This window comes from Pararge aegeria, chromosome Z (genome assembly GCF_905163445.1).
Source record: "Pararge aegeria chromosome Z, ilParAegt1.1, whole genome shotgun sequence".
NCBI lineage: Eukaryota > Metazoa > Arthropoda > Insecta > Lepidoptera > Nymphalidae > Pararge > Pararge aegeria.
In genome coordinates this window covers 10,771,770-10,839,724 of record NC_053208.1, presented here as the reverse complement: position 1 = coordinate 10,839,724, position 67,955 = coordinate 10,771,770, and the positions used below count along the sequence as shown (strand labels likewise).

General features: G+C 35.6%; 1 protein-coding gene across 1 annotated transcript; it reads left to right on the top strand.

Annotated features, from left to right (window-relative positions):
* Positions 1 to 38,935: 38,935 nt before the first annotated feature.
* On the top strand, positions 38,936 to 66,627 carry LOC120636525 (extensin-like). The gene is made up of 3 exons (XM_039908039.1): positions 38,936 to 38,954; positions 39,778 to 39,921; positions 65,177 to 66,627. Exons 1-3 carry the CDS (start codon positions 38,936 to 38,938, stop codon positions 66,625 to 66,627), a joined length of 1,614 nt encoding a protein of 537 aa, XP_039763973.1.
* The last annotated feature ends 1,328 nt before the right edge of the window (positions 66,628 to 67,955 follow it).

The window sequence follows — 67,955 nt, the reverse complement described above, 5'->3', positions numbered from 1 at the left end:
AAAGTACTTCGATCAAATTACTGATTATTCAGGATCTAATTTGCTAAAGTATTTGAAATTCCACTCGTTATATTCATGTTTAAAAATATCTTGAAAATGCTTCGTTAAATCAACACGAAGAGCCTCCAAGTGTTGTCCGTAAGGAAGTAAATTTTCCTGTTTTGCCGTGTACCTATCTAAGTGTTTGTATTCACCTCTTTTTTGATTAGAATTTTGCCTGCAGTTAATTTGACGTTAATTAAATTGAATTCACCACTCTGCAATTCCACACTTTACTTTATAACTTATTTATGTGCACTACAAAGCTGGCCAAATAAACGGCCATTGAATATATTGCTTTTAATCTTTTTGTTTGCCCTAATAACGCAATGGAACGACGTATGCAGGCTTTTATTGAAATTTCAGCAATCAAAGGCTGATGATAAATAATACAATGTCGGGACATCGAGTATTTCTGGGCACTGCTTTATGGCGCAAATACAAAACTGCGATGCGATGTCCCATCGCAAGAACTAAAGAAATTATTTGTTTTTTGTATACTTGCTATGTAGAGATTAGTTAGAACGCTTGTTGGGATAAGTTTTAGTTTGCTCCGAGATAATTTTCAAGTTAATATGTACTACTTTATATTTTTAAACCACTACTAGTTAGCCCTTGACTGCAAGCCCAACTGGTAGTAAGGGATGATGCAGTCTTTGATGTTAGTGGGCTAACCTGTTGGCATTAAACCTTCACTGCTAATCGGCTTCAACGTGGCATCGATAGGGTGGTAACGAGCCAATGTACCAGAAAAAAATCAGAAATTATTAGTTCCAAAAATGCCCCTGCGTTCTCCACTGCACAAGGGATGATATAGTAAACTACCTAGTAACATGGTGCTTTAAAAAATAAAAAATAATCGCATCATAGCATTTCCAAGATGCAAGCTATATATGACATGAATTTTATCAATGAAATGACGTTGATGAAATTCAGCCAACATATATACAACGGTGTAGGCGTTAAATAACAAACAAGCACACTTTCGCATTTATAATATTGAGATATATAAACCAAGACAACGGAATAAGCAATAAAAATTTCATCTGTTCTTTGTAAGATCCACTCAATGTTTCATAAGCCAGTCCACATGAGAACCATTGTGTTTTATTATATAGACGAACATAGCTCATCACTACAGTGTTCCGTTTCTATTTTGCTAGCGCAGCTACTTAGGCACTAAGTTGCCAAGCATGCATGCCTCTTGAGTTAGCGATATTTTGTTAGGAATCCTTCCATATATAAAATTCAATGATGCTCGAGAACATCGACCTCCCTAACGAAGTAGTGAGTGCTGTGGTCTTGTGGTCCGATCCGAGACAAGACAAGAGAAATTTTGATATTATAAATTCCTAAATTGCTGCTCCCGGATATGGTTTCCTTTTCTAAAAGAATCTTGTTTCAATGGTAAATTCGGGTAGGTTTGTTAGGAGACGTCTTTCGCTCTCCCCCTTTCGAAACGCTCTAAACTTGCTTACTTGACATTTTGAATTAAACAGATAGCATTCTAGTGTCGAATATACTTCCTGGAAATATGAAGATGCGGAAATAAGCATGTCTAGTCAGCAACAGCGATCGAGGTTGTTATGTTGGTTGACTTAATCCAAAGTAGCTCTTCATTGACTTCCAAAGGAGTTTGAATACCAGAAAAGAAGACCATGAGTTTTACACAAAATCATCTTTTCTTTTTCTAGTCTGACTGCTTATACACCCATAGCGCAAACGGCTGGCAGTAAATAGGTTGAAATTTTGAGAGTATTTTCTTCTAATCTAGCACCCTCGATTTTCATAAAGAACAAAGAACTTCTACTCAAAGGGTTTATCCAGGGAAAGAGAGTTTGTATAAACGGCTTTTGATTACTCTTAATTATACACCACAACCAGATAAGGATTTGTAACCATTTCAATTTTATCATCGCTTCTTGTTACTCGCCAACTCGTTTCTAGTTTCTACATTAACTCGCTTGTTGCCAATTATCGGCGGCGGACACGTGCCTAATATACCTATCCAACTGCCCCAACGTTTAAAAAACTGGATATCGGCTATTTTTTCGCTCAAGAACATATACAGCTGACATAAAATATCTTGTTTAACTGCAAGAGGTTCACACTGAATGTTCAGAATTGGGCAATAATAAAAATTGCAGATGAGAGAATTAATTTGAATGTTTTATGAAGAGCTCTTTGGGAAGTTGCAGATAAACTTAAATTCATTTCATTTGATTTTACAAATTTGCGGCAATTAAAAGCATTTATAAAAATATGGAAATGATTCTTGGCTGTCTACATTACGAGTACTTCGAGTATAGTTACTTCACTCTTTTGTCACAGCTTGAATACGTCTTTTACATCATAATCATCATCATCTAATAATTTTATTACGTTTCACCTATAGATTCCACGGAAAAGTGACTAAATTTACTGTATATGTACATGCTTCTACACGTTCGCTGACTAGTTACTAGTTTCTAGTTGATCTAGGCGCCTAAAGTGTTTTCCAAGATAAGTTGTAAATTAGGTTCCCCGAACACGTAGGTCTTAGGAAGTCATATTTATCTGTGTAAAGGTCCGTATATTTTTATTCATATATACTCAATCGTAATAAAAGTAGTGGCAATAATTAAGTATAACTTACGATTAAACTATTTCTGACATTTTAGCAAATACCTGAATAGTGTGGCGAGTAATATTATATAATTTGTTCCAATTCTAGCCAAACTATTTTTCCCAAGCTATAATAGATTCCTATTATAACTTGGAGAAGCCTTAAAAAAGTATGGCATGTTTCCCGCGAAAGAGTATATACAACTTACCGTTAACCGGCAATTAGCTTAACTGAAAGTTTAAAAACTTCCTGCAAACATAGTTGAAAAGTTATCGTTTGTTAATGCAAGAAGAGCTCATGAAGTGACTCTGAAGTAAATTTAACGCCAGATTCCATTAAAATACAGCAATCTCCAATCTTTATATTTTTCTCCTTTCTTTAAGAATTATTACTTATCTATGTAATTGAGTAGTATGTAAGTTTATAATAGCATAAATATATATCACATATATCTATCATAGTATATATAAATTTATGTTGGTATTTGTGTAGTTAATATGTAAATGTAGTATGTATATTCATGTAAGTTTATATTACATTTCTTTTTTTTTTTTTGTTTTTTTTTTGTAACTTTATGCACCATCCATTTTCCACTCTTTTATCGGCTTCGTACGCTCAGGTTGCCTTTAAAAGATCACTTTTAGTGATAAGGCCGCCTTTGCACCCTAGCACTAAGTCCTATTACTGTTTTCCTTGTATTTTCCTTTTTTTTGTTGTGTTGCAATAAAGTTTTTCTATTCTATTCTATTCTATTCTTTTACTGGAATTCTAAAAAAAGCTACTTAACAAAAAATTTAAAATTATATTAATATGTACAACGTGTAACAAAATTACGAAATAGTATTGAAGGATGACTAAGTATATTTCATTAGGAATCACCCTGGAAAAATATTTAATCAAAAGGAGCATATTTATTTTTCCAGGGACACGAATTTCAACATTCTAAATATTTACTTATGACAACCCAGTTGATGATAGAAGTAAAACAGACACGCGCATAGTACCGACGCTACGCGACGCGTACCTAATAAAGTGACCGGAATCACATGATTTTAATTTTGCATGTGAGACTGTATCCGATTTATTTCAGTAAAAACTATCACATTGGTTTATACAACATGTAAACAATTTCATATAAAATATATATACATTCGAAGGCCGATTGGCGCAGTGGGCAGCGACCCTGCTTTTTGAGTCCAAGGCCGTGGGTTCGATTCCCACAACTGGAAAATGTTTGTGTGATGAACATGATTGTTTTTCAGATTCTGGGTATTTATCTGTATATTATAAGTATTTATATGTATTATATTCATAAAGATATTCAACAGCTATCTTAGTACCCATAACACAAGCTACGCTTACTTTGGGGCTGGATGGTGATGTGTGTGTTGTCGTAATATATTTATTTATTATTTATTTATACAAAAACTTTGGTTTTCGGTTTCACAGATAAGTCTAAGACAATAAATATTGTGTCTATAAAGCCTGTGAAGTATTATCTCGGTTTAAGTTACACATTGTATACATTTCAAATGAAGAGTGAATAGGCATCTTCTAGGCAAGCGCGCTCCACCTTAGGCTGCATCATCGCTTACCATCAGGTGTGATTACAGTCAAGCGCTCGTCTATAAACATTAAAAAAAAAATCCGTCTCATTATTTTTCCTCACAATCGTTATGGAAAGTGTACGTTCGAACCGGGAAAACATTCTTACCCTCAAACTATGTACTCACTACGCTCGTGCGTATCTCAGGTAAGAATCAGGGGTTTTCGTTCTCAGAAAAAGAGCCATCTAGTGTAAATTCATTAAAATAGATATTAGTTAGAACCAGGATGCGTAGTTGTGGAACTAAGCTGAGAGAGATGGCGCTGTAATTAAATTGCGACCTAATAACAGAGACAAACAATCGTCAAAGTTCAAACTGATTTCTTGGGTTCTTTAACTAGATAGTAAAAAAGGAGCCACTTCATATGTTTCGTAACTACTTATAAACCTAATAAAAAATAGGTCCTGTCAAATTTTATATCAAACTCATTAACATAAGAACTTATTCTATTTTCATTTATATTCATAGACCAAAAATAAAATTTTAAAAGTTTGCTTTTGAGACGAACAATTTTTGTACATTTCATGGAACATATTTATAAAACACAGTTTATAGGAATCCATGCAAACAGCGCGGTTTTTTCTGAATAAGTTTTCCTTTACAAAGAAAGTTATGTGGTTCCAAACAAAATGTTTAGTATTTTGATGCAGTACAATTGTTTAGTATTTATGCGATCCAGCAAACGAACTTCGCTTAGTTTTATTATTTAGCGCTATTATTATCATTGTTATTATTAAGCGTTAGTTATTTTGTTCCTTTCGGGGTGGACTATAATATTCTATACTTTTTTAAATTTTTACCCTTAATTCAGTAAGGGATGAAAGATTATTTGACAGGTCCATATTTTATTTAATGATATATCGATGAAAATCGGTCCTAAACCTATCAGAAGTTTTACGCGGACAAAATCGCGTTCACTTCTTGTCAATTTCATCGAAACGACATCGCAAACTCGTGTGCGTATTTAATTTTTTTTCGCTCTTGCTAACGCCCATTTTTGATGGACGTTGTGGTCCCAAGGTGCTGGAATGGTAGCCCCGAACTGGTAAGCGCAGCGTTGGTCAGCCCCCAAGAGGTGGATTAAGCGGACGACATTAAGCGCGTCGCAGGTAGCCGCTGGATCCAAGCGGCTCAGAACCGTGGAACTTGGAACTCCCTACAAAATACCTATGTGGACGTCTATCGGTTGATGTGATGAACGCCTATTTTACGCCCGACAACATTGTATTGTAACCTAAGCCGCTTTCACGCTTACCTGGCAACGTTAGTAACGAGGCGTTCACCGTGTAAATAGCCTTAATTTTTTTGATAGCATCTCCATCAAATAGATATCTAGGATTAAATAGAGGCTTTGTGGAATATTACGAAAATGTCAATATATTGGCTTTTAAACAACTTAGGACAACAAAACGGATGAGCTTTAGTTTTAGTAGTATCGCCATCAAATCACTTCTATGTACACATAAAATATGCAATCAAGAGTGCCATCTATGTGCCTATTTGAACAAAGATATATTCAACTTTGACTTTGATGTCTAAGTATACAGTTTTGGGGACAGGGAATACTACACGACAATTTTTAAATATCAGACTAAGTATTACTTGTTGCTGTTGTGTATCCGTGTTTGTCTCTTTTTGATCCCATCTAATTTTTCACACTTAAACTTGTATCTAGATGCAAGTTTAAGTGTGAAAAATGCTTTATGAATTAATAATTGATTCGATTGAATTGTAAGAACCTTTTTCAAAACTAATAGAACACGATTCAATCTAATAACACAACACAGTACAGTGCAATAAAATTAAACAAACAATTGAACTCACAATTTTTCTTCGCAACTCTACTGTATAAACAAACTCAATAAAGCCCAGTACAATTATGTGGGGCCTTATTGTGTTCTTACGGCCAACGCGTCCACCATCTACAAGGCTAGTTGAAGAACGGTGGGGAGGGAAGAGGGGGTTGGGGGGGCGATTTAATAGTATTCATAAAAATGAATAAATATTTTTTCCTCAACTTTTCAGATCGATACTCGTAGATAACTAGAAGTTTCAGCATACAATTCACATTCGGGAAATTAAATATACTACTTGCTTTTACGGCGTAGAAAAACATCGTGAGATAACCTGCAAGCCTGAGAGTTCATGTTATCAACTGCGTTGTGGGAGGAGACCCGTGTCCTGTAGTAGGCTGATAATAGGTTGGTAATGATGATGATGAGGACATTAAGTAATAGGATTTAGGTTTTATTGTCTTTAAAATGTATGCGTTGTCGTGATATTTGTTTTTTTATACTCCAGTAAAATTTAGCCCTTGGCTGCAATCTCACCGAGCGACGATACCGTCTAAGATGGTAACGGGCTAACCTGTTATGGGTACGGCAGTTATATTATCCGAGCTTCTCTACTACGTCGTACCGGAACGCTCAATCGCTTAGCGGCACGTCTTTGTTTGTAGAGTGGTAACTAGTCATGCTGAGACCTTCCACCAGATCAGACCGGGAAAATTCAGAAAATATAAATTCCAAATTGCCCCTAACAGACATATTTAAGACCACAGCGCTAACCGCTGCGCCACTGTGGTTTTCCAAGGTTGTGTTATTTATTGTCTCTAACACGCTGGCCATTAGCCGATACAATGCAAAGCATCTAGTCTTCATGAATAGCGAAGCGTGTAGCAACTCTAAAAAATTAAAAATTTTCACTCATGCCACAACGACGACGGCGACGCCTATACAACATTCAAACCGCGCAAAAAATTCGCGCGTCGCGTTTTGTCCCGCAGCAAGCAAGTAATTGCGCGCTGAGATAGTTTAAGATATCGCATTATTGTACACTACTGAAACCGTAGGTGCTCCTACGGATATTAAGATTTTAATATAATCATTTGATTAATATGAGTGAAGATGAGTTGAGCAAAGTCTACCCAAGTCAATAGATCAGAGGACCATCTGCCTCGGACGCCGCTGCACCTACTTGTAACGTCACAGTTTTTCGTTACACAAGCTGACTAGTTACACACAATTACTGAAAATGAGTTCAACGGATGACGAGACGGTTTTCCCTAACAAGAGGGCAAACTTACTGCCTCTACGAAGCTACGAAAACATTTGTAGACATGTCGTAGAGGTGTAGAAGGTGTATTTGTAAAATTACAGCAATGTATTTCGTATTTTCTGTAGACGCTTGGTCAATATAATTAATTAAAGGATACTATGGGTTTAATATTTAGACTTTATTGCACACAAAAAAAACCCGAAACAAATATACCAATATATTATTTGAGCTGACAACCGGGTAACCTTTAAAGTTTTAACTATAAAGTAAAATGCTCTTTAATCTTATTTTACTAATACTTCAAGTTGAAATGTTATCTGAGCTCGGGATCGTCGAGGCCCGGAGAAATGTTAAAATTTTAAATATAGTTTAATTTTTATGACTTTCTGATCATAACCACACCACTGTATAAATATCAGTGGCGTCCCTAGGGTTTAGAAGATAGGCAAGCCCTAAAAAATATATTAAAGTGTGTCCGACGTACGAATTTCAGGCCCATTAACAGAGTTCTCTGTTGCTAACATCGGGAATTTAATCGATAATTACCGAAACAAATGATGTCAAATTAGTTTCAAAATCGACGCGAGAGTTAATTACATCAGCTTCGGAATTAATAATATCATTTTGAATTTTATTAGATAAATAACTCGGCCCGAATTTGCCGCTTAGTTGATTTTGCATATGTTTTTCTAAAACAAGATCGTATTTTGAAAGTAACAATACAAGTTCTACGAAAATTCCTTTATTTAATTAACTATTGGACTCGTCATTACTTCTAAAAGGTAGTTCTTGTTGTGCCAAATGACAAACAATATCAACTTATCTTTGAAAATCACTACGATTATGGTCAATACGCGAATTATGATGGAAATTTCAATTGATAATTGGTGGGATAAAGAAGTTTCTGTGCGCTGTTTGCCGAAATTAAAAAATAAATAACAGCACTCAAATGTTTATGTGAATTCTGGTGCCTTTTTATAGCACCTGAAAAGTTATTAAAATCATTGTAACCAGCCGCTTCCAAACGTTCTTTTCATTAGAAAAAAATATGCAATACCAACAATATAATTTATTAGAATAAGAGCATCCAACAACCCAACGAGTATTAAATTGTCTCTTACGATTTTTACTAGTTTTAGAAATACGTAAGTCTGGCGTAGGTTTCGGTGATGTTATTAATAGCTGCTTTTTTCCAAAAAAGTTAAATAATTTACCTTTTGTTCACCAATTAACGTTTGCACACACCTGAGCCCGCCACAAGAAACAATTTCTACACAATTTGAACTCATTGTTAATAAAATTTACTTTAATTAATAATGAAAAAAACAATGAAATGTACTAATCCGCAAACAATAATAAACTTCAAATTATGAATCACAACAATCTATTGAAGAAGTGTGAAGTTGTTCAAATTTGGCATCCTGACCAACTTCAACCCGTAATGTTGCTTTTTATGTCCATATAAATTATTAAATAATTTAAATTGTCCCTGCTAACAACACTAACATTTCTATAGGTGAAAGCAGTAAAAAATAAGCCCCATGCAAGCCAACGAGAGTGAGTGAGCGAGAAGTCTTTGTGCGCGACCTTGATATTTTGGCATTCTATCGCCACCACCAGGAAGTTCGCTGCGTTCGGGATATTCCATACCGCTGCGTTCAGATTTCGCGCAGTGTAATTCTATGGGCCGGTTGCTACCACACCTCCAGCCGTATACTCATTGTGCATACACTATTAAGTCAAAGTCAATATATCGTTTTTATTTCCTCATTGCTATAAATTATGAATTAATTTAGGAGATTTATTGAAACGCAAGCCGGGCTTTTCGGCTTGTATTGTAGTTACTGATAAATATGTATCATAATAAACTTGGTCTATTTCAGTAAACTGTATTGAAATAAATTACAAAAGCTTCCAACCTCCTTTTTGCCTCCCCTTAGCAACGGCTATGGGCACAAAACACGTGTAAAATATTACCAGTAGACCGTTAAATATATAATTCAAGATATCATATTGATGGAAATACACAAATAAGCACGGGTGTGGTCGAAAAAGCGTACTGTTTTTTTCCTGGAGAACTTGCAATAATGTAATCCAAAGTAGCAAAATTCGGTCTATAAAATGCATTACTTGGCGTGCGTTGGGAACACTATTGTGATGCAGAAAAAAATATTTGTAACATGGTTAATGTACTAATTATCTACAAAAAAAAAACCGCCAAGAAATATATCTATCTATCATAGCTAAGTCACAATAGCAGCTCGTGTGTTCTAAAATCGCCGGTAGAAACAAAAGTGGGTTTCATTAGTATCAAGGATATTTATACAGCAGTCACAAAAACTTTAAGGACCCCACCTAAACAAAACAGTTCAACACTTAAATGTAAATGTTATTTTTAAAAACTACACCCGTTTTTTTTTTAGAAGTTTATAACTTTTAAATATCTATAGAACTACACACCTTAATTGAATGCCACAGATCTCTCAAATAAACTGTTCTTTCAAAAACAAAGGCGGGCGAAGTCGCGTGCAAATAGCTGCTTGTAATGTTATAAAGAGGAAAGAATATTTTTAGAGAAAGTGTGTGGGTATGTTCCGTATAAAGAATATTTTTGTTTGTTTTTACCGAATAGGCTTCGAAAGTACGGGATCAATTTTATATTTGTACCATTCGAAAGATTACTTATTAGGGTGTAACATAGGTTTAATTCATCACTTTGTATATCAATGTATGTGTTGTTTTTTTTATAATAAACAGTTAATTGTGTATACCACAATTCCTCCATTTACTTTATTTTTTGTAATTTTAAAATCAATAACTAAGATAAATAGCTTTGGAACAAAATTTTATACAGATCTAATATCTACTCGATCAACTAGTAGCAATCTGTTTAATAAAACATTGAGGAACAGATAGGTTCCTATTTAGGTCTGTTACGCCGTGGAAGGACGTCTAGACCCTTGAAGTGCCAAAAATATAGCTTGTATCCTGGAAATAAGACAAGATTTGATATATAAAAACAACATTTCCGCAGACTTAAAGAAAACATTGCTAAAATTATGTCGCTTAGCAGCAAAATCGACGATGAACATCTATCTTCTATCTATATATATAAAAGAGAAAGTGTGTGGGTATGTTCCGTATAGGCTCCGAAACGGCTGGACCGATTTCAATGAAACTTTCAGGGAATCTCCGGATTAACCTGGCAAGTAATCCTGTAAAGTTTGGTGACGATCGGAGCACTCCTATTTTTGAACTGTCAAACTATCAAATACAGCTTTTATTTACTATGATGATATTCTATTGTTGGGTGTACATGGGTGTAGATAATGATATTCACCCGCTCGAGAAGAGAATAGAAGAGAAATAAATAATTTAATATATTATGAGACTTAAATTAAAAATTAATTGATGTAAGTTTATTGTTTAAATAAAATAAAGTAAAATCTAGCCCGGCGAAGCGGGCTGGGTACGTGTTTTATATAGCACAAGTTAATTTTTCAAATGTAAGCATTATAGAGAAAAAAATAAAGTAACGCAGACGAAGCCGCGTCCCGCAGCTAGTATTGGTAATAAATTAAAACGTTACAATTCTTGCGTGCACTCCCTCAGCACCTCCCCGGGCGCGCGGGCGGGCGGGCGGTGCATACATAGGCAAGTATCCCTATAGGTCACAAACGCAGGCGGGAGTAGTCGTTCGTGCGCTTGCCTCCAGTTTGGTTTAGGCTCCGACGTCCTGCGGATGTGACCGGTCGTCCCGTGACGCTCTACAGGTAGTCGTTTCAGCGTTGTCCGGCGCGGCGGTTCGGTGTCGCGGCTTGCCGACGGCTTACTACGAAACAATTACGCTATCATTAAATTGACGAAATAACCATTTAATTATTATTTTCAATAATTTAACGTGTTTTAGAAGTGAGTCATTTCAATTAGAATCTGTTAAGTATTCGTTTTTTTTTAAATTCTTGATTTAACGTAGTTTCGGTTTAAACTTATCTTATTAAATTCTAAACTTTCTTTCGTGTAGTATAAATTATTTTCTAAAGAAAGAAGGGGGACTCAAGAAGCTTGCCTGCTGAAGTTTTTAGCTGTTGCTGACAAATAAGTCGTAAGTATTTTTAACACAAAAATCACCATGATATTTCAATACATACTCATTAATCAACAATATATTTACTACATTGCCGTAAACTCCGTGAGTGCGTGTACAAATAATACATTGGGAGATACATTTGATTTTCATAATTTTTATTTTCTATAAGATCCGCTGCTGTTTAGAGGCGCGAGGCTGCGAGGTTTAGATTGCCGCCTATGCAAAAGTTTGCTTTTTGCATTTGCGATTGCTAAATTTATGCGAAGTATATATTCCATTTGTTTATCCCAAAAGCCAGCGTCTAATAGTCATTTTTTATCTACATTAGTTTTGGTATGGCGCGCCGTTTCGTATATTTGACTTAGTATAAAATTTTACTTGGAAGCTTAAAGCGAAATAAAAATTACAAATCTTCAAACTGGATTAGTTTCACACCTGCGAAATAAAAGATTTATTTTATCAATATGAATACTATGAAGTAATATAAAGATAGAATCATTTAAAAACTTTCGTGTACCAAGAAGGTAATAACAATAATCATCGTCATCATCATATCGACCCAATACCGGCCCACTACATGGCAAGGGCATAGCAGGCACGTTTCCTCACGATGTTTTCATTCGCCGTCGAAGCAAGTGATATTTTTAATTACTTAAAACGCATATAACTTAGAAACGTTAGAGGTGCGTGCTGGTATTCAAACTCGGCCCCTCAAAAGTGAAGGCGAGCTCCTACCCATTGCTCTATCACCGCTTCCAACAATAATAATGCAAACCAATTTCAATTCAGTATATAGTTACGTGTACGCCACGTTTTATTGGATAGTCGCCGTACCTAAGTAAATTTGTCCAATATAAACTTTCATTCTACTAACTACAGAGTTGCATCGCCTGCCAATGGCCTGACTATATGCCTAACTACTCCTATACGCCGTCGTAGTCTGATGTTAAATAGTCCTCCAGAAAAAAGTTATCAAATCGAAACAAAACAATTTAAATCTGACTGGTAGTTTCAGTAGCACGTTTATACAAATAAACCTCTGTTCCCCATTTTACCCCTTTCGGACTGAAATTAATAAATCAAGAAACGTTCTTTACATTATTTATTGCAACGTGCAATATTGAAGGTAGCACAATTTAAACCATTCTGCTACTCAACTGAGAAGTTATACCATGAAAAAAAATTATTAACAGTACGTCAACTATTCTTGACTAGCATAGTTCTGAGACAACACGGTCAACTTAATTATAACAAAATAAAACGTGAAATGCTAGGTGATAGAAGACCGTGGCCTGTTTGCCCTGTACCTAAATTATAACTAAAATCTCCTAGACACCAACAAATCTTTGTAGCACCAGTATTATACAATAAGTTAAACAGATTATTAGGCATCTTGGACAAAACGAAAGCAGTAGCTAAAACCACTGTCACTAAATATCTAATGACATTAAATTATGAAGAAACTAAAAATCTATTAACCATTATTGAATAAAGTACATTAATTTATATATATATATATATATTAAAAAAAAATTAAAAAAAATAAAAAAACTTGTCTAATAATCACAGTCTTACCGATGCGCTTATAAATGAAAGTAAAATACACATACACAAATAAATCAGTAAAAAATAAATAAAGAAACATGCATACCATATTCAAGTACATATAACGCCAAATTGCTTTTCTAAAAATTTCTAACTATCTGAAATAATCTAAATCAAAATCTTAAACCAAAGTTTGTATCTTACATAATAATAACTAATAATGTTGAGTCGACCGTTGTTTTTCCGATCGTCGTTTCAGTCAATAGTCTTCTCGCGAAAAGCTTCGACCAACATCTCAAGAAGCTTTCGCTTGGTTGTTGGATCAAGGGTCGGGTACAGAAGGCAGTAGTCCTTGAAACGGCGCGTTTTGTGAGGAGGTTTCTCACTCTGGAGCCCTGACCACCGGTTGCTTGGGCATTCAAAAACCCCGCAAGCGGAGGGTGGAAGTTTTTTTTTTTTTTTATAAATTTTTAATTGTGTTTTTTAATTTATTCTTAAGCATTGTTAATAATTAAAAAAAAAAAAGAAAAATAATAAATGATAGAAACTAATATAACTAATAATAAATTATAAAAAACTAAAGTATCTTATTTAATATGTAAATACAATGATTATAAGTCAAAATAATGAATAAAATCTTAAAGCGAAAATAAATAAATAAATCATAACGAAAGTACGTCCAGGTTAATGGCGCTTCTTGCATTAATTGCCTAGTTCGGTTTTTCGGTAATTATTGTACGCCTGCATTCATTGCGCGGAGTTATGTCGCACGACGCAGCGACCGTTCGCGGCGATAGCGGCGGGCAGGCACACAAATTTCAGTAGGCGTTCGGTATTCACGTATTGTATGGGTGAAAATTAAAATATGTCAAGTAGTAATTATATGCAGTAAAGTTTCTTGTTTCAATACTAGGTTTTTAAGTTTTGTGTTTAATAAGTTTATATACCTACTAGTAATAAGTGATGTGTTTTAACAGTGCACTTTATCAGTACATTACATTACAGTATTTAAAATATGGATCCTGTTCATGTCACTAGTCCGCGGTAGAATATGTGATATCCTAAATACAATTATAACTAGTTAGGAGTCAGATACTCAACCACACCATGGCCAAATTAGGACTTTTTACCTGAATCTATTCAAATATTTGTGGGTATTAAACCTTGTTTTTATACATATATATAAATAAATAAAAAATAATTAAATTAAATTGACAACGCAAATGTCAATATAAATTGGAATTAATAGAATTTACAACACTGCGATATATCCTCTTTACTCGAAACTTTAAGCCAAATTACCAAGTTACGTAGATAAAACACGAAAAATTACGGACTTTCATACCAACTATAACCCCTCTTTGCGGTAGAATTTCATAAAATCCTTTCATTTCATAAACCGGTTAGAAATTTTGACAGTAGGTAGCTACTGTCAAAATATCTAACCGGTTAAAAACACACGCCGCTGGGTGTTTTTAACCGTCTTTTAAAAAAGGAGGAGTTTCTGAGTTCGGTTTTATTTTTTTAGAATAGATGGGTATTGCTGCTAAGCTGTGTAAGGGTTATCATTTTTTTAACTATGCGGAAACGGTAACGCAGTACATTTCCAGAATACGAAGTAATCGATGTCCTTCTGGTATCAAGCTATCTTTGTGCCAAATTTCATCAAGATCGGTGAAGGTTGAGAAAACAAACATTGATAACTAGCAACGATGAATATTGAATATTGAGTGGGGAAAAAATGTTAATTTCTAAATCCCACGGAAACGGTACGCGAATACTTTTCCTGGATAAGATGTATTTTACGTCCTTTCCAGTGTACCAGATAATGTTTGCCAAATTTTATCAATAGATGCAGCGGTTGATCAATTCCTTTATTCGATTCCTTCTGGTCCAGTATACTATATATGAGTACACTAATAAACTGTATATTTTCTTATAACTACTGATAGTACACGTCTGTCCCGATTATTATTCAAACCTCTAAGAGCAATTTAAGCCGTCAGTCCCGGTTAATATCACGAACTGAATGGGTACAGAGTGCATTGTATAAGCTTTACATCCCTCTTCCATTTGAGAGGGGAGCCCTGTTCCTAGCATTAGGGTATTGATTTAGGTTGAGCATAAATGGTGTTCAAATCAAATCTCCTGCCGTTCGGACGGAGTCTTTGAAGGTTTCATTTTATTTCTAAAGGAACGTGATTTTAAAGTGGAAAAATACGATATGACATTTTATTCTGAATGATCACCATTTCCTTAGAGTAACACTTTAAGTAGATTTCTTATAAAAAAGAGATTATAGTAATGCTATGAATCGGATTTAAAATGTAAAGATGCCGGTTGTTCGTATAAACATTTACTTTAAGGATAATCTTTCAAAGATACTTATTGAATGAGCGAATATAAGACGAAATCGCGAAAACGCAGAGTTCAACGTCTGCAGCTCTACGTGTTTAGGGAAAACCGCATTATTATTAATATTTGAGACTCAGCTATAAGAGGGCTTACTGCCGCTTAAAGCAGTATTATTATAAAATTATAGTTTTATATGACGCACGTACGTTGTACGTTCCACAAATTCACTAATAAAGCGTAATGCTATATTACCTTTCAAGGTGTAAGCGCGATCACTTTGTCAATAACCCGAAGGCATGTCATGATTACAACGTTGTAATTTAAAACGAGTAAGAAGAGCACCTAAAGTAAACACTAAACTGATCTACTCGTATCTCTATTACTAATATAGTGATAGGGCATGCCACCAATCTGATTGGTGTTCTCTGAGATCATTTAGTTCGTTAATTTCTTTTAAAAATGACTTTACTAGGTCCCGTTATTTAGGCTCTTAAACGTCCAGCTTATGATATATTAACCTGAATAGGTATATAACATGACACACTAAAATTAATTTTAAATTATTAAATTCAGTTTTTGGATTCTCTCAAAATGCTCTCCACCATGGTCACCTCAAAGTTTTAAGCGTCTGATTTCGTGTCTTTATTTTTAATCTTTACTCCCAACAATACTGACGTCGTATCTGAAGACGTACTTTTTCAACTAAACAGTTCTTAATATTTAGGCAGATTTTGCATGAACCATTTTCCAAAATATAAATATGAGCGTATTAAACCACAGAAAAATAACATGTGAAAATTTTCGTGACGCTATTTAACTTTTTAAAATGTATTTTATGAAAATTTTAACTTATATGAAGCATGAGAACTTTTCGTAAAACTAAATCAGAACTTATAAATGTCTGCATACAATACATACACGTATGCAAAAGTCATCATTTAAGAGCATTGCAGATGGGTGCAACTTTCCGTGGTTTCTTTTAATTGTTACGTTACTTCTACGTACCTTAGATTTGATCTACTTCGACACAAATTATAACTGCTACTACGCCTATCCGCACTTGACCAGAGTTGTGGACTACAACCTTAACCCTTCTTATTGTGGGAGGAGACCTAAGATGATGATGACTACGCCTACATTAATTTGCTACTATATTCGATAGATATTATACTGTAGTTAAATCGTAAGCGCCAGTTACATAAAGTTATAGATATCTTAAAAAATAATTTTAAACGGAGATGTTACTAAGGATAGGTCATGTTGTTTTTCTGCATACATCAACTTTGTTTGATTAGTCATAAAGTCTAAACAACAATACTCATGTTACACATGTTCTTCACAATAGGCATGATGTCAGTAACAAAGAATCGCTAAAATATTGTATCGATCTAATAATATTTGATTCATGTATTTGGTTAAACTTATTTTTATTATTATTCCTAGTGAGATTGGTATTTATTTTAAATAAAGAAAACTGCAAAATATAGCGATCCGCCATGACAGGTTTTACGCCGATTGCCATCACGTCTATACACATAATTTTGTACCGATTACAAACTATAAGCTACTTAGCTTTTTACTTAGTTCCTCGCGTTATCAATACCAAATCAATAATCATTACTTATGGAACAAGGACTTTCTAAGCTCTAATTTGCCGTCACTAGTGCGGCCGTGACACGACGAGCGCTTTTCTCGGGTAATAATTTTTTAAATATAATTTGTAATTTATAGCGGAACACCCTTGAATTTCTGTTAAAATTAGATATTATTGGATGTAACACATACTTCCGAACATCATGGGGCAGTTTTTCAAAAGTCATCATGCCTATCGTCTTTTTTTCTATTTCAAGAGCAAGTGGTGGTTTTGCATCCGTAAGCAAGCATTTCAAGTTATTCAATTTCAAAAATATGTAGTAGTGTAATACGCTCAGTGAATAGAAACGGAATAAAATAGTTTGCGCTAGCTACTCACCGCGTTCGCACTCGCATCAGTCGCATAAAAGTAGCGTGAAAAGTATCATGCCATTTTTGTTTGCTATACTTTTCTTGCTTAAAAATTTTGTTTATTATTGTAATGGTGTGTGTAATGAATCCTTAACGTGGATTGCGTTAGTAGTTAACGGGTAGAAAACGTTAAAGGAAAACGCGTTATGCGTTTGTTCGGTTCCGATCGGCGTAGATTAGATTAGAATCGTCAATAACTGTTTTTTTGAAAATACTTGTTGCAATCATGGGTTTAAAAATGTTTTATTTATTTAAATGTTTTAACCCACGTGATTGGGCCCCGTTTTTTTACAATTTATTTATTTTTTATTAAGATCAACGCAATAATGACATTCGGTAAGGTAAAATGTAATGCCACTGTAGAGGAATGAAGAAATGATTGTATGATGTTATTGAAGAGGACATTTCAGGGTAGGGTTTAACATGAACATGTTTGATATACTGGTTTCCCGGTGAACCATGAAAAGAATGAATATCTTTTGCCTGGCCCATCTGAGCATAGAGTTAGTTTTCAAGCCCAAATACCACTTCGATGCGATGCAAAGTTACGGGTGGTACCTAGCCACAGCCAATCGGAAAAATAAGCATTCCGATGCGATGCCGCGTGGAAACTAATTAAGTGTATGAGTTTAAAATAGTTCCCCTAACACTATCTCCTATTATATAGCCTGAATCACCACTCACACCAGGTGAGTGTTGCTCATAATATTGTAATATCCTAATTTTATTAATTTCGTATTGAATTTAGAATTTCAATTTTCACTAATAATTTCCTTAAGATATTATTCTATTTTAGAATGTTAGGTTATCCACGAGTTACTTATGCTATACTAGTTTCTACTCGCGACTTCGTCTGGATTTCAGAATTGGGTCTAAAGCTTCGTTTACAGTTTTTAATCATACCACAGGAACTATTTGAGAGATCAGTATAGAAAGTACATGCTCTTTTCATAGCATAGGTGACCGCGGCTTAGCTCGTAAACAATTTTCCCTCAAGGAATCAGGATAAAAGGTAGCCTATGTTCTTTTCCATGTCAAAGGCTACATGCAGCCGTTTTGCGTGATTGTAGCAAACATCCAAACTTTCACATAGGAGGATTTATTACAGTTATAATAAGATTTTAATCTGAAATGGAAATTCTATTTCAGATACGGTACGGTTACCGTACCTATGTTTAGAAATACCTATGTGTAGGCTGATGCCTGTGGCTTTTTGCTGCATAGAATTTCTGATTTCTCTCGAGATTAATATGTTTCCGCAGTGCCTTTGCCCGTTTTAGAACGCAAGCTACACGATAATGTCATAAATGTCCTTAGGATTAGTACGAATAATAAACATATTTGAGCTTCCATTGAAAACTTTTTAACACGTTAACATTTATTAATTATCGTGTAAGTAAGGCGACGGGAATAGGCCCCCGGGACGCTCATTTCCGATTTGCAATGTTCACGTGATTAAACGTATCAAATTATTCGGTCAGTAGTTTGCTTAAATATGTTGAAATTCAATCTGTACTTACTTACTTACATCATAGGATTGTATACTTGGCACCACCAGTACAATATTTCCTTTTCCTTTTCTTTCTTTTTTCAATAGAATCTTTTACATAAGATGCGTGCGAAACCAAGGACATTATATTGAGTGTGTATGAATGTGAAAGCGTGGAACATTCCCCGTTTCTAAGGTAACCTCTGGGCTAGGGAGTTACCAGGGACGACAAACGAATCTAGTATCGATTTTTATATTTATAAACAGGTAGCAAAAGTCACTCCAAGATTACCATGACATCGTACAGATTTTAAAAAATAACTCCGGTTTACTTTTCTTACTGGTTAAATAAATAGTTTTTATTTTTTTTGTTATTCTCTAACCGAATTTTATTTCGCTATTTGTGTTAATCAATAGAGGTCAGCTGCTTTTAGGTTTTTTGTTTGGACTTCCAAATCTTACGGTATTTTGCCGCTTGCGTCCAGCGGCTCTCAGCGATTTTTTTCATCGTCCGTCCACCTCTTCAGGGCCCTGGCGCTGCATTTTCCGGTGGGAGATTGCTGTTCCAGCGCCTTGGGACCCCAACATCCATCGGTTCTCCGAGCTATGTGCCATTATCATTTCAGCTTTGCGAATCTTCGTGTCAGTAACTCTGGTCCAGTACAGACTTCCTAATTCATCACGTAGTGATTCTCCGAGCATAGTTCTTTGCATCACCCGTTAAGTCATTAGCCTTTTAAAAGGGCAATGTAGGCAGTTTTCGTCCTAAATGAAGTGCTATATATATACATCATCAACCCATCCTCCAAAGCACTTAGGTGAGGTAAATTATTATTTTTATTTATAAGACATGTCATCTTTCGTCGAAGGGTCACTATACGGTAGACAATGCTTTCGTTGTATTGTGTATATCAGGTTGTCAGCCTCATATTGGAGTGTGATATACCATGACACCTTCTGAAAGGTTTTTGTTGTATATTTGATATACAAGCAAAACACATTAATAGTTACCTTATCCGACGTTAATGGAAATAAGAAAGATAATATTACATTCAAAACAAAATGTTGTTTTGCTAGTAATTTTACTTAGCAATTCTCTCATTCGTTACATATGATTCTAGTAAAATAAGCTATGTATACTGATGATTATATTCCCAATACCAACAACAAACATGTTGCCCTAAGCGAATTGGATTTAAGCTCATCATACGCACACAAAATAGTATGGAATTTAAACAATAGGTAGCATAAAACAGTAGTTATTAAATTCGCACAAATGAGACCCAGAAAAAGCTGACTATTAACTTAACGCCACGCCGAGACGTGGGAAATTATTTGCGAATAATTAAAATTGCTTCCTGTTAATTTGTATTTTATTAAAAAATATCAACTCATGTAGGTATGTCAACACACACTCACATAAACCCATTACAATTCACACTCGTGCACACACTATGGATTATGGATACTCATACAGTTACACTCGTAGAGCCTCGCAAATAAAAAAGCCATAATGAAAGAAGAATGCATAACTTCTTTTAAACTCTGGCTTTTAAAAGGTGCTATCGTGACAAAACAAGTTCTGACGTCATGTCATGTTTTTAAGAAGTCCCTTGTTGTAGTAGCTTATTTCTGAAGTGAGAACTAGTTTCCATACCGAATACTTTGTTATACTTCAATACTCTGATATTGGATAGAGGCGTTACTTTGCGAAAATCCATAATATATTATGAAAATTAAGCTTAATTTGCTATACTCCGCGAACAATTGAATACTATCCTCCAATGAATAATTGTTGAGAATAATTGCTGACTTAACAATTATTCATTGTAAAGTCAACATCTCCTGAGGATGCTCCGGTTTCGGAGCGAAACGTGCGCAGAGGGTACATTACCGCGGATCTGTTTTGTGTAAAATATACGGATTGAAGAAACTATTAATTTCACCATACTGATTCTCCTGCTGTTCGCGGTGTATAACGAATTAAGCTTAATTTTCATAATAATCAATACTCTAAGCCTATAAACGAGCTAGAGCTCAAAGGATGTAGGTCTTGGTAACTTTCCATACAAAGTTAATATTATCAAAACAATAAATAAGAAATTTTGATTTATAAGTACAAAATCATCATCATAATACCAGCTGGTTGACGTCTACTGGAGTTCCAGAGCAATATACCCCGCCCATTGCCACTTTAGCCCCAAGTAGATCACGTAGAGCAACCGCAAGCATAGTTTTAGCTGAGTGGCTCTTACCCTTCTCATGAGGCCCGTATCTAGTAAGTGAGTACGATCTAGGGCCATCCTTTATTACTGGCAACACGCAGTTTTCGAAGACTTTGATCACCAGTCACTAAACAAGAACCGAGCAAGATTCGGCACTTGACTTTCTTTCTTGAAATTGGACCTATCAAACTGGATCGTGTATCGGAGGCAATGCTGAGTGGTCATTTTCATTTGAAGACACACCTGTTGAGAAGGTCCACTGAAGTAAAATACAATTGAAACAAAAAAATATCAAGTCTACCGCCTTGTTGAAAACCGTGAATTGAGTCTTGTTCTGCAGGTTTACTGTTTAATTAGTGTTGATAACATGGCCGCCCGCTTCTAACGTAAACACTCTGCACAAGTTAATGTAAATTGTGTGGACTTTTATCGGCTTAAAATGTTCATACGACAATCTGTTAGTTCTCTGTTTCGTTAAATAGTTTCGGTTTAAATGTCCACTGTTCATTTTCATGTTATAAAATGTACTTATATAATTATGTAACTGTAGCATGAACTTTGGTACTAGCTGACGAAATATAACAATAATTTTCATTTTATATTTAGTAGTAATTACTATATTATTTTATACACACAAACTCACACACTAACACAAACACACACACTCACGTGTTTACGCACACGCACATGCGCAACAACACACACACACAAACAATTCTTAAAAGTGAAATCAGTAATTCCAAACGTAACGACTTAACGAGACATACCAGGAAGTCATGGCAACCGTCAGTGAATAAAAATAAGGGTCAGCCTAGAAGAATTATGCTCTCGAATTACTTAATAGTAAAATAACTAAAAAGGGTGAAGGAGATTAGTGTCGCAAAAATAGTTGTGTGCATCAGTGACCTTGCGAATGTACTGGCTTTTTGCATATTATTTATCTATACAATATATTTAAAATTATTGTTTCAATATGTTGTTATAATATTGATTGACTTTGCGGAATGATTATGAATACTTATAGTTTTTGAGACTTAGATAACGTATAGTTAGTACAGTATAGTTAATCTCCATTGTTAAATAAAATTGGAAACGCTGACGTATCGCTAGATAGCAAGATTCCACGCTGGTACAATGCAGAATGCGCCCAAGCTGAAGCTCGTAAGAACATGGCTTTTGCTGCATGGGCTGACGCGCGTGCCCAAAAAGCTCCGGACATCAGTACGAAAAAACGAGCCTTTAATTATGCCGCCAAGTCTTACAAGAAGGTTCTTAAGAAGGCTCGTTTCAACCGCACTAATCGAATTGGGGCCAAATTAGCGTCATATCCGCGTGGAAGTAAAGCCTTTTGGTCTCTTTCGAGGTCGGTGGAAACGAACTTCTGCCGTCCTTCGCTGCCACCTCTGCTAAAACCGGATGGGGCGCTGGCTTTTACTGCAACAGAAAAAGCTAACATCTTAGCGACTCTGTTTGCTGAAAACTCACGTCTCGATTCTGGAAGCGCCTCTCCACCTACCCTTTCACCCTGCGACTCCGTCATGGCAGAGATAAAAATTCGCCAAGGTGAGGTTTTAAAAGTGCTGCGTAATCTAGACGTGAATAAGGCCAGCGGCCCAGACGGGATACCAGCAATAGTGCTCAGAACCTGTGCTGCCGAGCTGTCTCCAGTACTAACACGTTTGTTTCGCCTCTCGTTCAAAAATGCCCGAATCCCGAAAGCTTGGAAGGTTGCCAACGTACAACCGGTACCTAAGAAGGGTAGTCGTGCAGACCCGGCCAACTACAGGCCTATTGCAATCACCTCCGTACTTTGCAAAAGTATGGAGCGTGTATTGAACCACCGGCTCCTGGCATACCTCGAGAAAAATGACCTTCTGTCGGATCAACAGTACGGCTTTCGTCGAAATAGATCGACGGGGGATCTTTTAGTGTATGCCACTCACATCTGGGGCGAGGCCATTGACAAACATGGTGAAGCGCTAGCCGTTTCCCTTGACGTGTCAAAGGCTTTTGACCGGGTCTGGCATGAAGGCCTTTTAAATAGGTTACCTAGCTACGGGATACCCACTAGTCTCATCAACTGGATATCTGATTTCCTGAGTGGTCGATCTTTTCGAGTTGTCTTAGATGGCTCCTCGTCAGATCAAATGGCAATCAATGCCGGTGTCCCTCAGGGGTCTGTTCTCTCCGCTACACTTTTTCTGCTTCACATTAATGATCTGTTGAAACCCGGTATCTTTGGGTACGCAGATGATAGCACTGTAACGGAGAGATATATGCCCGGTCCCCGTGCTAGTGGTGCTGAAATTTTAGGACACAGAGAGGCTTTGGTGGAACGCATTAATCTGACCTTAAATGAGGTGTCTGATTGGGGAGACGCCAATTTGGTCAAATTTAATGCTACCAAAACGCAAGCGTGTTTATTTACTACCAAACGGAGTCCATTTCCCCTGACTCCGACTTTCCGAGGTATATCTTTGCCTATTACCGACAGTCTAGAGCTTCTAGGTGTCAATATTTCATCCAACCTCAACTTTGGACAATACATCGAATCCAGGGCAAAAACAGCTGGCAAGAAACTTGGCATCCTCAATAAGGTCAAGCGGTACTTCACGCCTGAACAGCTTCTTACCTTGTACCAAGCTCAAGTTCGATCGTGCATGGAGTACTGTTCCCATTTATGGGATGGCTCTGCCAAGTATCAGCTTGATGCCCTGGATTCGGTTGATCGCCGTGCTAGAAGGCTCATCGGTGACCTAGCCAATAAAAAACTTAAGAGTTTGGAACATCGTCGCAAGGTTGCCTGCCTTTCGGTATTCTATAGGATATATTTCGGAGAGTGTGCTCAAGAACTATTTGATCTAGTTCCCCCCTCGCCTTTTTACCATCGAACCGCGAGGCACCGGAAGGATCTGCATCCCTACGTGGTCGATATACCGCGGACGCGTACGAAGCGCTTCGCATCTTCGTTTCTAATTCGCACCGCTAGGATCTGGAATGCTCTTCCAGCTTCCATTTTCCCCAGTTCTTTCAACATTAGTACCTTCAAATCAAGAGTGAATAGGCATCTTCTAGGCAAGCGCGCTCCACCTTAGGCTGCATCATCGCTTACCATCAGGTGTGATTGCAGTCAAGCGCTCGTCTATAAATATAAAAAAAAAAAAAAAAAAAAAAAAAAAAAAAATGTACTTTACGTTGTATACGTACGTTTTTTATTTAGGTTTTCAGTATTAGATTTAGCACTCAGGCAATCAATACATTCACAGGCAAATACTAAGATTAAATTAAGTAGTAATAAGCATAGGACAACTATAATTTTTACACATAGTGTATATTTATTCATCATCATCATTACCGGTCCACTACAGGGCATGGGTCTCCTCCCACAACGAGAAGGGGTAAAGGTCGAAGTTCACCATGCTGGCCCAGTGCGGATCGTCGTATAATTTTTATTTCTACGAACTTATTTATCTCAATCTAAATCTATTTCTCCGTATTTTTTTCTTTGTTCAGATTAAAAAAAAAACTATTCTTAGGTATTACTATACTTAAGTATTAATTGAATATCTAAGTTTTCAGAATGAATTTAAAATTTGAGGGCTCAATTCTTTCAATCCTCATATCCGTAAGTACAAAATACAAAATGAAATATGGCATAAACCATACAACAAGTCTGTTAAGTTTGTATAATATCATATGATGTGAACTTAAGAGCAAGCTGAAGAAGTCTTAAGGAAAATATCCCTATTAAACTTATACCGAACCGCCGTGCCGGTTTGAACTACCTTATTAGTTGTGTTATGTTGAAACATGGAAAACATAAAAAAAAATTTGGGCCACACTGTTATAGCTAGATAAAAAAATTAATGAATTTTTAACTTTAAAGGTTTTAATAAAACTCTGTGACAGAAATCGAGTTATTTCCAGAAAAGTTTTTGTATCACTAGAAAACTCGAAAAAAAGAAGTGAAGGGCTGTTTAAAAAGTAAATAAACAGGGCATTGATATAAGTTGAAGCATTGTAACTGATCCGCTGCACGAGGGGGAAACGTTTCATCTCTTTACCTCCGGGGGTTGACAAACATCGATACCGTTCTGTTGGAACCTTTCTTCTGTTAATTAATGAATAAACGTTTTTAGTCTAAAATTATTATGTTAAAATATATTGCAATGAATAAAACCTTTCATGTCATTTGATAATGAAAGGCTTTTGTGCATCAAACATTTTAATCTCGTGGTTTGCGTTCACATAAGCCTCTTTGCAAGCAATCGATAATGCCGGCATTAGTGTCGGTTTGCTTTTAGGTGAGAATTTGTTAACGAATTTCTGGACAGTTTGTGTACAGAATTTAATAACACGTCAGTTTATACTTATGTATGCTATTTTTCACCATACCTTTACTTTTTGGTGTAAACTAAAGTTAAGAAAAAAAGTGTTTTTTAATAAATAAAACTAATACAGTAAAATAGGGTCCCCGAATTTTTTATTTCTATTGAAACTAGCGAATGCCAGCAACTTAGTTTGCGTAGAATTTCTGACTTTTTAATTTTCGTGGATATATCCACAAATACTGTGTTAAATGTTTTTCAAAAAGCAGTGTCTTATTTTTTTATCGAAAATAGACAGGCAGACAGAAAAATAATATTGTTTTTCGCTATATGTCCCGTTTAAACTTTCATATTTATTAAATAAAAAGCTATAATTTTTTTTTAATACAAACAGGTACTATTATGTTATAAAGATAAAAATTAAAACACAAAATCAAAACCAAAACGAAATAATAGTCGTAGTTTAGAAATTGAAGAGTTTCTTTATGAAGAAGGAGAAACTATACCCCATTTCCTTCCCTTATCTGCTTAATAAAAATGATCATTTAATTAAGTAGAAACTGTAATTCAATTTTGATATAAGATGTCTTATGTATTATGTTATCAAGGATTAACATACGTGAGTAAATAGATAAGATGTTGGAAAATGTTTTCAAAAGGAAGAGCACGTTACGGATTAAAATTGAATAGCTTAAAATTAGATTAGTTTGAAAACTTTGCGAATACTTATAAGGAGGAAGTCTGAACATATAGTATAATATAATTTTGAAAAACTCTTCATCATCGTCAAAGGAAAGCGAAAATGGTAAAAATTAGGAAAGGAACTTTGGAACCTTTTTTTTATAAATAATGACGTAACAATTTCAAAATGTATTATTGATTGTGTTAAGTTTACAATATGTATTAATTTGACTTTGGTTAGTTGGAAGGTTGGTATTCATCACAAAAGATAGTTAATATAACTATCTTTTGTGATGAATATGAACCAATCACGAGGTTCATCGTTCGATTCCTGGTTTAGGTAAAAAAATTGTTAGTGATTCGGTTTTTTCAACTGGGAGTATAGTCATTAGATGCCGCTCTATACAAATAATATTTAACTTTCACGAATATGTAAACTTAACATAGCTTAATTTAACGTAGGTACAAAATCTGACACTGGGCGCCCAGGTTCAGAGTTCAAAGAGCATTGATGTCTCGCAGCGTCAGCTATTCTCACACTATTGCATTTCAATAAACAGTTTAAGTTTAAAAAACATTCTCTTGCTTAGAATGTGTATGCTTCCCTTTTAATTTAAGTTAACTCATAAGAATAATAATTTAACTATGGGGAAAAATGAAGCCATAAAAACATTCTCGAAATAATGTGCTCGTGAGATTGCATTTAGATATCGGGGTAATGGGGCGTAAAAGGTACCTTGTGACAATGTAATTTCAATCGAAACTCAATTAATTAATCTTGGCACGCGGGGGGACAGGATTCAACTTTTTTATCATAATATATTAGTATGCATGCTCTTCGAGGCACGGGGGTGGACATCGCCTAATTCCCAGCTCCGGGCTGCTACAGAGATTATTTTTAACAGAAAAAATGCTATGCATATTTTTGCCCGACGACACATAAGACTAATTACGCACTAATAAATAAACGGGATTACATAAATAAAATAATAAATGTGTTAGTAAATGTAAAAATTAATTAATTACCTTAACTTTGATCATACATAAATAAGAGTAAAGATACAACATCGAATAAAAGCTTGTTATCATTTGCAAGTGACTTTTTCGCTAAAACTTTAGAGATTAAAGTTAAAATAAACGGGATTCGAATAATAGTCAATTAGTTGAAATAATAAAAATGTGTTCTTGAAGCTGGGGTTGGCACCTGTTGCTGGCTTGAATTTATAGCCCATTTCGAAGTGCACTTTAGCCTCCTTTTTGAAACGGTCTTAGGGGATTCTTGGAAGGACTGTACTTTAATTTCGTATATAAATTTAACATAGAGAATGAAGCAAACAAAAATTGGGTTTGTATATTTTTTCTAGTACATTAAATAGGTACTTATGTTTGGAAACCTGTTGAGTATTTCCTATTAAAGTTTAAAGTTCGACGTGCTTTCGCCTATGATTCATTACCTGCTTAATCATTTATGGCTACTAATATTATATTAACGTTATGGTTTATTAAAATAACCAAACATTGAGGATATTAGGAAATCAGATCACGTTTATAATATAACCAGCTGTTGCCCGCGACTTTGCCCGCGTTTGTTTCTCTTTTTTAATACTGTCCACAGTCGCGCAACCGCGTTGCCCGTATTATCTTGACGAAATAAGACCAGGACATGCGACAAACTATACAAAAAACCAAAGCAAATTATGCTATAATATATAGCTCATCGACGACATATATTTATTAACAAATAGCGCGGTAACCATGAAATACTCCGGGATAAAAAGTAGCCTATTTATCGTATAATCTCAATTCTCTGTCAAATTGGTAGTTGGGGTGTGAAAAAGTAACTTACACACTTATATACAAACTTTCGCCTTCATTATATAATATGTCTGATATGATGACAATAAGCGATTACAGCCTAGTGGTTAGAGTTCCTCAATTTCTCGTTGACCGAGCTCGATCTCCAGCACCTCCAAGGTTATCGGAGTTATGCTTTAAAAGTGAAGGTAAACATCGTGAGTAAACCTGCATGCCTGAGAGTTCTCCATAAAAGGTTTGTGAAGTTCAATCCCCCTTCTCATTATGAGATTACACACTTATCCCGTAGTGACCGGTAATGGATTTATAATAATGTGATTTCAAAGCCAAAATAATTAATCAAAAATAAAATTAATCAAGCCAAAAAGTTTTCCAGTTTTATAAATTTTCTACCTAAATGGAACGAAGTCATTGCTGCGCTAATACCTTAATGCGGGGAGCTTATAAAATAAGAGATAAAACCTGTCTTAAACAACATATGAAGGAAAACTTCCTTCATATGTTGTTTAAGATAGGTATATACAAGTAAACGTTAAGTCACAAGTTATAAATAAAACTGCATATACGGCGTAATAACTAGATAGAATACTTACCATCTCATGTTTCAAGATTTCCGGGTACACTGCTAGCGATACTGTTGTATACGTATTTATAAACTGATAGGTTCTACTGTCCTTTTCACACCGTATCCTCTGGAAAAAGATAGCGCATTAAAGAAACAATTAATTATAATGTAGTGCCAATTTGGTTTAGTTTACATATTTCTGTAAGTACAACAGCATTTCGCAAACTAGCAGTGCTGTTACATCATAACATCAAAAAATAACGATATTTTAATAATTAATATTCTATTTCAATATATTCGGCTCAAAATCTTTCAATGCAATAGATTATTCCTTATTTTATTTTTTCAACAAACTTAAAACAGAGCTCTCAGGTCTAAATAACTGCAACTCGACAGAAAACTGAAATTTCGACATTGTTGTCAATTTTATCTGCATTGATTATTAGACAAGATTAAAATATCACGTTTTTGAATAATTTTATAGTATGTTTATAAGAAGATGCCAGCTTTAGCTAATGCCCGAATACGTTTTTACTCGATTATATTTGATCGGCACTTTAGGATGCAACACATTTGAGAATATCTAACGAGAGTAAATGCATTTCTCTTATTTATTTACCGTCCACCGTCTCTGAGGACCGTTGCATAACGATAAAATCCGATTACTCAGCATATATAAGGAGAAAGATTTTTATTGACAAGATAAAAGCTTAAGCTGGTGGAGTTAAAAAGAGCTAGAAATAATTTTTACAGCCGCTAAAAATATATCAGATAGATATTTTCTATGCACAACCCAGAACTGCTAATCCATAGCGACGTATTTGTGAGTACTAGTTGTTTCGCCCTAAAAATCCTAAACGCTACTTTTATATAAAATGAATAACAAAAACACAGAAATCAACCATCAAATCAACCATCCCAAGTAAAACTGGTACAAAACTTAGACTTCTTTTCAGCTTGGCGTTTATCTTGGCTTTTCAGCTCGGCATTTATTATATAACTCCGTTTTGGCCCTTCAGGAATAAAAAAAACCTTAGCAGATTCTAACACTGTGCAAAATACCTACTATTTTTTAACGCCCCCTAACTTCTCAGAGCATGTTACTCTCATATAGCCTTCTTATTCTTCCTTCTCATTTGCCTTCATCCGTTTGACAGTAGATATCCGAAATAATAAGTAACCTATATTAGTCCCTATAATATAAAAAAAATTAGTTAAGCAATTCACAAAAATGAAAGTCAATAATATCTTTATTCAAGTAGGCCCATAGGTGGCACTTTTGATGCGTACATAAGAATTACACGGTAGTGAGATGATGGCGATAACCACATTCGTAAACTTAAAACTAAAGCTACGATGGTTCCAAACGCGTCCTGATCTAAGAAGAAGCCCACGACAAACTTAGCCGGGTGTTGTTTTTTTTTGTTTTAACCATCTCACAATGTCATTTAAAATTATTAGAAGAGCAACCTGGTTAGAGCAATAATTTACACCCACCTTTTTTTATCGATTACGTAGTCCTTTATACTATAATAGGACTTTTCTATAAGCTTACGTTTAATACAAACTTTGAACTTTTTAAGAGACATCTCCAAGATGTCAATTGGTAGTTTATTGTACAATGTAATTTTCTTAACTCTTCACTTAACAATTATTCATTGTAAAGTCAACATCTCCTGAAGATGCTCCGGTTTCGGAGCGGAACGTGCGTAGAGAGTACATTGCCGAGGATCTGTGTGGTGTGGAGTATACGGATTGAAGAAATTATAAATTACACCATACAGATTCTCCTGCTGATCGCGGAGTATAGCAAATTAAGCTTAATATTTATAATATATTATGGATTTCCGCAAAGTAACGCCTGCTTTTATCCAATATTTATCAGTGAGATTTTTTTAAACAATAACATTTTGATGATGGCTACATTATCAGATCCTGATGGTCCAGGTGGACATTATTATATGTCAACTAACTAATCATTTAGACCAATCTCGATGGTTGCATGTTATCCTATCACCACTTTACGACCCCACCATTAACATCCTAGTACTGTTCACAAGCCACATAGTTGCTTCAACCAGTTCCTTATTATTGTATTGCCAAAGTTAATTATGAACCGGAACGATGTACCAACGAACGAAGGGTTAAATAAAAGCTTGTTGTAAAACATTTTATTTGTGGTTTGTACGAATTGACATCCTTTGTTGGAGGCTTCTTCGGTGTTGTTTGAGTGTAGGTTTTAGTTTGAGTTGAATTCAATAAAGAAGCCTAGCGAAACTATTTCCGTTACGATCGACCTGGTTTTAGATATCTCATCCTATCTAGGAGTATCTTCTAATGTCGGTTGTACATTATCATTATTCTAGCCCGTTAATATTCAACTGCTCGGCATATGCCTCCTCTTTATAGTGTGGCGTGTTTTTGAACATTGATCCACCAGGTTGTTCTATAGCAAGTTGGTGGGCTTTACCATTGTTATCAGATGTTAGTGATAATCGGGAAAGTTGGCTCAACGTGCCCTCCGAAGCACGGGGATAGACTAAGTCAATTTTCTAACTCTGGGATGAAACTGAGACTTTGTAAACAGAATATTACAGGTATTTTGTTTAAAAATAATAAGCTTTCAGGGGGACACCAGAAAAAGATTTCGTTCTTTTGTCATCGGTATCCACTACTCGGCAGAGTCTTATCACAAGACCTAAATCTAAAGATAAAGTACGTCATTACATTTACAATGTTAAGTGGGGCTGTAATATTGTACTGAAATCCTCTCTCTCTCCTGAACCTCTATTTGATGTAAAGTGATTTAAATTAGGAAAAATCACGCACGAATATTGCTATCACGCTTATACAACGTGTTACCGAATTACAAATAATTATTAAGTATGCATAAGTATATTTCATAAGGAATCACCCTGTAAATATAATAAAATCAAAAGAAGCATATTTATTATTCCATAAAAACGAATTCAAAACATTCTAAGTGTTGACAACCCTATTGAAGATAAAAGACCAACACCGGCATAGTACCTACGCTACGCGACGCATACTTAATAAAGTTACAGGAGTCACATGATTTTAATTTTGCATCTGATGTTATTTTTTAGGGCTGTATCTGATTTCTTTTAGTAAAAACTTTAATAGTGGTTTACTCAAAAAGTATTAGGTATTCGGTTTCACAGACAGTTCGTAATCTACCTCTAAAGCCTGTGAAGTATTATTTCGATTTTCATTTACACGTTGTAGACGAATAAACGATCAATACAATATTGATTATTGAAAATCCCCTCCAAAAAATATCTCTGTAATGTTTTTATTGTGATAATTATTATTAATTTAACTTAAAATGGAAATCCGAGTGGCAACGATAACAGTAGTGTTTTTTGTAACTTACGTAATACCTACTAAACCCGTACAGTGGTGTGTACGAGAGTCATGGCGCATCACAGCGATAACGGTAACTTTAACTCAAGTCTAAAAAAATGGCGACGTAAAATTTGCGAAATTGAAAAAAAAAAACACCGAAATTTGTTGCGTTTTTGTTGCTAATTAGTTGCTAAAAATTAATTTGTTTGCTCTAACCGATCGCATAAAATCGGCAATAACGCTAACTTTACATTAAGATAGCGTGGGAATCACTGAATGTCGACTGATCAATCAAGCAAATAAGGGTCAATTTGTTGCTAATTTGTTGCTGGAAGATGCTTAGAAAAAAAAAAAAAAAATTAACTAATTGTTATTTTACAATATCTTCTAATATAAATAAGAGTACTTTGTAGTGGTAGGTTTTGTTTTTATTTTTTTTGAAACGGAACTGAACCTAAGTGCCCGGGCACCCGTCTCATTCATGTTCTAACCTAACCTAACCTATCCAAACCTTTTAAAACTAGTTTGGATTCCTTTAGACCTAAGCCCACCGGCAACTACGACTAACTAAACACTGATCTAGCTATCTGGCTTTCATCAGTGCATCAACAGCAGCATAACTAGTATTAAAATAGTAATGAGTTTTTATTAATGCATATATATTCACATTAAATCTTGAATCTAAAGTCTAAAGGAATCAAAACTAGATTTAGGTTAGGTTAGGTTAGAACATGTATATGAGGGGTGCCCGGCCGCAGGCCGGGCACTTTGGTTCAGTTTAGTCAAAAATTATATATTATTTACTATTATTTATATTTGAATGAGAATGAAAAATAGCAATTATTTCGAATAGTTTTCAGAATGAGACAGACGGGTGTGGTAGGGTAAAATCTCCAATTTAAAGTTCCCTTATTGCGTATATGTAATATGTGTTTGCATAGTACTTTACAAGTCTAAAAAAATGGCGACGTAAAATTAGCGAAATTGAAAAAAAAAAACAAATTAGCAACAAATTGACCATTTTTTTAGACTTCTTTAACTCCGGAAATAGATGCTCAAATGTTTTTACTGTCTTGTGAGATGTGATAAATACAGTATTACGCAGGGGTAATTCGGTATTTGTGACCCGATACCACTTGTTGGGACTGGTATTGTTGGGAGTTCCAGATTTCGCGGTCTTTTCCATTGCCTACAGCGGCTTCCCGTGGCCAGCTTGGTGACCTCCATCCACCTAGTCGGAGTCTGTGTTGTGGTATAAAACTGGCCATAAAACTACTCCTCCTTACCCAAAATCTCTTAGAGGAAATGAGAAGATTTTTTGTCATTGGTCGCATCAACTGGCTCCGTCCGATAGAAAGATCTCAAAAACACTTTAGAGTATCTGCTTTCCAAAATTGTATTTTTAATACGTTCCGTGTTAAGTGCAGCAGGTCTGTAAATTACAGATCGTATGCAGACATTAATCAGTTTCTGACGTTATGGATATGGGCATCAAAGTAGGTCAAGGTGTAGACTTCACTAGTCCGACCCTTTCTAGCTGCTCGTTGATTTTAAATGTACTTCTTCTCATAAAGAGATAGCTCCCGGTTTTCATCCTGTTGATCCTGGAACTGTTGGGGATCATCCGGGTTCATTTCCTGTGTGGCGGCTTTTTTGTAGAAGGACTTGCATCATAAAGAAGCTCTCTTTCTTCTAGGGCGTAAAATTGTATTCTGTGGTTCCGATTCCAAGACACAAATTGGTACTTTACTACTTCAACTCTACACAGGTTAGTTCACTCAAACTTGCGTTAAAATCCCCCATCATAACTTTGTAGTAGGTGAGTGTTCGAGTTATGGCTGTTGATATATCTTGGAATCTTTACGAGTACCGATACGATGCTACTTATCTGGTATTTTACAATAACACGGAAACTCCCGCTTTTGAGATCGAGTCTCTGTAATCGGATGAGATTTCGACGCAATATTGAGGTAATATTTATTCGAAACTCTTTGTATATCAATATACTTTATACTTTATCTCTTACTTAGTTGGGTACTGTTGTGTTTTATCAATGACGATCGACATGATTTTTCGCATTTTTGATGGAGACAAGATAAGAATTTATATATTCCTGAGAAAAATTTCTATATTCTAAACGCTTTATACATAAAATTGTCTTGAAGGTTTCGAGCAACATGATTGATCGAAGTATCAAATTAAGTGTAACGTTTTGGTAACGTAGGTTATCTTTAACGTACGATCCTTATTATGGTAATAAGGATATATACTAATCTGCAGTAACAGTCGGGCGGCACTAAAGACAATGGACTCCACCAAAATCACCTCTGGAATAGTGTTGGAGTGCGTAAGGGGCCTAAATAGCCTAGGCAAACGAAACAAAATTGATCTTATCTGGGTACCAGGCAATGTAGGAATACAGGGCAATGAGCTGGCTGACGAGCTAGCTCGCAAGGGATCCGGACGAAGATTCATCGGTCCTGAACCATGTATAGCGCTTGCACCATGTGTGGTGAACATGGCGCTATCAACATATGCCAAGAAAAAATCTGCGACAGAATGGGACAAATTAGAAGGTCTAAGGCACTCCAAGAAATTCTTGGGCGCAACTGGAGCTTGTTTTCCAAACAAGATTAACAGACTGAGTAGGAGACAGGCAAGATACGCCATAGCGGCCATAACAGGACACTTCGGCACAGGGTCCATGCTGCTCAAAATGGGCATAATTGATGACCCTACATGTAGGGCCTGCAACGAGGACGTCGAGTCCATGGAGCATTTACTTTGTGAATGCGACGGATTGGCTAGAACCTCGGTTGCGGTTGGACCTCTTGGGAGTGGCCTATCCACAACCAGAGGATTACTGTGCCTCCAACCTAAAAGCTTCAATCAAACTCTTAGAGTGGATATTTGAAGCTACGAGTATTTAGGGTGAGGGGATATAAGGACGGGGCGAGCACAAAAGATCCTGGAAGGTCGTAGTGCATCCGCTGAAGCGGGCCTCATAACAAGATAGATAGATGGTAATAAGGATTATAGGGACCTTCGAATGTTCTTCCATTTATTCCGAGACCTTCTTCTAATGAAACTAATATTATAAATACGAAAGTGTGTTTGTTTGTCCTTGTCTTGTCCTTGTGCCTCGCTCCCTAGCTAGCGAAGCAAGTAATCAACTTGATTTTTGGAAAGGACTTGATTTTAAGAGTAACTTTGGAATTTTAGATACATTTGTAAAAATTCGTAATAAACGCGGTTGATGAACACGGTCAACAGTAATATTGTTAACGCGTAGGTCAGCTTTGATTGCTGGTTTGCGCGGATCAACCGCTGCACAAATCCTAATAAACACAGTACAGGTTGGGATACAGCAACCTGGTTTTCAGTCGTAGGACACTTGTAGTCCCGAAAAAAAACCTGGAAATAATTTCCGCGTGTTATACAAACTAATCTTGGTTACCTGTGTACAGCTTTGTCAATCTTTTGCATCCTAAATTCCTATAATGAACATAGATGGGTACATACTTCTTAAATAGAACGTTCCCGCAGGCCAGCCAGGTTTTAAATAAAACCAACGCAATGTGGTCTAATTCACTGTCAATGGTTGGTGCTTAGTTATTATAATTTATTCATTTAAGTCCTTCAATTCTAAGACTACCAACACATAAGTGATATAAATGTAAATAAATGATGATTAAGCTACGCAATGCGTCGACCTTCAGGGAAACGAAGTCAAGTCCACCACGTGTTATATAATTGAATCAAATCGCGCGGTTAAGCGAAGGGCAAGCAATATTCCACGGTTTAATTCAGTTAGACTAGTTTCGAACAACTAGAATTTACCTATAAATCAAAGTACAAGCTTTGTATTTTACTTGTTCCTAGAAATAATGAAAAAAATGGGTTTAATTATTTTAGCGAAGAGGTTCATCTCGATGTTTTACTGTATTATTGAAGCAAGTGATAATTTTAATTTTTATATAAGTATAAGTTTGGCTGCAATTACACCTGGTGGTACGAGTACTTATGTGATGTAGCACCAAAATTTAAAGCGAGCTTACCTATAAGATGCTTATACATTCTTTATTTGAAGATACTCATATATTCGGTAGTACACGAAACGGAAGCTAGACTGGCATACCAGATATTACGATGCGTACTAGAATCGAGGAAGAAAAGTCCTTCATGCATGTACATACCACGGAATATCAACTACGTAACGGTACAGGCCGTTTAGATGCCTCGAAAATCTATGTTAGAATGTGAATGTACGGAGAAAACTAGATAAATCGTGATAATAAAACGTTCGTTCGTTCTAGAAAATAGCTTTTTGCGTAGAGGTGAGCGGTGTGGTTTCAATAGAGAACCTGGGTTTGAGTCCCGGCAGAGTCAATTTCGGAATTTATTATTTCCCAATAACCCTACCGACAAGGCGAGCCGCGAAGCGATTTAGCGTTCAGGTACGATGTCGCGTAGAAACCGGTATGGTGAATATAACTGCCATACTGCCTAAGAGGTGATCGCACTACCATCTAAGAATGCATCATCACCTATCAACAGGTGAAATGGCAGTCAAGAGTCAACTTGTAGTGGAATAAAAAAAAAAAAAGATCTATGGTTAAATGGATTTTCAAAAAATTACTCAATTCAACTCATTACAGGGTACAGGTCCTCTAAGGATAAGAAGTGCTTAGGCCTTTATCCACCACGCTGGCCATTAGCGGTTCGGTAGACTTCACATGCCTTTGAGAAATATATGGCAAACTCTCAAGGCATGCAGATTTCCACAATGAATTTCTTTCTTCTTTAAAGCAATGTGTAAATAATTGCTTAAAACACACATAACTCCTAAAAGTTGGAGGTGCAAGCCGGGGATATAACTTTGTCCCGCCTAACAATAAGCCGAAGTTTAAACCACTAGGTTATCATCGCTTCAATACGATTCTTAATTTGCTGGTTTTACATAAACTTATCTAAACATAGTCTAAATGAAACTCTAATCACTCAATTAAGAACGTATATAAACCGTGTACACGACATATATTGATAAATCAAAAACCATTCCATTTACCAGTTAATAGTCATTATTTTACCTCTAATGTTCCAAAAGTTTAACATAAAATGAGCACATTCCGAAGGTGTTAAGTGAGGCGTTCGCGTGGCGTTTTCACTTTTTGTGGTCACAATGCATAGCATACAATAATGGCTGAATGAGGATTCTGTATGTTCTGATACTCTAATTTTCAAAACATCATAGGGGTTCATTTTCTTGTCAAACTAACAAATCTAAATCTAATACATCTTTTCGCCATGTTAAATTTGTCATCATGTACCAAAAGATAATTTACAGAGCATCATCGTCTGCAGCTTATGTATTGTCTCAAAGCTGGTATGCCCAACTCGCCTTCTCTGTCATTAGAGAGAGATGTTGCTCGAGTGCTAGTTGACGATCTCATAACGTCATTGCTTTGTCACAGTCGGATAAGCAAAAATTGTTATTGTTAAGTATCAAGTCACCCGTCACCATCACCCATAGGTATAATGTAACGCAACCCCTGACAAATTATTTCGAAATATTCTTTAAAACATTCGGCAAGCTAGCATTTACTTATTTATAAATGAAAACTTCGAAAATGTTGGCAATTTTATTGTGAAACGCGTTTTAATTTTAATAAACTGTACATTTCTTGAGCTTCCCTGAGAATGTTTTGCAATACTTTCTCCAAGTTTCCTTTTCCTGAGAAATTAAATGTAATTTTGTTTACGAAATGGCGAAGGACTTTTCATGAGAATACTTACAAGCTATGTTTCAGTACCTCTTAAGTTAATATTTGAACTTTCCTTCCTTTCTCTTGGAGACGGTTTTATTGCGTTAGAGGTGTGTGTGTTTAATCGTGGTTTAACTTTGGAATAATTACACAGTGTTTTGTCACGTGCTGACATTTGAAAGGTGACAGTTGAAGTGTGGCAGAACACTGCATAACTATTATAAGCAACGTTTATTAATAAGGGAGTTTAAGTATATGCGTAACTATTATCCCACAAAAAAAAAAACTAGTCTGATATCGCTGATCATATGATCGATATCTCTGATCATAATGATTTTTATTACATTTAGGCAGATTTACCTACCAATTTTTTAGGCATTGTATCAGAAATTTACATTTGCCATAGCATTTCTTTTATACGTATTTTAAATAGAGTAAAGTTTCTTATACGAGTAGCACTTCTAATTTACCACTCCGCCTTTGATAATTAACTACTCCGCCTTTGATTAAAAAAAAAATAAAGGCGTAATTTTAAAGTGGTTCTACTGCCGGAAGCTTATTCTTACATTTTAATGAAAAAATATCATAAAATATTCTGCCTCGGCTTTCAATATTTATAGGTTCAGAATAGATGACCTATTCTGACCACATTTTTTTTTCTTTTTACCTGTATCTATCTATACCAGTATAAATATCATCATCATCTCATAGAACAATCCTATTGTAATATTAAGGATTACATGTATGATAAAAAGCTTGGGTATGAATTGCTTTTACTTTATAGCTTATTTATATTAACTCGACTGTGAGATGGTGGTAAAAAAAACCTTGCTAAGTTTGATATGGACTCTTCTAAGACCAGGGCGCGTTAACGAATGCAATCAAACTAATAGCGGGCAAACGAGCAAGTGAGTAAGGTAACTCATGTTAAGTGATCATCCCCGCCCATAAACATCTGCTGCACCAGAAGAGTCACCAATGCGTTATCGGCTTTTAAGGAGTTTATTTATCTGCCCCTCTACATGAATAAAACATTTTTGAATTCGAATTTGAATTTGCTGCGTGTAACGGTGCTACACTCTGCGTCTTGGGACCCCAACGTGCATCTGTTCTCCGGGCAATGTGCAACGCCCATTGCCACTTCAGCTTAGCGACTCGTTCGATCACTCTCAACATAGCTCTATCCATCCTACGCTGTACTCGCGTATAAATAACCAAAACCTCTGAAGCGTCAGATTTCTGTGATGTACGCGAAATAGTCGAACCCGTTTATTTGGTAGAACTTACCATTGCCTTATACCATTCATGTTTTGAAACAAGTTTTTTAGTACGTTTTGACGGAGTGGTAATCTCATTATCGTGATAACGCGAAGATTCGCGTTTTTGTACATATATTGATATGCATCCAGCTCCAGCGAGTAAGCAATAATTTAATTGTATTAGGTGGAAAATATAACTCGAAATTTCATAATTACCCTCAAACTAATGTCGCAAAAATATATTTAATCAAGATTTTGATTTTAATTTATTATTCTGTTGTTTAACAGGCATGCGAATAACCATTTTGGTGTTGCATATTGTTATTATACGCGGACCCTCGTGAGAGAAGCTTTCAAACAAGGCCAAAGAAAGGTTCCGGAGTATTCACATATAATTAAAACTTATGTTTCACAACCTTTTTCCTCAGGTAAATTTTTTAATTAATGGGGTCTCAAATTTTATGTCTGACGTGCAATCTAGTAATCTCTAGGTATTTATTTGAGGGAATCATTCGTTTTTTTTACACTTATCGTTGCATCAACCAATGCAGAACTTAGCAAATGTTGTTATTAAAACGATGATATTACCGTATAAATGTAGTAGTTGTTACGTATATTCACCTAAACGTAAAATAATAGAATTCATAAGGACATGATCAATTTGCAAAGATTATGAATGTGCTGCGGTTTATTGAATTGTTTTTGTTGCGAAAATAAATTTTGTTAACTCAGAAAATCTATCGAAGCTACGCGGCATTATACCGCTTGGAGGCACCTCTGTATCGGTAGGGTGCTAACTGAACAAGCTGTGAAGGTGGAGCCCACCAGCCAAGACCAGAGAAATGTTAGCAATTTTATATTCCTCAATTGCCCTGCCGTGGATCGAACTAGGATCGAAAAAGGGAGATGGTTAAACAAGAATTTCGTTCAACGAAGCTTATTATTTTTTTTGCATAAGGTGTAATATACTTTTTCTTTACAGCGTGGGCCGTGATGCCGCGCTGTTATATGGTAAAGAAGAGCAAACAGCGGCACAATGGCCCGCCGCTCTACAGCCCCACCGATGCCAGCACGGCACCTCCTTGCTACAACGCGACGAGGAGGACCTCCACGGTTACGAGTGATGGTAAGTACAAACACCTTATATGTTTCCGAACCTGGGCGTCACAGCGGCCTGGGTTGCAATAGGAAGTACACGTGTGCACCGCGAGGCGCTCCTTCTTAACCTCAAAAAAATAAAGAATAATATTCTTTTGATAGTTTTAGTGCAGCTGTGTCGCGGCTTGTTCACCAAGATCAGCCGTTCCATTGTTGGGGCAGTTTTATTTTTCTTAGTTATTTGTTAAAATTTATTATTTATTATGGAACCTTAATGAGGATTTTTTTATTTTTTGCGCCTATCTGGCTAAATTTCAATTATCGTATAAATTTCATACATTGTAAGTGCTCCGCATGCTAAATTAGGTTTGGAACCCCTTCCTTTTATGAAAATTAGTATATGTATTACTGGAGTCGCGCCCCGGCTTCGCACGGATGCTATACTAATGGGGTGCAGTTAGCAGTAATTAATAAAACGATTCCTTAGTTCATTAATTTATCTACATTGTGAGGTTCAGCCAGCGTTTGCAATGTCGCACAAAAATATGTTTGTAACTACATGTAAACCTTCATGCTGAAAACTGCATTAAAATCAGTTTTGAGTTTAAAAGATCTAAGCGTATAAACAGCGCGAGCTACTTTGTTTATACTATGCAAAGATTTTATATTATCAGTGCTTGGTAAGTGCCTTTTTACTTTTTTCGAAATGAGGCAGAGATCAGGTGATTACCGTCACATAAATATGCGCATCATCATCAAACCAGTACATTTCTACTACAGAGCACGGATCTCCTGTAAGAGTGAGAAGGTTTTTGGCCGTAGTCCACCACGCGTGCCAAGTGTGGATTGGTAGACTTCTTCACACGCCTTAAAGAACATTATGCAGAGCTCTCAGGCACGCAGATTTCCTCACGATGACTCTTTCACCGTTGCAGCAAAATTGCACAAAACTCTGTTTTCAAAAAGTCAGAGGTGTGTGCCGGAGATCGAATTCGATCCGTCCGAAAGAGAGGTCCTAACCTAGGCTATATCCGCACCGCTCACACGACAGAACAAATGGATGCAATTCTGCATGTGGTTTGTATTTGCTCCACATATCGTAGCAGCTTCTGTTTCTTTATTGACTTTTAGTTGTTATTCACTTGGACTGACGATTAATAATTTTATTCTGAAAAACGAGTCCAGCATCATCAGCTCTAGAGTTGAGGGTTTTAGGAGTTCAGAGATAGACGGTAGCAGCTTCTGACTGCCTTAAATGGAGAAATTTGCTTGACCAAGCCAAGGCCCACCCAGGGCTGCAGAGCTTTGATAATGATGATAATATATATATAGTTTCATCGATTCTATTTTATACTTTTCAATTAATATTACAAATAAAATAAATGTTTGTTTGTTTATAAACGATAAACTTTCTTAACCGATTTTAATCTTTCTTTTTCTGTTATAAATCTATTTTATTCAGAAGAAGCCTATATTCATGTGTAGGTTTTTTTTAAGTAATAATAAAGTTTTAGTCTAAAATAATGGTATTTGCAAACTCAGACAGGAAATAACGATACAGATTGGTGCTAAATAAAAGACTTGGTATACATAAATATCGTACTATGTTTAACGAAAGCACTAGTCTTTGTATATAACAAAGGCCACAAAACCGTAAGGTACCTGTTTATTATAAATAAGCCGCAATACATATTTAGGGTCGGAATTATTGTTTTTAAAATAAAAATATGGATCGTCATTTTGGCATTAAATAACAATACTTAAAAACGAGTCTATATAATCTAAACAATGTTATATAGATAAATTTTGCCCTAAACAGCATAGTATTTGGTCGCATTGCAGATAACATTAAAAACTAAATTGTATATTTTTTGTGAGTAAAGTTTTCGCATACCAATACTTTTTCGACCCTTTCTTAAAGCTAGTTAACAATAAATTTTAAAAGAATGCTCTTTCGTTGTTGCTTAAAAGCAAGATTCATCAATCTCGGTTGAGCAGTTTTCGAGTTATGAAGTTACGAGTAAGTGTGTAAGTGTGTGTTACAAGCAGTTAACTTTAGCGTCACAATTTTATACGGAGCTTCTTAGGTTTTAACTAGTGAATTATATTTGAACAGTCTTGTTTAACCAGACCAACCTACACTCAGCATCAATGTGGTTATGGATTGAGTAAAGAGATTAAAATAAAAAAGTTTCCAAAAGAAAGACTAGAATTTAGTATTATTAAAAACTTCACGTGTTTATGTAAGAATTATTACTTTCGAGTTCATAAATCCATGCTTTTGAACTGTTCGCGTTTGCAACAAGACTGTTCTTAAATATACTTTTGTAAAACGAGTAAGTAGGTACCTCCGCGTGGCCTACTGCTGCGTTACACTAAATCGCATGGTCTTAGTATGTATAACTGAAGATGTGAATTCCTGTTATTTTATTGAAAATTATAGTGTTTGAACTGGTTTTAAGAATGTAATAATCGTATTGTTTCCCATTGAACACAGAGCATTTGAACTGGATATTAAAATTCCGCATAGAATCTGTCGCACAGTTATTTTTTGTATAGCTAGGGTATGAGGAAATGCCAATGAATGCATTGAAAACCGAAAAATAATTTAGGAGCTTCGACAGCTAAGAATATCTTAGAATAGAGTCATGGCGCGAATATCCTTGCTAATTATAGAAATGTCGATTTGTATTATTTATCCGATATCTGCTATCGAGCATTTTCACTGCTAGCAGTAGGAAGCGCCGCTTAGACCGATGGAGCCAGAAGCGTGACTTTTAAAAGGTGAAGCCTGCAACGATCGTAAAGTAATGTAAAATATTCAAAAGTACATAGTTTCTTTACGAGTTTAATCTTTTCATGAAGTTCCACGTTATTTCAGTATTGCTGGTAATTATAACTTACTTCGTGAGCATCTTCGGCTAAATATATAATATTAATTTCATATCATATTTAATTTCTTGTTTGCGATTTAATGTTCCATATTTTCAATATTGAGTCAATTCAATGAATGTTCGATTCAGTTGTGTCTCTCAATAGAATGGCTGATTAAATTGATAATAGAACTGAGTTTCAAGTTTGATCAAGGATTTGATTAATATAATTAAGAAACAATGTCGGTCGGTATAAAGTTATAAAGGGAAATAGCAAATAATGAGTTTAACCGCAGAGACCATTGGACCGCATTGGCATTAGATGACTGACCCCAACTTTATTTCCTCGTCATCCAACTCAGATTAAACTACCCCGAACTTCACTACTCATCTTAGCATTCATATTGCGTTAAAGGGAATGCAATCTACGACATGTTTAAAATTTTTAGTTTACGGTTTATGAATTGTTATCAAATCATGCATTTTTTTATAAATTGTTACAGCATTAAAACAATTGCAATTGTTGCAATTAACTAAAATAAAATGTTTGATGCGACCAGTAACCGATATGAACCTATTAAATATACTAAAAGACATGATTACCATTAATATTTGCCACGAGAACTATTTTAATTGAAAATTCTAAAATTCAATAATCAAAAATGTTTTATTCATGTAGACCTTATCAGCTGAGTTATCAAAGGCACTTATGACATATTTAACATGTTACCCCTAATGTTAGGTGATGTTGATTACTGCAATGTTAAACTTAAAACTAAAGCTTCCAAAAAGCAGCAGAAGTATTACTTATTCCTTACTTAATATTACAAATGTGAAAGTGCCGCGATAAATAAAACACCAATCAACGTATTTTTGGCGCAGTGGATAGTTAAAAACGAACGGAGAGTAACATAGCTTTTAACCCTGGCAAAACAAACGGTTCCCACGGCATTTGTAAAAAACTGTTATAAACGAAGAAGTTTGTCCATATTAATTAGTGTAAGCTTCATGAATCAGTATTTACTCATGGCATTACCAACGCTGTTGCTCACGCAAGAGCATTAAACATTTCATTCAACGTATTCCTCAACTAAAGTGCAATTCGAATGAGTTTGCATAGTTGCAGTAACTGCAGGTGTCGGTATAAGCTTATTTTACTGTTAAACACTGTTTGCGTCGGTACTTACTAAATGCAAGACCTAGTTTTCATTAGAAAACGCTGTGCACGGACAGTGAATGTGGTGCCCTCAAGTTACGCTTCAACACAGACTCGACCTGCATCCATGTTTGGCCTGGTTTATTCAAATTTCAGAGTAGTTCTTGTCAATTCCTGCCTCAATAGCGCTTAGATTAAGGTGGCGTAGTGAAGTCCGGGAGATTTGAATGCATAACCTTCCACTCGCTCCACCACTGAAAAGAACGGAACGATAGAAAAAAATGGCATCTTTATTGCCAAACATTAACATTTAAAATTTTAATTACATTTAACTTAACTGTGTAACTAGGTCTCTGGTTGAATGCTCACTAAATGAACTGGTTTTTTCATCAGGTAAGAACAAAAACAAAACAAGATAAATATAAATTAATGAATGAATGCATACAACAATTTAAAAAAATAGAGAAAAAAATAAGACATTCATTTATGAATACAGTTTAGGTATTTATAGTAGTATGCGCGTATACAACTAAATAATAGAAGCAGTAAATCAAACTGTGATGCGCATTAAGCATATAACCATGAGATCGAGATCAATTTTCAATAGGTACCTACGTGAGCCATCAATCATCATTTATATGCCATCGTATATAAGCCCACTGTATTTAGGTAAAATACGATACAGTTGTAACAACAACTACAACAAAGCTGAGCGGAATTTGCTCCTTCGCTTGCTACAAGCGATGTGGAATTTTGCCCAATTGCCCACGTAGGACAGATTTGGACATGATAACAAAGAAAAATTGTCATCATTATCATATCTACCCATTACCGGCACACTACTGGGCATGGGTCTCCTCCCACGGGGTTTAGGCCGTAGTCCACCACGCTGGCCCAGTCCGGATTGGTGGACTCCACACGCTTTTGAGAAAATTATGGACGATGTTTTCCATCACCGTTGAAGGAAGTGATCAATAATAGTCCACTGATGGACTAAAGGCCTCTCCCAATGCAAGGGTTTTCCCATTATCACCACGCTGGGCAGACGGGTTGGTGATCGCAGATATAGAATATAGATATATAGATAGTAGTCGTATTTCTGAGGTCTTCGTTATATTCCCTTGTACGACTTCCACGGGAAGAAGGTGGGGTGGTGACAACTGTATGATATGATCACCAGACAACTGTATGGTGATCTGCCGTCACCACATACCACTACATTACTTAGAAAAGTTAGAGGTGCGTGCAGTGGCGTGCACTCCATATGCACAAAAGCACTGCCTACCCTAGCATTGATATATAACTCTTATAGGAGAAGAATTCGTGCCGTTTTATGCAATTTTCCTGGTGTATGCATACCCTGGTAAGAAACCCAGTGCACGCCACTGGGTGCGTGCTGGTATTCGAACCCCGGCCTTCGGCCGGGGGTTCGAATACCAGCCTTCATACCTTCCTCCTGAATACCTTCGGCCTCACTTTCGTTCCCCCGAAAGTGAGGCCGAAGTCCTAGGCACTGAGCTATCACTTACGTGATAATAACTATATTTGTTTAAAAAGTTTTCATGTGCTGTATTTTGGGCCTTAGCCATAGTGACAATAACAAGTATTTGTTATAATCATTAAATAAACATCGAGGTACTTACGGGAATTATGTTTTAATAAATACGGAAATGGTTAAAATCACATATTAAGTTAATGAAAACTCTTAATTGAAAAATCTCGTTTCAGTCGAATTCATCGATTGTAAAGTCAAATGCATTGGTATACTTTTTGAATCGTGGCATCTATATATATTACGACTGGTATGCAAACATAGACCCCTTTGACAAGTGAAAAAAGCTTTTGAAACGAAATTCTGTTTGAACAAAGCTTTATTATTTTAGTGCATGGAGTAGATCACTGCCACTGCCTTCCGAACCGGTGGTAGAGTCACTACACACAGACAGACTTGACGTTTCAAAAGTGCTTATATTAGGCCTACTTGAAATAAATAAATTTTGAATTTTGATACATGACTGGAATTCATTCATTTTGGTAACGCCATTCCGCATTGATAAAAGATTCACCCTTTGACAATCCAAAAGAGCTTTAAAGCGAAATTCTATTTTGCAAAGCATAATTATTATAGGGCTTCGACTATACCACTGAAAGCTATGATTGGTAATCATGATTACGCTATTTTGGTCAGGCCATTGATGAGAGATTACATTGATTAAACCTTTTGTGTTTCGAGAATGCTGACGGTATTTGATGGGCTAGTTTTAATAATTATATTGCGTTAAGTTAAAAACAAACGTTTAGTATATGTCTTTGTACAACCATCCATCACTACTTTATGTTTCAGGAATAACTTATGTTATAAGCTTAAAATATTGAATTGGTTCTTATTAATTATGGTTATGAATTTATTTCAAATAAAATAAATTATTACCTTATTACATTATATACATAACATTTTTAATGTTGATTGCAAAAGATGAAAAATACCGTCAAAACACGGAGAACAGCGCTCACAGCTCAGGTTTCCTCACGATTCTTTCCTTCACCGTTAGAGCAAGTGTGGTTTAAAAAGGAGGTTCGAGCTGGAGATAAATTCAAAATTCAAATTCGAATTTTCTTTATTCATGTAGGCCTTTTACAGGCACTTATGAAGCGTTCATACATATAATATGTTGAAATAATTGTAATGGGATGGTAATAACTTCGTTCGCCAACTTAAACCTAAAGCTACGTGGATTCCAAACACGCCCTGGTCTAAAAAGAGCCCACAACAAACTTAGCCGGGTAAACCTCGGTCCCCCAAAAAAGTAAGTCCTCACCAATAAGTTCTCACCGCATCTGATATATCCGATTTCGTTCTATATTTATACAGGCTTAGTTTAAATTCGTGGATACAGATAATCGTTACCTGAAATCGTGAACTGAAAACTTTGACTTTCAGAACAAAGTAGTCGATTTTTGGTGTATCCATAAAGCTAATACCGACAAAGGACGAAATTGAAAAAAGCTTTCATGAAAGTGAGATGAAAGTGCTGCGATGGACAATTTTAAAAAGTTTATAAAATACTGTTTACTAAAATACTTTTCAGTATCCCGCGATTTAATCCGTGTTTACTATAGTTGGTTGCGTGATGTTTAAATAGCCTTTAACCTGTCAATGGACTCATTTTACGAAAGGTTTTTTTTTAATTTAGCTGGGTTCGCTACGTAGGATATCTATTGGATTATTTTTTCTTCTTAAAAAGCATTATAATGGTACTCAATACTACGTTCTTGTTATAATCTACGACTAAGTAATTAAAAATTTAATTCTAACGAAGACTTCTAAATATATTTTAAAAAGACTGTCTTTTTATAATTAATGCCGTTTGTTCATGTTTTCTTTGACGCTGCACTTTCAATGCACTATCCCATCACTATTCAGTAACTTAAAGGGCTTCCTTTTTAGTCTTTTTAGTCTTTTTACTAGCTTTATTGCTTCGAGCAGCTGAATTGCCTCGACGTTAACGTGAGGCAAAAAAAAAAAATGTTTATGGGCTTCAGTGAACTTGGTAATTACTTTATCGGCGTAGTAAATTTTTTGCTTTCGGTCAACATCCTAATTTTTAATGTACTAGTAATTTTTACTCTATTCCTTTTCCTATACATTGTTTCAGTTTTGGAAGCGTTGTATTATTTTGATATCACTTTTTAGGTACTATCTTTTTAGTGGGGGTATATGGGGGGGTGTGTGAGGCTAGTTAGCCTCCCAAATTGTCAACCTCACCTGCCTGTGGTGCACCCACCCGTCTTACCAACGACGCTCTGGCGACCGACAAGTGGCGGTATAACCACATCGAATTGGCTAGGCTGAACAAATGGCACAGATCGGAGTCGGGCAGAAGTGCTGGGCAGACGGCTGCCAGCGTCGCCATTATGGGGCATAACTTTGTAATGGAAATTACAAGAAAGCCACAGGCCCTAGCCCCCAGTGGCCACGCTATTCCTGGTCCTGGTAGCGGTTATGGTAACGGTGGGGCTGGTGTTAAGTATCTTCGGCAAAGATCCCGCTGCCACCCCCGAAGACTTGACCTGGCAACAGGAGACATCAAGCGCAGGGCACCGCTGGATGCAAGCGGCACAAAACTGTGTAATTTGGAACTTCTTTCAAAAGACTTATGCCCAGCAGTGGACGTCTATGTCATCATCAGTTGATATGATGATAATGATGATCTATTTATTAATATCGCGTTCGGAAACCTTTATTTTCCATTTGTTGGTCTAGTAGTTTAAATGTTAAACTGTGGAGCACGAGGTCCTGGCCTCCTGGATGGGGCAGTAATCATCATCATCAACCCACTACCGGCCATATACAGGGCACGGGACTCTTCTCAGAATGAGAAGGGTTTAGGCCGTAGTTTATCACGCTGGCCAAGTGCGGATTGGTAGATTTCACATACCGTTGAGAGCATTATGCAGATTACTCAGGCATGCAGATTCCTCACTATATTTTCTATCATCGTTGGAAGCAATTGATATTTAAATTGCTTAAATTAAAAACGCACATAACTCCGAAAGTCAGTGGTGCGTTTCGGGGCTCGAGCTCGGTCTCCACGAAAGGAAACCCGAAGCCTCACCCACTAGGCTATCACCGCTTCAGGCACTAATGAATAATGCGTATTTTCTGCTAATAAGCTAATTCATAATACATTTTATAAATATTGTGTAAATTACTATTTAAATAAACTATTTACGATATTTATTTGTTAATTTTCCACCTATTCTTGTGGATACAAAATGCTTGTATTTCAATGTGAATACTTTGTTGATTTTGTTACTCTGCAAAAGTTCTGTACACAGTTGAATTAACTTAAATTCCAACTTCGAATTTCGCCTGCATACACACCGTAGCACACCACGGATTGCCGATTCTTGGAACTGCTTAACAAAGCTACTTTGTACATATATCTGTATACTATTGAAAAATTTCTGTTGACTTGCTATATATTTCAACGGATTATGTCAATTTCAATGCGTTTAATGCTCCCTGGATGAGGTATTATGCTTTTAAAAAAAAAAAAAAAACAAACTAGCTATAAAGGATACCTTGTCGACAACTGACTAGCTCAGGCTGCCGCCACTAGTTAGTTTTTTTGTACGTTTTACAACTCTTAATTAATTTGTATGCGGCTTTAACGAACTCATTCGATTGGGGATTTATATAAGTAGGTACCAAACTAATATAGGAAACAATTAGGTTAATATAAATATGTATCACTTTTTACTTCATTATAGTACTGTACTAGCGGACCCTCGCGACTTCGTCTGCGTATGAGTCAATCGAGAAGCTAGAATAGATCTGATGATCTAACATCAGAATCATCGTGGCTAGCTATGTACCTACTATTATTTTACGTGGTATATTGATACATACATACATCCATCCATACATCCATCCTCACAAACTTTCGCATTTATAATACTACGGTACAGTACGGTACGCATGCATTCGATCGTTGTCCCATTTCCCTTGCTACTTGCTGTTATTTGTGAAGACTTATGCCCTTTATCTCCGACAATATTTATCAGATCTTCATTAAAATTAGACCCTACATGTATGATAGTATACGCTTTTAAATAAGAAAGAATTATTAAAATCGGTTCAAATTCAAAGGAGCTATGAAATAAAATTGATACAATTTTTCATCCCGTTTCCCGGAAGAAACTTATTTTTTATCGGAATAAAAGCTATCATATATGTTGACCTGGAATATCAGCTACCACTATACAAAATTTTATTTAAATCCGTTCAGTAGTTTTCGATGAAATAAAAATCTTTATTGGACTCAGTATCGATTATAAAGCATCCCCCGGTCAAAATTTTCAATATATATTAAATGTACAGAAATCGTCCAGTCACAGTTTTATTATTAGTATAGATGTTTCCACAAAATAAATATATAAAATATTGAATTCTGCTTTTTAAGCTTAATCGTATTATACGCTAAACAATGTGATCAAAGCATATTACAATGGCACTTGCTGAAATTTCTTTGTTTTACATAGATCGAATACCTAATAAGATTTTAATCCTCGTTTGTTTCACATTACCTGTTGTACTTGTATATTAAAGGCATTAATGAAGCCAGACCGGTCGTAGTCAAAAGCTGAATAATTAAAATTGTACAACGCTCCTCTCGTTTCTTACTGCCCATTCGGCAGCGCGCAATGATTAGGGAGCTCGTAAACTGTCACTTGACAGATGAAAAAAATATTATGATAATAATTACCAATATAAATTAATAACCTCAACGCTTCGCTTATGAGGCGTGCAAAACGGCCATAAGCTTCTGAGGTTCAAATACATCGCGATAAAGAATAGATCTGCTGATCTAGCGTACATTGAAGACGGAACACCTCAAATTACAACATCAAAATCCAATCTGTGTTATGTCAAATGTATCATAATAATTGTACTTAGTCCGTATTAAATATGTACAAATGATTGTGTAACATATAATTTCAATCGGAAAGTTTGTATTTAGTTTTTGGGAAGCTAGTCACTACCGTACCAAGAAAGACGTGCCGTGCAAGCGATTTAGCTTTCTGGTACAATGCAGCGTAGAAACCGATTATATAGTTAGATTTTAGTAATCCTGTTATACCCCTAACCTATTAGGGCCCGCTAAAATCTATTACTTATCTCTGAGATATAAGTCGAGGGTTAACTAGTAGACGAATTAAAAAAAAAATAACAAACACATTGTAGTTAGGTTGTTTTTAAAATAAAGACTTCTTAAGGCGCGTTGAGCAGTTTTTCTGCGAACAAGAATCATGGAAATCGCGACCATGTTACCGAACGCTTTCCCTGTGCTCTATGGATACTGCATTTATACGTACAAAAATTTTGTATTCAATTCTGCATTCCTAAAAGACTGCATCGCATGTTTTTTGATGATCAAAATAAATAAATAAAAACATATCGACCATACACATATTGCTATCTAGCCCCAAAGTAAGCATAGCTTGTGTAATGGGTACTAAGATGTCTGATTAATATTTTTATGAATAATATACATAACTACTACTTATAATATACTAGCTGTTGCCCGCGACTTCGTCTGCGTTTACTTTTGTTTTTAAAGTTTTCAGTATCGCTAAGCCTTAAATGAGTATAGTAGTATATATATATCTATATATATATAACACGTGACTGTCAATTAATTATAGACAAATAATTTGCAATAAAATAAAATTGCGACTATAATTAAAGATCCAAGCTATCCTATCTCTTAAGTTGGACCAGACTGCTCACGGTGTGCCAATTTAATTTAAAATCGGTTAAGTAGTTTAGGAGTCCATCGCGGACAAACATCGTGACAGGAGATTTATATATATTAAGATAAACACCCAGAAACCGCAAAACATTCATGTTCATAGCACAAACATGTTGGAATCGAACCAGCAGCCTTGTACTCACAAATCAGGGTCACTGCCCACTGCGCAAATCGGCCGTCAAATGCGTGAGCCAAATTCATCTCTCAAAAAGTCTGCTAATTGAAATAGCTATGTGGATTATCAAGAACAATTTGGATTCATCAAAACAAACCGCCTGCATAGAAAATTAAATAACCGCACTTACAATGCTTCCTGGCGGTATTCTATTTGGGAACGTAAAGCGATATTGTAGAACATGAATACGCTATGTACCTCACCGGCGGCGGGAGCAATTATCACGGCGGATCCTAATTTGTTCCAGAATTTAAGAACTGAGCGAACGGTGCGAGTTGAAACGAGGGGAGCGTTGAACAATTTTAATTATTTAGCTTTTGACTACGACCGGTCTGGCTTCATTTATGCCTTTAATATACAGGTACAACAGGTATTCCTAAACTATAGAAGGTATAGGTCTATGTAAAACAATATTCAGCAAGTGCAATTGTAATATGCTTTTGATCACATTGTTTTAGTCATCATATAAGAGTTGGTGGAACGTTTTTTTACTACACATATAACCCAAAGCATTAGGTATCCGATTTATGCGTTTAATAGGTTTAGTGAAAACGGGCATATGAAATGTAACCATTAAATAACTACAGCATGACATCATTTTCTCATATCACTTATTAAGTAAAGAATAATAAATTCTGGAAATTATTTGGATTCTGTAGAATCACTGACTGTGTGTGTGCTAACCAGACTGTGATATTAAATACTTATGATAAGTGACGCTGTTATGTAACAGGAGTACAAACATTGAAGACCAAGAACAAATGGTGCCAACTTAGAAAATGTAAATATATTCCCAAATACCTCCGATACTCGAACCCAACCCATTTACATATAAAAACCAATTGTTTTTAAGTGGCCTAATAACTAGATTTTCTCATTATATCATAAAACTACGATACATAATCAGATGGAAATATGGTACACCGTACAGTATAGACAATCTAAGAGGATTATCTACTTTACCTTATAATAAAATACGCGATCTGTTCAACTAAATAAATCAGGCTTATAACTACGAGTAACTAGATCTTTCTCAATACATCTTAAAAACTGCAAAATTGCAATCTAAAGAGGATTATCTACTTAACCTCATAACAAAAAACGCGATCTTATTAAAGACAAAGAAGTCTATATCGAGATCGAGTTATTAAAAAGAAAAATTCAAGGCTGGAAAGGGATAAGGTGAAGAAATCTATTTCCAGAGCGTTTGTTTTGAACCTATCTATCGAGCCTTGAATTACCTTTTAATTAGCTCGATCTTTTCTATTTTTATTAATGCCAAGAAATATTGTTCAACAGGAACAAAAAAGAGTTAATATATAAAGAGTTAATATTACAACCTTTTTATAAAAAAGAGTTCTCGACTAGTTTAAATCTATAAATAACCGAAGCCAGAACTGAAGAATATTGCTATAAATAGGGCTGAAGTGCATTTTCTTTTAAATTTTATCGCCTTTTTATTATTGGGTTCTAAATATATATTGTAAGCTGGGCTTTAATATTAAGGATTTTTCGTAATAGGATTTAAATTAAAACTGCAACCGCCCAGAGACTGGTGGAAGTCAGATGCATGTGGAATCTGACTTTGCGGCTTGGCTTTGGCGGTTTGATTGATACAGGCGTATCGTAAAGATTCGCCTAAGTTCAGATGTCTTCGTCAAATCACCATCATCATCACCACCAACAACACCGGCCCACTACCGATCATAAGTATCCTCTCAGAATAAAAAGTGTTTCGGCCTTAATCTACCGCGTAGTCCAAGTGGGGATTGTTAGACATAAGACGCTTTTAAGAACGTTACGGCGAACTCTTAGGTATGCAGGTTTAGTCATGATGCCTTCCTTCACCGTTAAAGCTAGTGATATTTTAATTACTTGAATTAAACATGCACGCGACTCTGGACAGTTAGAAGTAAGGCCAAGAAAGGCCGAAGTCCTTACAGAGCCCTGAGCTACTCGTATCACCACTTATTAAATTGTTACTTCAAACTTAGCTCAGGTGATATATTATTGAAGACATAACTTTGGTACTAAACTTACTCTACGATGCCATTTATATAAATTAGATATAATTGATATTAATACGAAAGTAACGATAATACCGGCTCACTGTTCGAAATAAGTCTTTAATTGAAAGCCAAGTAGTCCGGAGTAGAACTTTGAGTGAGACTAAAGTTCGATGAAGATACCAACTTGGAATTGTTTTTAGTAAATGTGTGTTTCTGAAAAGTTGCAAAGTTTTAATACATCAAAACCTACCTAAATAATTAGGACCTTCCGTTCTTTTCATGTGTTTAATATGACAAGACAGGGAAAACTATTCATGTGTTAAACATGACAAGATAGGAAGGGTTGAATTATAATTGTATGCATATTATCGTATCTCTTGAAAACTGTTTACTTTGATATCATACTATATTTTCTACTACTATTAATATTAGATAGCGGATTTTATTATTAGGTTTAGTAGATATTTCTCTTTAGATTGCAAACTTTATATTCCCTACTGCTGTGCGTACCCTCTCTCGAAGGACTAAGTAACTTTACGGAACATTGACAATCTCGAAACTTGGACTTTACATTTTTCCGAATCTGGTGGTCTGGTGTTGAGGAGGCTTCGGCCAGAGTTTTCTATTGACATGCTGCCAAGAGATTTAGGGTTGCGTGCGATGCCGCATAGACACCGGGTTTATTATAACTAGGTACCATATCCCTAACATGTGATCACATTTTTATCATAGACTGCATATTCATTTAACACTAGTACTTGACGACCTCCCGGGTCCAGTAGTGAGCGCTGTGGATTTAAGAGGTAGGTCCGGGGTTCGATCTGTCAAGAATTTGGAAATTTTCTATTGTCTGGTTTTTAAGGAGGTTTTGGGCGTGGCTAATTACCATTCTACCAACAAATACGTGCCGCTAACTAATTTAGCGTTCCGGTACGTATCGCTAAATTAGTAGCGACAAGTGAGTTCTTTACCGTCTTAGACTGCATTATTACTAAGGTGAGATTACAGCCAAGGGTTTACAAAAGATATAGAAGTTCCGTTATGCAAATGCACATATTATTATTGATTTTACCAGCAATCGATCGGCTTAAAATGCTCTCCGAAACATTTGGTGGAAAAACAAATTGGCTAGCCAATTTCCCAACAACTCCGGGCTGGTACTGAGAATTCAGTGCCATTCTCGTTATATGAACTCAGACATTTAGTACAGAAAAATTTTATTATGAAAGCAATAAATTAAATTCTGCGCAAATGTCTTTTCAAAAAGGAAGCGTAGCAAAAATTCTTAGTGAAATCTGAATAGCTTAAAAAATAGACGATGCTGTACAAAAATCTCTACTTTAAACTAAATTGGCATGCCTGGGAATATTGCTATCCTTTTCCACGGGAATTATTATGAAGATTGACGCACCTCGACATTTAAAACTTGCGTGTGAGAAGAACTTCGAAACGTGGAATATTCGTGATGCAACATTAGCCCTCCATTATTACTTTTAAATTCATTTGTGAATGCATTTTAGCGATGCGTTCCTATTAGTTTACATCCTTATTTTCCGACGTAAATTTTGGTAAATCTTCATTCAATGATTGTAACTTTTTTACATCACAAATTTTAGATAAGGTGGTATGATTGAAATATAATAAAGAATATTATTTTCTTCTTCTGCAGTTCTCTGTAATTGTAATTAATTTAACATTTTACAGATTTTAAATATAAATCTCTTATTAACACTCAATTAAATCGAGATTGACACTACCGCTTGAATGGACTGCAAAGTGAATACCTTCGCTGAATAATTGCATAATTGTTATTTTTATCCGAAATAATCTATTTTACGCGACACTATGCTACGTTCTCCTTACTACGAAACTTCTTTGGGAGGACCCAAGTTTTTGATAGCGCAACGGTTAGCGCTGTGGACTTAAGTGGGCGGTCCCGGGTTCCATTCCTAGCAGGGGCAATTTGGGAATTGTTTGTTTTTCATTGTTGTTTGTACCCGAGAGGCTCCAATACAACTGGACCGCTTTTATCATTTTTTTAACTACAAGAAAGCTAAATTATCACGGAGTAACATAGACACATAATTTTTGTTTAAATAAACTTGTAATTTACAAGAAAATTGAAATAATGTAAACTATAATAGCAAAATTTGGCATGCGCTAAGTAAACTATTGATGATACATAAATGTTATGTAACTACTACGTGATTAAAGTTAAGTTACTTATCATCGCCTATAAAAAACATGAAAACTGAAACGGGTGTAATAAAAACCCGTAAAACAAAACATAAAATATAATATGTACGTTCACATGTATTGAATTTCATCTATTCAATTAGTAGGTAAGTAAATTTTTATTTTTTATATAAACACATCGCCATCTAGCCCCAAAGTAAGCGTAACTTGTGCTATGGGTACTAGGAAGACTGATGAATATTTTTATGAATAATAAGAAATCAATACTCAGATTGAATGATGAAAATTGTCCAATACAAACTCTCATGCCGTTTGCTATTTATTTACTTAAGAACTTGCACATCGGGCTTTCAAAGCATCGTCGTGCTGTTTACGTAGTTCTACAAGACTCAGTAAGTCAATAATAAACTTCCCTCTTATTGCAAGCTACAGTTATTAAACGTCGTTTGTTGACGCTCTTAATGAAAATTACCATAGCGTTTGTTGACATATTAATCCATTACATTATAAATTATATTTATATGATTTATGACCCTTGCGCCGATCTTTAGCAATAAAATTATGCACTGAGATATTGGGCACGGTTTTGAAGTATTAGATAATAATTGCAGAACCGATTATTACCAAATTTGACTTGTCAAATTGAAATGTCTTTATCCTGAACCAGAATTAAAAACATGTAACACATTTAATCCAAGGTAATGAATGTGTTCCTAAGGAATTAACAAAATTGTATCTCTAAAATAGTTTTAAAAGCGTAGAATAAGCTGATAAGTAGAAAGCGTGTAGGGAAAACAATATTAAAATTGAACGTAATTGCACTCGTAATTTTTTACAAAATCTGCATAACAAATAGGTATATATAAATCTCTCTGAGAACTAAGTTTTGCCGGCGGGCTTAGTTTGCCACTGATTTAAACGCTAATGTTAGACTATGAAAGTTCTACTTCAGCTTTAAATACCACCTAATTCGAGAAAGTTAGATAAACTACTACAAATTATTACACAGTTCTGATAAATTTATAAACTTGTGCATGGCTATTTCAACGGAAAATATGCTTACATACATTTCCAATTAAAGCGGATTGCATGGCGAAGTTCATAGAACTGGTATTCATTTCTCTTATAGTTTGATTAGGATTCGATAGAGATATGATTATTATCCTGGAAAAACATCAGGTAACTTTAAAAAGATTTAAATTAATGGTATTTTTACCTAATTTTGCATAGAGATAGATTACTTCCAGGAAAATAAAAGGTCTTTGCGTTTTTTCGTTATTTTAATATGTAAGTTCGGAAATGGCGGAAAACAAAATGGTGACTCCCTGGACCACCAGTAAACGGAGCTTTCGTTGATCCTGACCAAGCGGACATCAAGCAAGTCGAAGGGGAACGCTGCTGGGCTCTAACGGTTCCTGCGCCATTTTGTCTTTTTTTCCGTGAGAACCTTACACAAAGTACTAGAAAACTTAAAATATAATAGATGAAATCTGTAAGGTCGAATAAAGAAAAGAGATTTTTTGTATATATAAGATTTTATATATTTAGCCTAAGATTGTAGCGGGCTAACCTATGTGGGGCTCATATTAAAGAAATGCCCCTAATTTCTACGCGGCGTGGCATCGAAACGCTTAATCGCTGTGTGGCATGTCTTTGTTGGTAGTCACCAAACTAGCCACAGCCGAAGCCTCTCAAGAGACTGGGCTAGACAAAATAAATAAATTATTATTCCCCAAATTTCTCCTACCGGTTATAGAACCCTGATAGACCTCATCGCTTTCCGTTGCGACAGGGAGGTTTTGAAAACAGTAAACTTTTTTAAATCCTTCGGGAACCCCTTTCTAGAATAAAAAGTAACCTATATCCAGTTTCAAAGCGTATAATAGGGCTTGCTTTATTTTATTAGTATCAATTTTTAAATTTCATGTAGCATAATCCATTCGTGAAACCGTTTTAAACTGATTTTAACGCATAAAGCATACATGGTTTAAACTACATAGGACATTTAAATAAATATAAGTGGTTGTTAAGTTTTTACTTTTACCGAGTCAACCAAAGGCAACTTGGTTAAGTCATCACGTACAAAAGAAATAGCTAACATTTAAACTAATTTTAAGTCATTTGTTCGAGAAAACGATAATTGCAAATTTATTTTGAACAAATACCATGTCGTTATGTCAAGATTAAGATAAGAATATGTAGGGAACTTAAAGTTTAACAAATAGATATTTTCCAACCTTTGTACGATTCAAAATGATAAGCAGCTTACACGATCCACAATGTGGTTGTTCACGAAAGTTACACTAGCTTCATAGTAATCAGTTTAGTCGAAGTTTACCACAGATTCAAGACAGTACAATCATAAGTCTGACATGCCAGGCAGTCGAAGAAAACAAAATGTCATTACACAAAGAACTATCTGGAACAGAAACCGCTTCTTTGCGATTTCTTGCGATTGCAATCGTAACTTTACTCGATGTTTATTTTATGTAATCAACCGTTATCGGCCATTAAAACTGGTATTGATATCATTAGGTTAAGGTTTCGGTTTCGCTTATTACCGGTTAAAAATAAAAAATATTTTTTAGTCGATCTGGCAGCGCAGTTTACGGCAGAAACGAGACACATTTATTTTTAGAACAGCGGGTAAGCCGATTCATATAGATTAATTAATTTTTTTTATTTTTATTAGCAGACTAGCTGACCCGCGCAACTTCGTCTGCATCAAATCGGTTATTATCTGTTGTAATATCTTTAAAAAAACCTTTGTTATTTTTAAGATATTTAAATAATTGCAGCGCCACCTACGGGGTCCAGTTTTATTATAGCTTATAACTATTTAATACGCGGCCGGGCGGCCCTCTGCATTTTTCTTGCTTTAAGCATTTCTATACCCGTTGTAACTTCTAAACATAGGTCTAATTTGAATAATTTAAAGAGGAATTTTCAGGTACATAATCAATTTATATTATAAAACTATTTATTTGAATAAGGATTAAATTCATGATAGCAATGCCACCATCTTTAGTTTTTACCCGTTTTGATTGACAAATTATAACAAAAAGCGGTTATTGTGACCTAACAGTTAGACATATAGCCTCCCAGACTTTTTTGTAGGTAATAATTATGACTTTAAACATATAGCACATTATTTTTATGTATTATCAATCATTTTCGCGGCGTACGCCAGTAAAGCTCAAAGTCAGTATGACATCTTTAACAAACATCGTTATATTTCAGGCAACAATTTACAGAAAACCATATATACTTATAATAAAACTGTAACTGGTAGATTTCTGTACATTTAATATATTTTGAAAATTTTGACCGGGGGATGCTTTATAATCGATACCGAGTCCAAAACAGATTTTTATTTAATTTTTGACAGACAGACAGATGTTGATGTATATTTCCGGAATAAAAAGTAGCCTATATGTTGACCCGGAATATCAGCTACCACTGTACTAAATTGTGTCTAAATCCGTTCAGTAGTTTTCACGCGTTGCCCAGACAGATGGACAGACAGACACACAAAACTTAAATAAAAATCTGTTTTGGACTCAGCATCGATTATAAAGCATCCCCTTGTCAAAATTTACAAAATATATTAAATGTACAGAAACCTTCCAGTTACAGTTTTATTATAAGTATAGATAATAATTGATAGACCAAGCAGATAGCCCACATTTTGGTTAATAGAAAACAATCGCCTATAAAGAAAGCCACAGTTCACAGGGCAAGCACAAATACCTATTAGTATTACAAAGTTCTACACTGCGCTTATCAATCTAAGGCTTAGGCTTCAGACCGGAACAAGCAATGCTGATTGGCTACGTAAATAAGCATGGCTGTAGTTTTCTCCATACGACCTCTGTCACAAAAACCTTTCATCATCATCATATCAACCCATTATCGGCCCACTACAGGGCATGGGTCTCCTACCACAATAAGAAGGGGCTAAGGACGTAGTCCACCACGCAGGCCCAGTTCGGATTGGTGGACTCCACACACCTTTGTGAACATTATGGAGAACTAACATGTATGCAGGTTTCCTCACGATGTCTTCCTTCAACGTTGAAGCCAGTGATATTTTAATTGTTTAAAAAGCACATTACTTGAAAAGCTAGAGGTGCGTGCAAGGATTCGAACTCGACCCCCTGAAAGGTACGTCGAGTTCTTACCCACTGGGCACCGAAAAACAAAAGCTTTACGACGGTTTGAATAATTTCGGTTCAATATAAATAGTCTAATCAATGCATTGATAAAATGAAAAGTAATATTTTAGCTCTATTTCAAAAATAACTCTTAAATTATTAGAATTACAGTGAGATTCCTCCTACCTTTACTGCAATATTTTATGAGATATAACCGATGCCCGCTGCTTCCAACAACTTTGTCTTTAAGAAAGGAGACAATCATTTCTGTATGGGAAATAGGCGCATCAAAAACTGTGTAGTATGTTAATGTATCGCACGTTGACTTTTGCCTTATGATCTTTATATAACAATGACCTTAAGTCGTCCTGAGTCCTGAGAATTCGACACTAAACCACATGAATATTTAAACCTCACTAACGATTTTAATTTATTTGATTTTCTCGTCCCGTCGGACGTTAAGATAATTCACTGTTCGGCTACGGTGTTGGACAATACATTTTTATAAGATGTACGAGTATCAAATAAATAAGTGAAAAGTGTAAAATCATTCAAGACTGTACGGAAGCTGTGATGATACCTTCTTTTACCTTCTTTAGTATATAATTGTGTATACTTGCTTTAATAAATACATTCATAGGTCCAAATTTACCTCTGAAATAACCTTTACCACGAGGTCTTCTTCTTAGCCAATATTTATATAATGACATCGTACTCAGAACAGGTTCCTTAAGTTCAGATCTTGTTATTAACATGGGTCTCAGATATAACCAATTCGTATCAACGTGAATGTACTCGTAGATAAAAAAAATTATGAAACACACGGGCATGTAAAAACCTATCCTCCGCAGTTCACAGCCTTTTGATATGCAATAAGCCAGCCCCACCGGAAAATATCAACGCTGAATTTGATTGGCTTCAAGGGAAAAAAATCCTATGCCATACCAGTTTTTCATTCGTTTCAAAAGTCTTCAACTTTTGTCATTGCATTGTTCTTTATTAATTCGTTATTACTAGTTATGCTGATCTCACAATCTTTCAACAGTAATACCTGATTGATTTCGTATGTTTTTAAAGTACCTACTTCCAATTCGATTTGAAAAAAGGTTTGTTGTTCAACTTAAATGTAAATTTAAAATAGTTTTATTGATATTGAAGAAAATTTAAACTGTGCTTAAAAAAAAGTGATAATAAATATATTAATGCACACTTCCTAGTAGTATTTAATCGTTGAAGAAGGTACGGTTCCCTTGGGATATTTTTTTTGTTTTTCATAGAGCAAGTGCAACTGCTTTATTGCAATAATTAAACATTTTCAACTCAACTTATTGATAACTTTGTTTCCTGTCAATTATTATTTCATATATTTAATGTTTATTTGTTTGCATTTTCATACTTGTTGAGTCTATTTCTATGAAAAGTCTAGTCTTCTTACATGTCTTATAGAGTAAACCATATTTTTATTTTTATTCGTAAAGAAAATAATAAAAACACACCGACGATCACTTTCAATTTCGTTTCTTTTTATTAATTTTAATACATTTTGAAAGTAGACTTAACACTAAAAAGTAATAAAAAGTAGTAAATATAACTTTAGTTGAAAATGTTTACTTAATAAAATTAAGTGTTATAAAAAAAAAGTGTAAATAAGGCATGTTCAACGACTGATTTCGTAATACGAGATAATTTATGTATTATAATACTAAAAAGAGGAGACATTTTTAGTTTGTTTGTTTGTACCCAACAGGCTCCGAAAGTACTGGACCTGGAAGACTGGAAGTTTATTAAAAAAAAAAAAATTTAAAAATGCATAAGTTCAAACAAAGTGTAATCATAGCTAGGTTACTATAATACAATACAATGGATGATTTTCTTGAAACCTTATCAAGGTTGCTTGGGAGCATCCGGTTCCGCTTTCATTTCTCACAAGATATATAAAAGGAAGGAAAAGAGCGTTTCCTGAGTTTCTTGCGCTTCTTCTTGTTTGTTTTTTATATATTGATCAAAACTATAACGGGTCGAATTACGTTCACTGAAGATCTTTAGATTTTTTTTATACTTTATACTGAAGCCAAAAGTGTAACTTTTTAATTTTTGTCTGTCTGTTTGTATTCCAGGCTGTCTGTATTTTAGCCCGTATCACGTCGAAACTACTGAATTGATTCAAACGAAAATTTTGCATGCATTCAGTTTATATAACAAATTTGGATATATAATACTTTTTATCCCGAAATTCATTCACCAAAGCTTTTTTGGGAGAGGGGGTAAGTGTTATAAAATTTCACACTATAACTTCGTTAAAGGCAAACAGATTTAAATAATTCTTTTTTACTGTATAGGTTGTAATATCAGATTAATTCTACCAAAAGTAATAGATCTGATGAATATGATTGGAGATAGAGCCCTAACTTGATGCTTAACGATACCAAAAACATAAAGTTTGGCCACATATGGCTTTTTCTTAGAACTTTTAAAGGAGAACAACTTTGTCCTACATGATTTGACATGAACATGACAGTGAACCCTGTAAAGTATTATTTCGGTTTTCATTTACACGTTGTATACGAGTATAGCCAATAGCCTTCCTCGATAAATGGGAACACTGAAAGTCAATTTCAAATCGGCAGAAAACCACGTTCAAGTAAACAAACTCTTCAGCTTTATATATTAGTACAAGATAGAAGCTAAGAATGGTGGAAACCAAATTAACTTTCAAACTTTAAAAGTCGAACACTATTTACTTACCTGGGTCATCGTTGCTTACTATATGTGGTGCTGCTAGTACAGCCCAAATTATTATATACAGGGATTTTTTAGTATTTTAAGTAAGGCGAGGTGACGCGAGGCGGGAGTGGGTCCCCGGGAAGGACATCTGTAACTAGCAATGTTTACTGAAGGTTTCAAATAGTGGGTGATTACGGCTCCAAGAGCAGCAACAAATGTATTTACAATAGCCCACACATCAGCCGTGTGTATATTATGTTGATTTTCTATATATCTTCTATAACTGCAGTTATTATGTTGATATCTTTATATATCTTCTATAACTGTAGCTAATAACATAAAGTTTGGCCACATATGGCTTTTTCTTAGAACTTTTAAAGGAGAACAACTTTGTCCTACATGATTTTATCGAAACTTGAACCGTTTACTCAGCACACGTTGGTCTCAGCGTGATTATAAAACGTGTAACGGAATTATGAAATAAATTTGAAGGATGCATTAGTATGTTTCATAAGAAATCACCCTGTAAAATATTAAATGAAATGAGGCATTTTATTATTTTTTCATACAAACGAATTCAAAACATTCTAAGTAATTGTTTACTCATGACAACCCTATTAAAGATAAAAGACCGACACGTGCATAGTACCTACGCTACACTACGCGACTCGTACTTAATACAGTTACAGGAGTCACATGATTTTAATTTTGCATGTGATGTTAGGTCTGTATCTGTTTTTTTTGCAGTAAAAACTATGGCAGTGGTTTACTCAAAAACTATTAGGTTTTCGGTTTCACAGATAACTCTCAGAGACAGTTCATAATGCAGTGAACCCTGTAAAGTATTATTTCGGTTTTCATTTACACGTTGTATACGAGTATAGCCAATAGCCTTCCTCGATAAATGGGAACACTGAAAGTCAATTTCAAATCGGCAGAAAACCACGTTCAAGTAAACAAACTCTTCAGCTTTATATATTAGTACAAGATAGAAGCTAAGAATGGTGGAAACCAAATTAACTTTCAAACTTTAAAAGTCGAACACTATTTACTTACCTGGGTCATCGTTGCTTACTATATGTGGTGCTGCTAGTACAGCCCAAATTATTATATACAGGGATTTTTTAGTATTTTAAGTAAGGCGAGGTGACGCGAGGCGGGAGTGGGTCCCCGGGAAGGACATCTGTAACTAGCAATGTTTACTGAAGGTTTCAAATAGTGGGTGATTACGGCTCCAAGAGCAGCAACAAATGTATTTACAATAGCCCACACATCAGCCGTGTGTATATTATGTTGATTTTCTATATATCTTCTATAACTGCAGTTATTATGTTGATATCTTTATATATCTTCTATAACTGTAGCTAATAACATAAGTTTGTATATTTTTAGTGAGAAGGTTGTAGACTAAGTAGCAGTACGCTGCGTCCTATAATGTGTGCAAGCGAAGACGCAGGGCACATGTAGTACTATATATGATAGTTTGTCAGAGGAAATGCTAAATGGACTAAGTAAAATTCAAACTTTTGCATGTACGTGTATTTTAAAGTGAGGAACAATGCACGTAGCAGGCTTAAAAATACTTCACGTATTTATCGTCCGTACCAACATTGAATTTATTTTTTTACTATGTAATGATTTTTGTAGTAGGTTTATCAAAAGGATTTTTTTTTTATAAAAGAATATTTTTGAATTGAAGTTAAAAGCAATCATTGTTTTTGGAAAACCACTTTTGTTTTACATTCGTGTATGCTCAAACGATTTATTGTTCCTATTGTTAAAGGTTCTGTAAAACTATTTCCACAACGAAATTTTATATATATTTGGTGTGAGAGTGTGTGTGTGGGAGTTTAGGTGTATGGTGTTCCTGTTTGATTTTGTTTTGTTTGTTTTGTCAGAATAGGTGTTTTTTTTGGCTTTAGTTACTTTAAAATATAGTTATGGAGCACTTTGCTAGAGCACGTGAATAAAGCAGATCTATTGCGCTTTATGTTCTAGTTTTCTTTACAAATACCATTTCAACCTGAAATCTTATTATTGCAAAAATTAAGTACACGGCCTATATTATAAAATATAACCTTTGTTACTTAATTTTTAAAATCGGTTTACATGAAAAAAAAATGTCTCCTATTTTATAGTATACCTATACTATAAAACAGATAAAGGTAAAATTTGTTTGTTTTACTGTTGGGGATTTACTGTACTACAAAAGCTCTTGAAAATATACTACCGCAAAAGGTGCAGATTTTCTATTCGTATATTATAATGGGTCTATCGTATAATATCCCTAGGAATATAATCTTTTTAATGGAATACTATGTATCGTTATGGAAAACACTGATATTTTTTTTTGTTTTACTCATTTTTAAATCCAAGCCTACGCCGCGCGAAGCCTTGGTTATCTATTATTTTTTAGTCTCAAAGTAATATTAACCATAATTTATTACGTAACACATTCTTAGTTCTTCGAACGTCTACTAAAATCATATTTTGTGCAGTTAAATTTAAAATGTATAGAAAATCAGGGCCCTTCTCTAAGAAAATGCCATAAAAACATCTAGCCGGGTAAATCATTAGGTATATTTATTATGACCTCCTCACAGCGTTATCTTATAACGATTTTACTGCTATCATTTTTCGTTTGATCTATAAATATAAACATGAAATATAATTGTTTCAGATCAAGTGGAACCTCCTGAACCAATCCCGTACAGACAATTTCTGGAGAGGACTCCTGAAGACACTCAAGCTGCGCTCGACCTATTGTCGTTTGCCCACGGCTGCTCTTACCAGGAGCCGCCACAGCCAACATCGCCACAACCGCAGCCTTCGCCACCACCTGCCCTGCAGCAATTCGCTCCAGCGCCCTATGCCCTGGAGCCCATAGGTCCTGAGCCGCCCATAGCCCCGGAGCCCATTGATCTGGAGGCATATGCGCCCATGCCATTTGGCACGGAGAACATTGCCCCGGAGCACGAAGCTCCGCAAATCTTTATCCCGGAGCACGGAGCTCCGCAAAACTGCATCCCGGAGTTTAGAGCTCCGGACAACTTCGCCCCTGCGCCTTTTGCGCAGGACTCCTATATTATTCCCGAGGCATTTGTCCAAGAGGCTTATGTCCCGGCACAACCGCAGTATATACCGCAACCAGAACCTTATGTAACTCAAACCTATGTACCGGAGCAATTTGCGCCGGAAGGCACCGCTCCGGAGCAGTTCGTTCCACTGATGCAGCCCGATCCACCGGTTGTCCCCGTCTACACTTACACTTTACAGCCAACTAATATCTTCATTATAACTGAAGAACATACCGAACCAAACTATCAACCAGCGCCGACTGTCCCAAACCCCCCACCTTTCGAATACATGGTGGAATCCCCAGTGTATGTTGTAGATCAGAACCTCATGTATAGTCCTATCCCTGCAGATGCGCAGGTCCAGTTCGTGGAGCCGATAGCGATCCCTATACTTGTGGAAACGGTGCCGGTGCCGGTGCCGCAAGTAGTGCCGCCGCCGCCGCCGCCGCCGCCGCAAGTAGTGATGCAGCCGTCGCTGCCTCCCGTCCAGCCGCAGCAGTTGCCGCGGTTGCCAAAGCTGCAAGCCAGGCCTGCGACTTCAACTGGACCAAAAATCAAGTCCAATCCGGCAATGGAGCCGGGAGAGGTAAGGCAACCTGCCTCCAGAGATAAATCCATCAAATACGACTGTGACGAATGTGGCAAACAGTATGCGACTTCGTCAAATCTATCACGGCACAAGCAAACTCACCGAAGTCTAGATTCAGGCGCAGCAAAGAAATGCGAGCAATGTGGGAAAGCTTACGTGTCGATGCCGGCTTTGGCGATGCATATCCTCACACATAAAATGGGGTACACTTGTAAAGAATGTGGGAAACATTTTTCGCGACCGTGGCTCCTTCGTGGTCACGCACGTTCTCACACAGGCGAGAGGCCCTACGACTGCCCTATGCCCGGTTGTCGCAAGGCGTTCGGAGATCGCTCCAACCTTCGCGCGCATCTTCAAACTCACTCAGTTGAGAAGAAGTTTGGGTGCTGCCGCTGCGATAAAACTTTCGCTCTCAAGAGCTATCTCCTGAAACATCAGGAGTCGGCGTGTTACCAACCGTGCTAGACGATTTAACATTTGACGAAATAAAGCAACGAAAACTTCTCTATAAACTTCTATACATCTTTAAGTATATTGAAACAAACCAATTAGAATTACGACAATGACTATCCGGCGGCGTAAAAAATGATAAGCAATAATATGTACCTAATATTGATACGGTTCTTTCTATAATATATTAAGCGTATTTTTAAATAATAAATTAATCCAGCTTCGACGGATTTAAATATAAAGTCAATTTATGACAAGAGCCTGCAAAGTTTTAAAATTAACGTAATTTATTATACGTAGTAATTTTTAATTAATATAACGGTAAGATATAATGCCATAAGCGTGGTTTGTGACGATTTAGATAGTAGTTACGGTGATACGTAGAGACTTAATGAAACCGTCGAGCTGTGGTACAAAGAGAGCAATAAAGTATTGTGAATAGAAGAAAGTAATAGGAGCACGAGTAGCGTGTGATGCGTAGTAAGCAGCGAGTAGGTCGGTGGGCGGCGCGTCGCGGATGGACCAAACTGTTGCCCGGCGCGCTCGACCCGCGCCTCCCTCGCCGGCAACCAAACCACCCCACCACCTTACCCACACCGCACTCTTCTGTTTGTATATTCCACTTCACACTTCCTTCCAAAATATTACACTGATATTTTAGGAATTATTTTCAACATAGTATTTTATTTACAGTCACACCTTTGTCCAAAATAGCTCTGTTGGAGTAGAATTATAAATGCAATACGATGATGAATAGTGAAGTTTAGAAAAAATACAAGATAAAATAAACACGTTTTTGTCTTTTCTTACAAAAATGTTAGTAATTATTTTAAAGAATCAAGTCAAAGTCAAGTTTTGGTTTTTATTCACATTTTGATTATTTTGATAACACTATTAAAAAATTAAAAATATAAATCACACCTTCCTAATCCAACCTTCTGAGAAAAAGTATTAAATAAAATGCAAAGAATAGCAATAGTCGATTACCATTCTATTCTACATGGACACAGAATACACTTTAGAGTTTATATTTGCGGCAATTTGATTACAATATCAGTAATGGGGTATTCTTTTAAACGGTTCTGAATCGCTCTCTGTATTTATTTACCAATTTTAGTCACGCTAGTTAGTTTCTTTAATGACACGCGTATTGAAGTTAGTAATGATAACATGATGTTCAGTTAATACTCACTCACTTTTCCTTATTTATACAACAATTAGTAACACTTACCGGAGGCCATAGGTATATTAAAATCAATATTAAAGTGTTAACAAATAATCAATTAACGTAAATTACAATAGTATTAATCAATATCAGCCCAATAATGTCTTACTACTGGGCA

What these genes read in the sequence shown, in the direction of transcription:
- LOC120636525 (XM_039908039.1), top strand. An exon ending in CTCCACGGTTACGAGTGATG is followed by an intron (nt 39,922 to 65,176) that starts GTAAGTACAAAC and finishes TAATTGTTTCAG; the next exon opens with ATCAAGTGGAACCTCCTGAA.